General features: G+C 44.7%; 2 protein-coding genes and 1 long non-coding RNA gene across 9 annotated transcripts; 2 read left to right on the top strand and 1 right to left on the bottom strand.

Moving 5' to 3' along the window:
- Positions 1-24,906: 24,906 nt before the first annotated feature.
- On the bottom strand, positions 24,907-40,821 carry LOC112249041 (7-dehydrocholesterol reductase). Of its 3 annotated transcripts, none has more exons than XM_024418645.2 (8): positions 40,465-40,821; positions 29,682-29,802; positions 28,215-28,437; positions 27,885-27,975; positions 27,039-27,252; positions 26,713-26,917; positions 26,427-26,558; positions 24,907-26,210 (listed from the first exon to the last, which is right to left on the bottom strand). In XM_024418645.2, exons 2-8 carry the CDS (start codon positions 29,789-29,791, stop codon positions 25,746-25,748), a joined length of 1,440 nt encoding a protein of 479 aa, XP_024274413.1. In that variant the 5' UTR covers positions 29,792-29,802; positions 40,465-40,821; the 3' UTR covers positions 24,907-25,745. The 3 variants fall into 3 exon arrangements, with proteins under 3 accessions (XP_024274413.1, XP_042176839.1, XP_024274412.1); XM_042320905.1 differs by lacking the exon at positions 40,465-40,821 and adding an exon at positions 38,216-38,314; XM_024418644.2 differs by lacking the exon at positions 40,465-40,821 and adding an exon at positions 30,938-31,044.
- On the top strand, positions 31,048-38,222 carry LOC112249043. 2 transcript variants are annotated; one of them, XR_006083255.1, is made up of 7 exons: positions 31,048-31,246; positions 32,799-32,858; positions 33,102-33,270; positions 34,143-34,194; positions 35,959-36,624; positions 37,308-37,375; positions 37,686-38,222. It is a non-coding gene; the product is annotated as an uncharacterized LOC112249043 (long non-coding RNA). The 2 variants fall into 2 exon arrangements; XR_006083256.1 differs by lacking the exons at positions 31,048-31,246; positions 32,799-32,858; positions 33,102-33,270 and adding an exon at positions 33,658-33,981.
- A 4,169-nt stretch (positions 40,822-44,990) lies between the features above and the next one.
- On the top strand, positions 44,991-65,409 carry LOC112249040 (two pore calcium channel protein 2). 4 transcript variants are annotated; one of them, XM_042320903.1, is made up of 24 exons: positions 44,992-45,452; positions 55,792-55,847; positions 55,984-56,060; positions 56,355-56,532; positions 56,678-56,794; positions 56,907-57,013; positions 58,864-58,936; positions 59,234-59,333; positions 59,433-59,498; positions 59,604-59,668; positions 59,776-59,885; positions 59,966-60,047; positions 60,168-60,254; positions 60,422-60,541; positions 60,662-60,850; positions 61,273-61,322; positions 61,677-61,776; positions 62,211-62,282; positions 62,444-62,517; positions 62,658-62,751; positions 63,190-63,272; positions 63,693-63,774; positions 63,884-63,975; positions 64,917-65,409. In XM_042320903.1, the coding sequence occupies exons 1-24, from the start codon at positions 45,323-45,325 to the stop codon at positions 64,990-64,992; spliced, it is 2,280 nt and encodes a 759-aa protein (XP_042176837.1). In that variant the 5' UTR covers positions 44,992-45,322; the 3' UTR covers positions 64,993-65,409. The 4 variants fall into 4 exon arrangements, with proteins under 4 accessions (XP_042176838.1, XP_042176837.1, XP_024274409.2 ...); XM_024418641.2 differs by lacking the exon at positions 44,992-45,452 and adding an exon at positions 51,527-51,584; XM_024418642.2 differs by lacking the exon at positions 44,992-45,452 and adding an exon at positions 52,128-52,254.
- Positions 65,410-71,665: the final 6,256 nt, after the last annotated feature.

The raw sequence follows: 71,665 nt of genomic DNA, 5'->3' as shown, positions 1-71,665 counted from the left end.
GGAGCCCTGAGAAGGTGGTGCTCTGTAGATGGTGTCATTATTTCCCAACCCAGATGAGGTAAGGTGCAGAGGGCCTCGTATAAAGTACACAGAGAGAGAGAGAGATGCACATGCCAAACAGAGACTCACGTCCCGGGCTTTGTTTACAATGGCTGCACGCTCAAAGCAATGAAGGCAATTGTGGTTTCAGTGCTGTCAGGGGCTTTTCAATGCCTGCCACGCTCTCATTTCATGTCAGCATCTACTTCTCTCTTCATCTCCTCAGTGTTCCTCCCTATCTCTCCCCGCCGTTTGCCCTTCTGTCACGCTCCTTCCCTCCCTCCCTCTACATTGCATCTCATCTGTTCCTTTAGAGCCCCACATCTGATATCGGATACTTCTGTGACCCACGGGACAGCATCGGGCACGCATGCCCCTGCCTTCACCCAGCTGGCTCTTTTAAAATGGCGCCATTGAAGTCAGCCGTCAGGTAGTAAAGGTCTGCAGCTGAGGGCCACCGTACACCCTCAGAAGAATCCAGTCCCCTCAGATCGGATCCAGATGGGACACTGTCAAATGTATTGTGGAGGAGGAGTACCACAGATGGAGAGAAGGAGGAAGAGTAATATAGAGACTACCCCTCTTTACCTCAAAAGTCATTTCATTTATGACATGCAGATGCATTGTCACTCATCCCCTCCCTTCCTCTCCTTGGTTTTAATTAGAAGTCACCCCCCCCATGTGGCCGTTCCAGAATAAAGGAGCCGTTGCCGAGCCCCCCGACTGTGCCATGAGATCTGTATCTGGACGGTAGGACGGTTACTCTGTCTGAGTGGGCGGGGATCCCATCTGCGGAACGTGTTAATACAGACAGAACGTGGATAAACTAAGGCAGTGTATAATTACTATTGACTGGCCATAAGCTCGATTGACAGACATCAAAGGGAATTAGAAGGATGGATTCGGTGTGTATAGACAAGTATCCAAGTCTGCTCCCCACAAGAAAAGAGGAGTCCGGGTATCTTTCGCAGCAGCACTCCTTAAAAAGCACTATATCAGCAGAGAGATGGAGGGGATTAGAGGGAGGGAGAGAGAGAGAGGTCGGACGAAAGGACTTTGGAAGGTCAGATAAGCCAGACAAATGACAGAGTTGCACCATATCTCCCCGATAGGCTGGCGTTGGAAGGGAGGAGAGAAGAGTGGAAGACTGATGGAGATCATCGAACTGCTGGGTCTACTTCAGCACGGCGGTACTGAGAACCTCATGGGGGAATGGTGGTGGAAGTGAGAGCAGCACTGAGTGAATCTGCACAATAATGTGTCACACATGGTGTTGTGGCTAGAACCGAAATGAGAGACAAACAGGGCAGAAGATGGAGAGAGAGCGAGAGAGAGAGAGAGAGAATGCGTGCTTGAGGACAGTTAAATGACATTCCCCTGGGAGAGCACAGTGCCATCTTTGGCACCTCTCTGCCCGTCACTCTCCCGTCTGATTCCCCTGCCTTGCGGGCTGGCTTGGTATGTGTTGATTGTGTTGTTGTGTGCCACTCTGGAATGCAAACAGATAGCTACCTCCCCCTGTCCCTCCCCCTCGCCGCCACAGGAGACAGTCAGGGCAGATTTATAGACCTATTTATTCTATCCACTCTGCTTAATCCACTCTTGTCATGCACCCTTTGAGCTAGGTGGAGATAGAAACACACTCAAGGATACAACACACCGTGCACTGCATTCCCTGCTAAGTACAGGTTAGTTTGGGCCAGGCATGTTTCTTTGAAATATCAGGGACACGCAAACCTGTTCTGGCTGTGTGTACTGGATGTGCCCTGTTGGAGGGGGGCTCTCTGAGGCTACACTGAGTCTCTATCTGTCCTAATATGACTATCTAACCTATCAGTCACCATGACAGTGAGAGCAGACCTGTGGATACGGGAGCTCTACTTTGGCAGGATGACTGGTGCCCTGTTCAGTGTCAGATAGGACAGAATCCCTGGTACTGACCTCTGACAACCTAAAGGTGTTAGGCGCTCTGGCCCCATGGACTGGACCCCACAGAGACCCCCCCCCCTTATGTCTGTGTGTTGGTGGACTTTCCCTCTCACTGGAACAGGGATATGGATCATGCCTTTGGAATGGGCACTCCCAGGCACCCCTCTGTCTCTCCGCTCTATAGTCCAGGAGACATGCCATGGATTCCTCACTAAGGCTTTCTATGACAAGTTCTGGGAAACGCTCGGGAGATCCCGTCAGGAGACTGTCTCTTAGTTCAAAGGGTAATCTGTAGTTCAAACAACGACCAAGCAGACACACAGCCAGCTTTTTTTTTGGTAAGCAGCTGAGGAATGGGGCTGGAGAAATGCAATCACTCTCCAATTCATAAACAGAGCTATGGATACAAGGACTGACCATTCACTGGATCAAAATAATTGTTTTAACTATGTTTCCAGGGTATATAGTGTTTGTTTACATTTACATTGTTTCCAAACATCGGAGTAAAATAAACGTATATTTTGAGTTCTGACGGGGTGGAACAGTCGATCTTAGCTCATGAGACATTACATAAGTTATATTCTTCAAGAATCAATGGGTAAATTCAAAATGGCTCTAGCGATCATAGATTGTCCCTTTAAAGGACTGACATACAAGCCGGGCATGCACAGGTCCAAATGGACTCTGAATAAACTGTATGGAAACGTTCAACCACATGTAAACAACATGATAGGTCAGAGTATGTAGTAACAGTGTTTTCGTTTCTATGTATCCTGCCTTGTTTTTCCCTTGATTGTCTCATCTGACAGTTCTACATTACAGCTGTCACACAGTGATACAGGGATGTGCTAAACTGAGTATGGTCACATGCACACAATAATATGATCATTGTGAATAGTCAGAGGAATATAATAGTTTGATTTCAACGTTTACATGCTTTGTAAGAAGAACGATTTTGCTAATAATCCGGGTTTACATGGACCATCTGATTGGACGTTGATACATGCAGAAAATAGCCAATCAAAATAAACGTTCTACCACAGCGGCCATGTTATTTTTCGTGAAGCCTATTTGAGTTCGGACATGTAAAGTTTGTATGTGAAAACAATTTCCAAGGTGAATACTTTATGTTTTTCTGCACTCACTTCCCTTGCGCAAAAGAAAGAAGCGAGCGCTGCTCGTGCTAGCACATTCGCGGATCAAATGCACCTCTACAACTCTGACTAAGGCGTTCACAAGTCCTAATAATTCATAAGATTGCTCAGAAAACCAGGTGTTTTAATCGGCGTGTACGTACTTTATGACAGTACGTCGTGTGCGCCGGGTTAAGATTTTTGAATGAATAATGCCATACTCGGCCTAATGCCATAATCAGCTGAATGTCAAATTATTCGTGTGCATGTAAATGTACTCACTGAGCACTGCAACTTGCTACTATGAGCTCATGAAATCATACCTCCAGGAGGAAGTTGACTCAGCCTCTGTGTCTTTAATGTCATCTGGTGCATTAAAAACGTGTAACTGCTACCCACAGTCCCGGACTGTCACCTGACCACTCAACTGACCTGGAGCCCCACACACGCACTCACACCAGGCCTGGTCTTCATCACTGTGCCTCTCCCAGGATGACCACACACCCATTTTAAGACCAGGGTCAGGTTGCAAGACAGACAGATATACCCCTTTACCCCCTTTTCCCCTGAATGTCTGGTCAGTCATTCATCCCAGAGATATGTCAACAGGTGCTCGCATCAAAAAGCTCTTCATAATAGCCTCCGTCCATCGTGTTTGATGTAAAAATGTAAACCGTATCTGCTGGCTTTAACAACTGTTCCCCTCCCGTATATGTTCTGCTATCTGTGTCGTTTGTCCAGAGTTAAGATATGGTGGGAGTGAGGCTGATAATCTGTCAGAGGCCCTGGTCCGTCTACGTGTCTTCTAAACCCGCCTAACCTCCAGGTCACCCCGTGTCTGCCTGCCTGCCTGCCTGCCGCTTCGTATTCACAGGGATGTAGACGCAGCACTCTCACAGCCGCCGTGACTCTACAATCAGGCCCCCCCCCGCCCGCCCGCCCGCCTCTGGCAGATCTGCCTCTCTGAGCCAAAGGAATTGGCCACATCTGCCATGACCTCAACCTGCAGCAGTAGACATAGAGCTTTTAATAAAGACGCACTACCCCCCTCACACACACACACACCCCCCGCCAGCCAGCATCTATCTAATTCTCCGCAGATACACCGAGCGGTGATCAGACACACACACGTTCCTCATATCCGCCTGTCTAAAGCCAGACAATCAGACAGACACCCCCTCTCCGCCCCACCCTGCCGCCAGCATCCCTGTCTGCACTGTGTTCTCCTATAAAACTGTCAAGCGTGCGCTGAACCAGCAGAGCCAGACAATGTGATACTCCCAGCGCAGGAGACTTCCAAAAACCTTGAGGAGACAGTGAGGACAGGCGCCCACAAACAAGTACACACGCATAGGTATACGGATAAACACACACATGGGACACATGGAGGAGGACTAGGCTACAGTAACCCCTCCATTAGATGCCTTGTTAACCCCGGGTAAATTGGTATAATTTAGCACTGGGTAGGGGAGGGCTTCAGTCCCGCTGACTGCTGGCTCCGTCAAGTTCAAACTCCCACTTAATGTGAGTCCACCAGAAGGTCAGCCAACACGGCTGGCACAGTGCATTGTGGGAGCTGGGCCAGAACGTCTAATTCTCTCAGTCCTAATATCACATGGTCTGTTAAACGAATTCAGTTAATATGAACACATGCGGGGTTACTGTATGCAAATACATACACCAACGCAGTATCACGTATAAACATTTGCTGCATGGGAAAACTTCTTCTTTACAGAACCTATTCATCCAGTCCTGCTAACATCCGAGGGTAGAGTACATTATATGACTGTGAGAACTTGGGCTAGAGATGTGGTCGAAAGGGTACATGACTATGGGCCTACAGTAAGTGGATACAATAGTCTTCCTGTCTCTAAGCCTCTGTCTCCTACATCCACCAGGCAAGGTCTCTAATGATTGGCTGGCCAGTGATCCCGATAGCGGTCTATAATGCATGAGGTAATTTACATCTGCCAAAAAGAGCAAGGTATTGACCTGTACTGCACTTTTGTGCACAGTGAAAGGGGAAAACTTTAGAGTTAGGTCACCCACAATCTCATAATTACAGCAGGACTTTCCCCGACGTCTCTCTGGTCTCTCGGCTCCATTGTTTGGTGTCCCCGGTGCAGCCACTGTGGTTAGGGTTTTGGGCAGGTTATTACTGTAACCTATGATGTCATCCACCACATTGAGGGGCAAGGGCTCATGGGGGAAGTTGAAGTGAATACAGGACCAAAACAGGGACCGTGATAGAAGATAGGCACCAGAAAATGACCTCAAAGGACCAGCACAGCAAATAATGACGCCATTCCATGGCACCAACAGGTCCCATGGCAGTGGTGCTACACCATGCAGCAAGAGTTATACCATATCCCAGCCAACTGTACCCTCCCTGAGAGCTGTGCACATGCATAGTCAGAGATCATTAAGGCAATCCCAGCAGGGGAAATTATTTAGCTTCATTTCTCTAATCCTTGAAAGCAGGAAATGGGGGTAATGTCAGAATCACTGGAACACAGGCACACTCACGACGCACCAGCACACATCTGGTTATAGTGGAAATGGAGCAGAGGGCGCTGACTAAACTGAACTCCGTCACACTCATTAAATTTAACCTCATCATCAATGCTGCTATGATAGTTGTCCTTATTATAATTTGACCACAATACACTGAGGATCGGGCAACTACGTCAAACAGAACGGAAGAGCTCTGGGTAACAGACAGTCTATGACTGAAATACTGGCAGTGCTGATGCTCCTCTCTGTCATCTGTGAGCTGTCTTCCTCTTCCGGGACCTCTCTTTCCTCCCCGGCCACCTCTCTTCCCCTCCCCCTTGCCCAACGTGGCTTATGCTTCCTGCAGTTATTCTCAAACCCCTCCTTCCTTAGATACAGCAATCTGGAGGAGACGACGAGAAGCAAAAGACATTCATATTCCTTTTCAAATCCCTCAATTATGTAAATTACAGCATACAAAAAAAATCTGCACAAAGCTGGCTCTCTAAACATGCCTTTGATTACAGTGGCTAGAATCTGTTGTTGTCTCCAGTAAACAAATGAGTTCAGCAATTACGCCTGTTAGGGGGCCTACGCTGAGGAAAATTCATTTATATAGCTGCCATCTGTATTGCCAGTACAGAATCAGTAGAGTTCAGATAAAGGTCAAGTCGAGGCCAGCATTCTCCCTTCATCTAGTGTAAATTAATACTTTTGTATGTAATCATGATAGCTCCTCTCGGGTCACTTTGATGGGAATTGATCAATGCAGTGGTGGCGGTCACTGCCCAGTGAACCCCCATTATTGTTTGTGACCTTGCGTTTCAAGGTAATGGGCATTTCCCGATACTGATCAATAAGTCAACGGGGTCCTGTGACATTATATCTGTCACTAGACGTCACACTGACCCTCTCCAATGACATAGGGAGAAGGACTGTAGTGGCATGGATGTACCGCTCTCACATGTGGTCTGGACACACACTGCACAGTATGTGGCATAGTAATTCAACACGGACAGCTTAACCACTGAAAACAACAGAGTCGCCTCAGACTGGCGCAGTGTGTTTGTTTGTGTAGGGGGTCAATTGCAGGGGAACAAAATGATGTACAGTAGATCTAAATGGGAACGGGAGGCGGCATGGTACCACAACAACAAAAAACATGATCGCGGAACAGCAATCAAATGTAAGGACAGTTCCACCACCTACGAAATCCAAATCTAAGCCAGGTACGTGCGTTGTTGAGTGGAGCTTTGACGCACCTCAGTGGAAAGGGGAGGGAATGTGGTCTTGCCTGTCTGCTGTGAGGGGGGTCGCTGACATAGCGCGCTAGTAATTGATTGGGTGGGAGGATTGGTTGGGAGGGATTAAAGTGTGGTTAATATCAATGGAATTCACCAGTGTTTGTCTCTATGAGGAGGCGTTTAAAAACAAAAACAAAATGTATCCCCCACACCACAATGACCATGTTTGTCCCACTCAGAGAGCACTGGGCTAAAGAGCACCAGACGTGATTGATGAGAGTAAAGATGGAGGGAGGCAGGAGGTCGACACAGACTCATTGTGTGACCACCCGTCTCCAGTCCCCGGGGCCTGTTTGTAAATACAGTCATCTGAGTGCCACGGAACGAGCATGACATCACCCAGTCTCAATGATCCAACGAGAGAGAGAGAGAGAGGGGAGAGGAGAGATGATGGGGATGAATTTCCTATGGGCTTGTTTTTCACGCTGTTTGATTGGTAGGGCTAGAATCTGCCTTGTCATGAAAGGTCTCTCATTGACCTTTCAGACCAAATGCATTGTGCTGGAATTCAGGTTGGTCTTTTTGACAGTTGTGATTTTATATAGACTTGATTAATAAAATCCTACCTTTGATACACACAAAAACACTTTCCCTAATGACGTTCCAACTCACATCTCACCCATTGCAGTTCAGGGATCAACAGTTCACACCACTCAGTCCTTATGAGTTCAGATAATGTGTAAATGAAACAATATACTCAGCTCATGTCCACAAATTCTCTATTTTATAATGTTATAAAACCTGCCGTTTTCCCCCCTATGATTGTAGCGGTTTTCATCCTCCTCTTCTGAGGAGGAGTAGGAAGGATCGGACCAATACGCAGCGTGGTAAGCGTGCTGGCAAACCGGGGACACCGTGTGTAGGGGTGGTGCCATATAACCCGGGCCGAGGAGACGCACTGGAGATCAGATGCGCTCCTGGCTCGATGCCCACTCTAGCCTGCGATGTAGCGCACCGGGCTATACCTGGGCACTGGGGACACCGAGCGCCTCACGGCATAACACGGTGCCTGCCTGGTCCACCTCTCTCCACGGTAAGCACCGTGTGAAAACCCCCCCCCAATACATTTTTGGGGCTGCCTCTCATCCCTGTTGCGCTGCCGTTCTAACTCCTCATAATGACGCCGCTCTGCTTTGGCTGCCTCCAGCTCTTCCCTGGGGCGGCAATATTCCCCAGCCTGTGCCCAGGGTCCCTTTCCGTCCAAAATCTCCTCCCATGTCCAGGAGTCCAGAACCCTCTGCTCCTGGTTACCACGCTGCTTGGTCCGGTTGTGGTGGGTGATTCTGTAACGGTTTTCGTCCTCCTCTTCTGAGGAGGAGTAGGAAGGATCGGACCAATACGCAGCGTGGTAAGTGTTTGTCTTATTTTTAATCAAAACTGAACACAACACAAACTGAAAACGAAACAGTTCTGTGTAGAAAACACAGACACATAAAACAATCACCCACAACCAAAATGGGGAAAACAGGCTACCTAAGTATGATTCTCAATCAGAGACAATGATCGACAGCTGCCTCTGATTGAGAACATACCAGGCCAAACACAGAAATACAACATAGAAAAAAGAACATAGACTACCCAACCCAACTCACGCCCTGACCAAACTAACACAAAGACATAACAAAGGAACTAAGGTCAGAACGTGACAATGATACAAGTCATTTCAGCTAAATGATTTGCTTGGCACTGATGCACAAAGACACAAATCACCATGCCTGATTCCAATGTGTATAATTCCTTTGGTCAAAGGTCATGCCTATTCATCATGATTCAGGGGTATACAGTAGATGATGGAGCAAGGCCAAACGCTTGGCTGTGAGAAGCTCTCTATTGTCACGGTCCATCCCTCACTGATGCTGTTTGGACAGCCTTGGCCTTTGGAAATCTGTAGTCCACCTGTACATTTACTGAACACAAATATAAATGCAACATGTAAAGTGTTGGTCACATGTTTTACGTTCTATACTCAAAAAATATATATTTATCTCAAATTCTGTGCAGAAAAGTGTTTACATCCCTGTTAGTGAGCATTTTTCCTTTGACAAGATCATCTATTCACCTGACAGGTGTGTCATATCAAGAAGCTGATTAAACAGCATGATCATTACGCAGGTGCACCTTCTGCTGGGGACAAAAAAAGGCCAATCTATAATATGCAGTTTTGTCACAACACAATGCCACAGATGTCACAGGTTTTGAGGGAGTGTGCAATTGGCATGCTGATTGCAGGAATGTCCACCAGAGCTTTAGCCAGAGAATTTAATGTTAATTTCTCTACCATAAACCACCTCCAACATATATCTAACCAGACTCACACCCGCAGACCACGTGTAATCATGCCAGCCCAGGACCTCCACATCCGGATTTTTCGCCTACGGGATCAGACACCCGGACAGCTAATGAAACGGAGTTTTCACAACAGAAGAATTTTGGTACAAACTCTAAGACACCGTCTAAGGGAAGTTCATCTGTGTGCTCCTTGTCTTCACCAGGGTCTAGACCTAACGGCAATTCTGCGTCGTAACCGACTTCAGTGGGCAAGTGCTCACCTTCGATGGCCACTGGTACGCTGGAGAAGTGTGCTCTTCACGGATGAATTACGGTTTCAATGCACAGAATTACCTTGACGAGATTCATTCTCATGCCATTCATCCGCCACCATCAACTCATTTTTCAGCACGATAATGCACGGCCCCATGTCGCAAGGATCTGTACACAATTGCTGGAAGCTGAAAATGTCTTAAATCTTTCATCGCCTGCATACACACCAGACATGTCACCATTGAGCATGTTTGGGATGCTCTGTATTAACGTGTACGACAGCGTGTTGCAGTTCTAGCCAATATCCAGCAACTTTGCACAGCCATTAAAGAGGAGTGGGACAACATTCAACAGGCCACAATTAACAGTCTGATCAACTCTATGCAAACGAGATGTCGCGTTGCATGAGGCAAATGGTGGACACACCAGATACTGACTGATTTTCTGATCCACGCCCCTGCTTTAAAAAAAAAGGTATCTGTGACCAACAGATGCATAATCTGTATTGCCAGCAAAAACAAATGTGTTGCTTGTTGCGTTTATATTTCTGTTCAGTGTACTTAGTAGTTACATTTCATAGCAGATGCATTAAAAAAAATCAGATTGATATTTTTTTAAGACTATAAAAGTTAAGAGTGAGGGAGTAGGCCAGGGAGTTCTTTTTCCCTGCTCCGCCATGAGGCAACTGCTGGCAGGCTGCAGTAAACAGTGGCGTTGCCAGGATGGTTGGTTTAGGTCTGGGGCTGGCAGGGAGACAGAGCTACTGCACACCAAGGGCACCTGGAACAATGAACTTCCTGTCTGTTAAAGAATGGACATTTGTCTCATGCTCTGAAGAAGGATATCAAAAAGGGAGAGATAGAGAGAGAGAGAGGAGGGGGTACGTCCCAAATGAGAGATCCACATTTCCTGGAGGAAGAGATTCAGGTGATGTCACTTCCTGTTTCTGTTTCCGCTGTGCACATGCAGTGGGTTCAGAGCCATAGAAAGGGGTGGGTTATATTCTAGAGGTGGGCCGTGGAAGACTTTTTGTAATATACCTAGTCACATCACTCTTTCTCCCCTTTCTCGCACCTTAAGGATCAAGTGGTGCATGTTCAATGTTCTTACAGAGTGAATACCCAGTGAAGGTGCACACCCACGTACACCCAGAGAGCCACCTTAGCCGGAAATGTCTGTCATCAAAGGGCCAGGATGGCCCTAAATGACCAGTAATAAATGTTGCATTAACCCTTGAACTGTGACACAACATGCACTTTTGTCATTTTTCGATCCCATCAGTCTGTTACCCTCCCCTTGAAATCCGCTTCAAAGACATCTGTGGGGAAAACCTTTGCTTTTGATGTGATCACATTTGACCCGTGACCTCTAGGGAGGAAAAGGTTGCACGTGAGGTCCAGCCAGCCGTGATGGAGTCCAACACTCAGACTCCACTCCACAGTTAGACCTATGAGGTCATGGCCAATGCAATGGAGTTTGATACTTAATGTCAAAGCTGTTTCTGATATGGCCTTCAAAGAGAAGCCAGTTCTCAGAGATCTCTATCGCTAATGCTGCCCTAAAAGAGAGCAGGACAAGGAGAGAGGAGAGGAGAGGAGAGGAGGAGGAGAGGGAGAGGAGAGGAGGAGGAGAGGAGGAGAGGAGAGGAGAGGAGAGGAGAGGAGAGGAGAGGAGAGGAGAGGAGAGGAGAGGAGAGGAGAGGAGAGGAGAGGAGAGGAGAGGAGAGGAGAGGGGGAGGTGAGCCCCACCTGGAGTTTGATTATTACCCCTGAGCCGTGTGACTGTCCGTCTGTCCTGCTCCCCTGCTATTTACACAGTGTGGTTCCTGGTTCCCTGTATGTTCCCTGTATGTGTTTACGCTCCAGTGTACTCAGCACCAGGGGACAGGGTGACCCTGAGGGGGACAGGCCACCATTGTGTACAGAATGAATGCCTTTAAAACAGAAAGATCAAAACATGTGGGAATTAGTTTAGGGAAGGAAAGCTCTTAGAAGTATTTCCCACATAAATTAGACTGATGGTTTTAAAAAAAAATGAGTTCACATGAACACACCTGTGAATGAGGCAAGCGATGATGTCAATGAATGTGACCACTTTAGGCCCTGATTGAATCTCGCTGGTGCCTGTGAGAGGATAGGGCCTATTCTGTGCTGGAGTGTGTGAGCCTGTGGGCAACATGTGACTGAAGATACTGTACAAGTGAACAATACAGTATCTGTTGACACTAGTATGAGTAGCTGTGAGGCATACTAGTTACGATTCCAGGTTTGTTACAGTCTGCATGGAACCTAACACATGATTCTAAACTCAATTCAATGGTAATTTGGACATTACAACGTGTGTTTGGCCCATTCAGAGCTACTTTGGACTCAACGATCTGAACCACTGAAAGGAAAGAAATTCCACTGTGTCACCCTCTATCCCTACCCTGGCATACGTCCACCCACACCAGCAATAGTCTGTCTGTGTGTAAGCAGGACTGTTATTATTAGCGTTGTCCTTCGTCGTTCCCTGTCGTTTTTGTCAAATTGGTCAGTGTAGCCCACTCAGCCTGTGAATCTATTTGGTCAGTGTCGCCCACTCAGCCTTTGAGGTGCAGTCAGTGTGCTATATAGAGCATCACTGTGAATCATACACCCGCATCGCGCTGATACATTCCAGGGACACACTGTCTTGTCTCTGTTACCTCTCTCTCCTGCATCCCCCCCTTCTCTCTCTCTCTCTCTCTCTCTCTCTCTCTCTCTCTCTCTCACAAAATAGTCACTAAACCCCATGTTTAGTGACCAGCAGCATACCACTGCATACCAAATATCCCAATGCCCTAGGGCAGTGATTGGGGACACTGCCCTGGGCAGGGTGCAGTCTTTTGGATGGGACATTAAACGGGTGTCCGGACTCTCTAAGGTCATTAAAGATCCCATGGCACTTATTGTAAGAGTAGGGGTGTTAACCCTGGTGTCCTGGCTAAATTCCCAATCTGGCCTTCAAACCATCCCGGCCACCTAACAATCCCCAGTTTACAATTGGCTCATTCATCCACCTCCTTTCCCCTGTAACTATTCCCCAGGTTGTTGCTGTAAATGAGAATGTGTTCTCAGTCAACTTACCTGGAAAAATAAGAATGTTTATTTGCAAAGTGTTCATTATTTCCACCACTATTCTGGCTGGACATCCCTTTTCAAGCACGCGTCTTGGGTACCTGTAAATGAACTAATAGGGAACCCCCCTCCCAGCTCTGTTGTGCGCGACTGGCTCCACAGAGAAGACGAGCCTCAAAGTGTTCCTTTCCTTCTGTCTTTACTCCTCAAACATATAAACACACACTTGCCGACAACAGTACAGTGTAAAAGAAATCCCTGCTGGCGGAGGGTGGCTGTGTGACACGCTGTCACCCCCTAACGTAGCGACAAATACTGCCCTCTCCCCCCTACCCATTCAGCCCCCCTCCCACCTCCCACTCCATTCCACTCCCATCTCCTGTGTACTGCCTCTCTATTTATGAGGCCTTGTCTTTTGCTGCCGATAGAGGATCATAACTCCCCCCGGCTCCCTCTGCAAATGAGATAAGGGCCCTAATGTGATTGAGTGGGACTCTCTCACAGCATAGGGCAGAGAAAGGGGGTCTAGGACTGAGTGAGCATCCAGGGAGAGAGAGAGAGAGAGGGAGAGAGAGAGAAAGAGAGAGAGAGAGAGAGAGAGAGAGAGAGAGAGAGAGAGAGAGAGGGGGAGAGAGAGAAAGAGAGAGCCCTACAGGCTAATTTAATAAAAAACCCATCAGCCTAATGGAGCCTGGGCCTGAAGGACTCAAGGACCACCCACCCTCCTACCTCGTCCCTCGTCCCTCCTCCCCCTAATCTCCTCCACTCCACTTCCGCGGTGTGGGATCCCATTGGCATTCATCACCATGCGCTCAGATGTCCAACACATGCCAAAGGAGAGGCGGAGAGCGGGAGAAGGAGAAAGAGGGGGATGTGGATGGCAGGGACATTGGGGGGGGGGTGAAAGACAGAGGAGGAGAGGGGCCTAGTATAGTAATAAAGGATAATAAGATTTAGAGGCTATCATACAGAAAGGGTTGGGGGACTCAAGGGGACTCAACAATGCAGCACCGTGCCTTTCATGAAAGTCAGAACTTCTGCAAAGGATCATCCTCTCATGGCCAGGTACCCATTTCATCAGGTCCACGGTCTTCGCATTAATAAAAGTACCTTCAAAGAAAAGTGAGAGGGGAACTTTCTACACAGTAAGGTTTGTGTATTTTAGTGTCTGATGTTACAGTACAGAACATATTTTATACAATCACACACCACTCCCCCCCCCTCCATCCCCTCTCTCCTTTGTTATCTGTGATATATTTCCACTTGCTTTAACCAAGTGATGAAATTTGGACCAGCGTCAAAAAGTCCGAAGAGGACGTGTCCCTGAGCAGTAAAACCTTTCCTCCTCTCTCTCTCTCCAAATTTCCTCCGATCTCGCTCACACTGTGAGAATGACTGTCCTCTATGTATTCTTCCGTCCCAAAATGCACTTTGATCTTGTCATTTATTCCCTTCCCTGCTTACTATCTATCGCTATCTTTCCCTCTGTTTTTTTTTTTTACAGAGATCACCGTTTATGGACGGTGTTATGAATGTGAGGATTTCATGTACATGTGCTCGCTGAGAACTCAAATGATACAGAACATTACACTTTGATTGACGGGTGGGCTCATTGTTTAGAGTGGTCTGTGTTACATGACGGACACAGGAGGAGAGGATTGACGGAATTGATTGGTCAGAGGGTTGTTGCATCATTGTGAACAGGAATTAGGTGCGAGGCACTCCAATCAGGCTCTGCTCTATTCTGGACGTGTGAGTCTGCATGCCGGGCCCTGGGCGGAGGGGCCACTCGCTTTCCTACGGGACCGGGAAATGAGGAAGAGGTTCATCTCTTCACTTTTGCCTGGGATTTTTTTTCCTTCGTGCTTTTCTTGGCTTGGAGCTATATAAAAGCCGATAAGCATGCATGGCTGGTACAGAGCCTACGGAAGAAGAGGCTGGGGACTATCATAACCACGTTGTGAGGCTAGAGAGGTAGAAAGGGATTCTCTGAAAAGTTGAGTTAGAAAAGTTTAGGCAGTCCTATGTTCTCCTCCAGAGAGGGCAAAGAAAGAGAGAAAAACTTGAACAGAGCAATATAAAAGCAGAACATTGAATTAAGCACATCGTAAAACGCAATGATGAGCGGTCATGGGCATAGCTAATGGCTTGGCTGTGTGGAGAGACAGAGAGGGTGACGGCAGTGGAGATTCCCTCCAGCCACACACCCACAGCCACACCCTGCTGCTGTGTCCGTTAACCCTCTCAGGGACCCACACTACAATACATCACAGCCAGGTCCAGTCCAAACACTAGGAGACAGAGGTCTGGGGTGGAACACATCGCTATGGTAAATCCCAGCCACTGAGGCGTCACACCCCATAAGGCTAAGCTAGGCAGTGTGTGATGTGTTTTCCATGGCTGTCCCCATCATCGCAGCTCTGAGATGGCCCATGCAGAGCTAATTATGGCACAGTCTTGTTTGTTAGGCAGAGGGTGGCCCTGGTAACAAACCGTACTGTAGCTCTCTCCGTGCATCAGGAATTCCACCGAGCTAGCTGCCAAGTTTTATAAAAAGGGATTCAGAAACACAGCAGGCAAACACTCATGTACTTATAGATGTTATTGGGGGATAATGTTTCTCGGTAACATTATATTATTAATATAGTAACAAACACATATGTCAGTGCCACACTAGCATCTAGTTTACGGCTTTGAAATGTCTCTTTAATACCATACAAATATAGACAACACATTTCTCACAGACCAGTAATGCTGCCTGTCAAACGGAGAGAGAGAAAGAGAGAGAGAGTTCAGGAGAGAGAGGGAGAGAGAGAGAAAGAGGGTGTTTAACTCTTGGAGAAAGCAAATGAATAACAAAAAAATACCCTCACGTCAGTTCACTGTGCTTTGAGGCAGAGGTTCCCTCGATGTTCAGAGCTCCTGCAGCTCACAGAGTCAGTCAGTTAATCTAGTACACAGCGAGGACTCTGCCTAGTCTGGCAGTGAGCCGCAGCCAGCAGCATCTCTGGCTTGTGATTGGATAACAAGAGGTTCTGGACTCAGTCAGGCCGCCAGGCTCTCCTCCTCTTTTACAGTCGGCAGTTCACTTTTCCTATACAGTGCATTCGGAAAGAATTCAGACCCCTTCACTTTTTCCACATTTTGTTACGTTACAGCATTATTATAAAATTGATTAAATAAATCATTTTCCTCGTCAATCTACACACAATAGCCCATAATGACAAAGCGAAAACAAGTTTTTTGAAATTTGTGCAAATTCAAAATAAAAAACAGAAATACGTTATTCAGATAAGTAGTCAGACCCTTTGCTATTAGACTCGAAATTGAGCTCAGGTGCATCCTGTTTCCATTGATCATGCTTGAGATGTTTCTACTACTTGATTGGAGTCCACCTGTGGTAACTTCAATTGATTAGACAAGGTCCCACAGTTGACAGTGCCTGTCAGAGCAAAAACCAAGCCACGAGGTCGAAGGAACTGTCCGTAGAGCTCCGAGACAGGATTGTGTCGAGGCACATATCTGGAAAAGGGTACCAAAACATTTCTGCAGCACTGAAGGTTCCCATGAACACAGTGGGCTCCATCAATCTTAAATGGAAGAAGTTTGGAACCACCAAGACTCTTCTTAGAGCTGGCCGCTCGGCCAAACTGAGCAATCGGGGGAGAAGAGCCTTGGTCAGGGAGGTGACCAAGAACCCGATGGTCACTCTGACAGACCTCCAGAGTTCCTCTGTGGAGATGTGAGTACCTTCAGAAGGACAACCATCTCTGCAGCATTCCAACAATCAGGCCTTTATGGTAGAGTGGCCAGACGGAAGCCACACCTCAGTAAAAGGTACATGACAGCCCGCTTGGAGTTTGCCAAAAGGAACCTAAAGGACTCTCAAAAAATGAGAAACAAGATTCTCTGGTCTGATGAAACCAAGATTGAACTCTTCAGCCTGAAAGTCAAGCGTCACGTCTGGAGGAAACCTGGCACCGCTCATCACCTACGGTGAAGCATGATGGTGACAGCGTCGAGCTCTGGGGATGTTTTTCAGCGGCATGGACTGGGAGACTAGTCAGGACCTGAAAATAGCTGTGCAGCGACATCCCCATCCAACCTGACAGAGCTTGAGAGGATCTGCAGAGAAGAATGGGAGAAAGTCCCTGAATACAGGTGTGCCAAGCTTGTAGCGTCATACCCAAGAAGTCTCAAGGCTGTAATCGAGACCGCAGTTGCTTCAACAAAGTTCTGAGTAAAGGGTCTGAATACTAATGAAATATTGATATTTCAGTTTTTTTTGTACAAACATTTCTAAAAATCCGTTTTTGCTTCTTCATTATGGGGTTTTGTGTGTAGATTGATGAGGAGGGGGGGAACAATTTAATTAAATTTAGAATAAGGCTGTAACGTAACAAAATATGGAAAAAGTCAGGGGTCTGAATACTTTCTCAATGCACTGTACACACACACTTTCACACACATTTATCCACACACATGGTCCATGCAGTGTGTACAGTATCCAGCCTAACAGCAGGGCACCAGGGGAAGCTTGGACGGAGAATGTGTGGTCATGAAATTACCCAGAATACTGGCAGCCATCCGTTAAAAGAGAGGCCCAGAGAGCACTCTCTGAGGCACTTATAAAAACACACATAAACCCACACATCCATGTGGGTTGTTCCACCAATTAGGTGCCTTTTGAGTAGTTTAACTTGGTGATTTTTTAAACATTTATTTCACCTAGTTTTAACATTCTGTCATAAAGAGCTTATGTTCAACTTAATAAAAAACATGTTTCCCATCTGAAGAGTTACAACAACAACAAAAAATACTATAGTAAGTGCCTATTTAGTGCAAAATAAGGTAAGTGGGTTGACCGTAACAGGGTTGACTGTAACAGGGTTGACGACTTCATCTCAAATTATCCATAAATCCCCTTTGGACAGGGGGAACGGAAGCTGGTGTGTGCAACAAGGAAGGGCAATTGAACGCAAGCTTCACAAAGACGTTGAAGATGTTTAAGCATTTCCAACCTGTCTATCTATGGATAACAGGGTTGATGTGTAATTACTAGGGCTTTTCAATGATGGTGAAAACGTGGATCAATGTAATGTTGGGATTAAGTTGGTTAATTGTTCCTAGAAGTCAAACAGGATGCATAGAGGGACAGAATGTTGTCACTTTAGCAAGTCTTTATTAATATTTTTAAAATCTGCTTTAATGAATTTTCCATGCTGTCTGTATTAAAGGGCACTACATGAATATACAGTAACAGGCTTTTAAAATTCTATATTTCTACTTAAACTATCAAAGGGACGCAAAAGGCACTTATTTCGTGGAATTACCCATGCACACATGTGCCCACACACATAAACACACACACACACGCACACACGCACACACACACACACACACATCCCACTCTTCTAGTTAGTTTTAATGCTGGTCTCATTAGTGATAGCTTTGCTTGAGTTTTCTCTCTGATGGGCCTCAGACCCATCAATTCTCCTGATTGAATTTGCCTCATCACAGGACTGACATCCTTATTTGAATCACAACAAGCCTTTATTCTCATTGTCAGAGTGTTGTTTCACCCCCGTTTTGGTCAACTTCCACTCCCTGATCTACAATTTATGGCTAAATCAGAAACATGCTTGGTTAGAAGTCTGCCAAATTCAATTTTACACACTAAGCAGGAAAGCTGCAGGCAGATGTTCCACCCTGTTACTGAGGCGTAATAATATTTGTATGAACCTGAGGATATATAGCGGATTTATACCGTTCCACATGCATGCAAAGCCAAAGCACACAACTCAACATAGGGCCTGTTGCAAAATGCTGTTGTTAAAAGTCTGGATGCAGCATAGTCCATGAGTAGGATGTACCATGCTCAGGATAGGATGGCATAGGACTGTAGAACAATAGAGTAGAGTGGCCCACAGAGAGGGAGAGATGGGGGGGGGGAACAGGGTTTATGTACATTTAGGGACCTTTCACAGGAAAGCCTGGGCTCTAGCCCTGTCTGTGTCTCTGTCTGGGAAAGGAGAGAGCAGCCGGCACAGGCCTCGGTCCTCTGGCATGGAGCCAAATTGGAGGAAAGGGGGGTTTTCCAGGCACATATCATGACCACTAAGAGTCTGGCTGACTTGGATGTTGTGTGTTCAGTATTTGAGTGTTTTTGTGTCTGTGTATGTGTGATTGTACATTAGCTGAATGTTTTTCTCCCTGTATCTGTGTGCTTGGAGAGGTGAGCAGGGGGCTGTTGACTGTAGTGTATTCAAGGCTCCAGTAGCTTTGGTATCAGTCACAAAGCCAATGACATTTCAGTATGGCTAAAAACAGCTCCCGTATAAAGTGAATATATCACGTCACTTTGACTGATGACATTTAAGAATGGGCTTTGCTCTGCCCAGACTGCCAACCGCCTTGCCCACCGGGGCTCAACAACACGCACAGATTTTTATCCCTGATAGATTGATGGGCAGTCGCGGCGTCACTAGCCAGAAGGATTTTTTGTTGTTGTAAAGTGGGACAATGAATAAATCTTTGATAGAGACCCTGTTGTATCAGGACACTCATTCACTTCTCCCCCTCAGTCTTTTCCCTCATCCTCCTGCCTTGACGTTTTCTCCCCCCAAAACATTGTCAACAGTCCGTTGTAGATAGTTGACTCGTTTTTCCACTCAGCGCATTTTTTTCTTCTTCATTTTTTCCTCCGTCAACCACGAGTGTTAAAGCAGCTTTCTCCGTTCGACCCACATTCACACACTCACATTACAGCTTAGTCAGAAGTGGGTCACATCAGCACTGGGAAGGGGAACAGAGCGGGGGTGGGGGGCGGGGATCTATGAACCTTTTCATGGAGATCAAAAATACCCCCCCACACACACACAAAAAAAAAACCTCTGCATGCCATTGAAAGCTTTCAAAGCAGCACCACTACTGCCGATGCTCCAGAGGAAGCAGGAACTGCGGCTGCTGACGGCAACAAGTAAAGAAGGTGTGTGTGTGTGTGTGCGTGTGTGTGGTGGCTGGGAAAGGGTGTGGAGGGCTGAGTCTGGGAGAAAGGCATTGTGTGTGCATGTGGTTTGGGTGTGTGGGTTGGGGGGTGGGCATCAGGATTGGCCGTGTTCGGCTTTTAGCGTAGTTCGGATCAAACAACTGGGGCGTAGAGGGAGGGAGGGGGGCGAAGCACGCAACAGATGTGATTATTCTAGCTTTGATAGATAGAAATATGTCACATTCAGACGAGTTCCTTTCTCTCCCTTGATCTTCAACACTCCTCCACACTGACCACGGAATCCCCACCCGCATGACCAATTGTCGGCATGTCACCAAGAGTATGATGAAGGGGAAATCATGATACTATCATCCATCCATCATCAACCTCTTCCCTCATGTCAACGTAAGTCAATAGACGCGGATGCGGCAAGAAAATCTCACCCCGGCCCAGGATCCACCACATCTCATAAGAAATAGAAGGAGAAGAAGAGAACATGTAGGGGACTGGCAGGGAAAGGAAAGAAATGTTGAGGTTTATAGAGGAAAGGAGCCCGACAGAGAAAGAGGGGGAGAGGACGAGGGACCCGATAGACAGAAAAACAAACAGAAGGTGGAGAGCTGAAGAAAGAGAGGGGGTAGAAATAAATGGATGACAGAGGAAAAAGGAGTTAGCGGCCGGCTAGTTGGGTGGAGAGATTGGGAGGTTACATGGTTAGGGAGTCTCTACGGATCAGTTTCAGGCTCTTTAAGTGGATATATCCACTCTGAATGCACATATGTTTGCTCTTTATATCCAGCACCGATTCTGGCATGAATCTCTCTGGCTCTGTATCAAACCTGAAATGGTCACGCAAAGGCCACTATCGATAATATGGCAAGTCAAGAGGCTTTCTTAACCTAAGCCGTTATAAACTGGGTATCGTGTGCAGTATAATCGTCTGGATTAATTTCATGTGTGATTGAGTCTAATAGAAGAATGATCGCCCCCAATGATTTATTAAAGACAGGACATTAAAGTTGTGCGCTCTTAGAGGCACTTTACTCTGTGGCTCGTTCGATAATGACATCCGGTACAGACCAGCCCATTTAACCGCTGGAATGGGCTGAGCCCTGCATGTGGATCACTGGCCAGGTCTCTCTGCAGTGGGTATGGCTCAGTCCTGTCTGCCAGGGTTGAACTGGATGACAGGGTGACCTTGCTGCCTGCTCTCTGCCAAGTTTGGCAACGGGTCCGTGTGGGCTGTATTACCACCCAGCCCCCCTGGACAGCTGGCCACTGCCCACACACCCGTCCCACCCTTTCACACCCATTCCAGGCCAAACGCCCGCTCGTCTCCTAGATAACCAAACGTGTCGACCTCCTCCCACAGGAAACTCCCCCACCTGTTCCCTGCTGAGTGGAGAGTTATTCGTGACGGGGTTAATGCTGCTGGACCAAGGGAGAGAATAGAGAAAGAAACATCTGAGAAAAAGCGAAGTATTGTAGCATTGCATGTGAACGCAACACATGCTGACCACACGAATGTCAAGTAAGCCTCACATGGCAGAGAAGCCCATCCCTTGCACCCTCCATCAGAGTTTAATGGACTACTTCAGACTGCAGGCCTCCCCAGAGAGGGATTTGTGTAAGGTCAGGGTCAGGGTGTGTGCGTGCGTACGTACATGAACATGTTTGTGTATAAGGGTGTCTGCGTACTGTCAGGATGGGAATGTCCAGGGAAAAATAAAATTGCCACTTTTGAATTTCTTTATAATAGTAGAGATTCAGGAAATCTGTCCAGCTGATGATGTATTTCCACAGTAACGTCCTGCCTATCAATCCCAGACCACATGGGAAAGATCTAATTAGGGGCAGCAGGGTAGCCTAGTGGTTAGAGCGTTGGACTAGTAACCGGAAGGTTGCAAGTTCAAACCCCTGAGCTGACAAGGTCCAAATCTGTCGTTCTGCCCCTGAACAGGCAGTTAACCCACTGTTCCTAGGCTGTCATTGAAAATAAGAATTTGTTCTTAACTGACTTGCCTGGTTAAATAAAGGTAAAATAAATAAAAAATAAAAATAATTACAGGACAGCATGTATAGTTCTACAGCACTATCACATCCTATCAGTATCGAATACTTCTCAACTGCACTGAGCACAATGAGTTCATCTCCACACCTCCATCTTCCTGGCTTACCGTGCAGCCTTCTCCTGGGATTATTAACACTGTCAGTGGTTAAGGTGATACAGCAGGTTCTATGGTTAGGTTCTATGGTTAGGGTCTTAGAGTCAGGGGTTGAACATGGGGTTGGAGATACAGTTGGTGCTAGGGTTAGACATGGGATAGGAGTTGGAGACAGTGTCACTCTGTTGAAGGAAAGAGACTGAGGTCAGTGTCACTCTAAGGCTGGGTTTTTAGTCTGGTCATCTCAGTTGGCACTCCTCACGATGGAAGGGCAGGGCAGAAGAGGGCAGTGATCAGAAGTATAGAAGAGTCCTCAGCTCTTGGCTGTGACAAAGAGATGATCACAGGCTGGGGGGGGGGGTGAGAGAGACCTGGGGAGAATCTCAATTGCATACTCCTCGCGTCCTCTCTTCTCCCCCCTCTTTCTCAAAACCTATTGGAGAAGGTCAGAAGGGAGGGACCTCTGGCTTTCTCATCCGATGGGTTTTGAGAAGGAGACGAGGAGAGAGGACGCGAGACGTATGCAATTGAGATTCTCCCACACGCTGTGAGACATAGAGAAAGTACATTAGCACTAAATACACCATAGTTCATTCCCAAGAGAAATATAGCAGCCCACTACTCAACATGTCTACTCCATTATCTCCTTCCCTCCAGATCAGTCAGTCAACCAACCCCAATGACCACAATCTGAGATCCTCTGTTCAGGGGCCCATACAGAGGACTGCTAGGTCACTGCTTTTCTCTGCTAACACACACATCAAGCCCACATCCCCCCTCTGCCTCCAAACTCACCTATAAAACTAATTTGGCCTCTTGGGAAATAATCCCGAGTCTATTCACAGTTGGCACTCAGTCCAAATATTTTATTGTAATTTTTGTATATCTTATTTCGTTCCACTCGCTCACACACTCACTCTCTCGCTCTTTCTCTTTGTCCGGCTGATCCCCAGTGCTTTGTAGATAAAACCATGTTGTCTTTAAAGTCTGAATGAAAAACAGATCAAGAGGAAGTGAAAAGAAGTAAAAATGTTCAGGCTGTTTGCAGTATGGTCATTTGGAAGTCATGTGTGGGGTGAATTCTCACAAAACTATCCCTCATAGTTTTTTCTACTCCGTTTTGAAACGCGAATCAATAATGTATACTAGGACATTAGTAATAAGGAGAATCAATAATGTATACTAAGTTATTAGTAATAATGAGAAACAATAATGTATACTAGGACATTAGTAATAATGAGAATCAATAATGTATACTAAGTTATTAGTAATAATGAGAATCAATAATGTATACTAGGACATTAGTAATAATGAGAATCAATAATGTATACTAAGATATTAGTAATAATGAGAATCAATAATGTGTACTAGGACATTAGTAATAATGAGAATCAATAATGTATACTAAGTTATTAGTAATAATGAGAATCAATAATGTATACTAGGACATTAGTAATAATGAGAATCAATAATGTATACTAGGACATTAGTAATAATGTCATATTCAGTCTGGTGTCGTGGCTTTGTCTCTTCTTCTTCAGTTCAGTCATCCTTTAACTGGCATTCATTTAAAAAAAGAAAAGCAATTTTGTTCTATCTAAGGCAATGTAATGCATTTGCTTACGTCCATTATTGTCCTTGTGAAGCATCTTATCAGTGGTGTGGTGCAGTCTCTGGGCAAGTGCTTACATTATGTAATGGACCATTTATTCGACTGAGAAATAACCCCTTCTCCCCCTTGGTTATCATCATTGGTCATTGGTGGGTGAATGTCTATGTATGGTGTGTAGTTTCACGATTGGGAGTAGTTGTGTAGTTGTGTTTCTGTGGATAGGACATTAGGGTCCCGTTTTTGTTTATTTGTGTCGGTGTGAAAAGGGTTGGGAGAGGTGATTGAGTACGTGTGTATGTGAATGACTGAAGAGGGAGTAGAAGAGCGCTCTGTGTTTATTTGTCTAAGTCTGTGTGAAGAACGAGTAAAGATACGTGTGTCTGGGTGAATCATTTGGATCTTTTGTGTTGTCTTTAATGTTCATGTTGATGATATATTCATCATTCGGTGTGCTTGCTGAAGGCAAAGCACAACTCGAGATTTCTTACATACTCATATTCTTAGTATTTGATTTCTTTAGCCCACTCCAAAGCTTTAAGTGACTTACTCCATGAACACGAAAACCAACTTCAAAACGTACAGACGGCCCCGACTTAGATTGCTTGAGAAAATATTTTTGATAGCATTTATACTTTTTGAACTATAACAATATTTTTAATGAGCTACCAATATATTTCAATGGGGGAGAAAAGGGCTGTAGACTTGAATGGTAAAATAAATAAATAATTCTCTATGTTCAGGTATATTCTAACTTCAAATCCTTTAAGATCTTTATCAACTATAACTATATACATTTACATAAATGTGCATAAAATAACTCGCCAACAGTTACTCTTCAAACGTTCAAGCTAGAGACACTAAACCAACTCTCGCATGTTCAGGCTCTCCTATCTTCCAATTCTTTAAAAAATGGTATCAACTATAGCTATATAAATAAGCATACATTATCTCTCCTAAAGTAACTCTTGAACCGTTCTCATGTTCAGGCTATCCTAACTTCACATTCTTAAGAACTTTATAAACTATAAACAGTGGTAATTAGCATCATTAGATTTTTTCACAAACTGTGTTCTACTGCCCCCTGCTGCTGAATGTCAGATTTGAGGTGACTAAATTAGTGGGAGAGAGGGATAGAAAGATGAGGATTAGGGAGACATAAGAACAGAGAATAGAGGAAGAAATAGTAAATGGAAGTGAAGGGTGCACTCTTGATGTTAGTACAACCACCACCCTTACCAGTGAGTGATCACTGTTATACCCACTCCAGGGTGTCTTTCCACCAGCCACCACTTCCACATTCACCCTCCTCTTGTCTGTCAGAGCCTAACATCAGCCTCACATCCAGCTCCAACCGTCTGTGTTTGTTTAACTCTTTTCCTGGCAGCTGTGATGATCGGAAGGGGTCAGGCAGGTCAGCGTGAGAGACGGGAGGCCTGATCAACCCCTTCAGTCACAGCAGGAGGAAGTGGTGGCCTTCCACAGGAACAACTCTGTGATGTTGCAATGACACCTCTGTCGTTGTCATTTCCTCCACTCACACACAGACAATGCACAAACACATAAAAAAAAAAAGAATTGTTGAATCAAAGTAAAGAAATCAGAAATGTATTCACCATGTTAGGTTTATTTACTTTTCTAAGTTATCACTTGAGGAAAGGCAGAGGAGGTAAAAAAAAATAAAAAATGCAAACAACTGAAATCAAATGTCAAAAAGACTGTTGGATAAAGTAAAAGCACTATTAGCACAAAAACGTTAAAATAACAGGTACCTCAAATAAATTGACAGAAATAAAGAAAAAAGTATTTTAGCAGGAACAATCATTGTATAGTTGTACCAGTCTGCTGCCAGCGTTTCATGTAACGCTGGGCTGACCCCTAAGTAGAAGAAACATTTGCCATCGACAGTGCATTGGCAAAAGACATCTAGATTATTGCTCACTTGTAGCTGTAGTTACTTGACCAATGCCAACTAAGTGCTACTGTATGGTTATGTGATGTTCACGTTGCTAGACTACAGTACACTTAAATACAGATTTGAATTAGAAATCCATTTTGCAGAGTTTCTCATAGCATCTATGTACCATAGAACATAGATATGTACCATAGTATCAACATTTACGGAGAAATGCTCCTAGGCACCGGTGAGAGCAGTTCTGAGAGTAGCTGAGGATTGCTTCTTAGAGCATAATGCTGGAAGTCTTCTGACTACAAGTGAAGATCTCACTCTGAGTACTATGTATTTTCAGACAGAGAAACATGGAAACCCACATTGACATCCAAAGACACCACGGCGCACACACACACACACACGCACACGCGTGCGCACGCACACACTTTGCTCAAAATGTCATCAACGTCTGTGAACAGTCCATTTAACACACATCTCCTTCTTCTGTTAAACTTCTTTCAGGATGCAGGGATTCCTTCAACCTCTGACTCGACTCTAGAAGATCCCCGGCAGCAGGCGATAGGGAACTGCATCCGTGTAGCGCTTCCAGTCTTTGCCGTACTTGCTGCTGCAGCGATGCTCGTCTCTCACACAGCGGTGCACCAGCAGGATGGTCATGTAGACGATGTAGAAGTAGGGGTGAATGTGGCCGAAGCCGCAGGCTGCACAGTAGGCCAGCGAGCCCATCAGGTCGCCCGTGTAGTTGAGGTGGCGTGCCACGCCCCAGAAGCCGGAGGTCATGAGCTTGCTGTGGTGCAGGCCGCCGTCACCCGAGCGGTAGGCACACTCAATGAAGGTGGGCTTCTTGCCCCAGACGGAACACTTCCCCTCGGTACGGCGGAACAGGTCCTTCTGGTGGTTGGTGAAGCGGAAGACGTAGTAACCCACCAGACCCAAGAGGAGGACAGCAGCAGCATGGGCTGTGGAGAGCTGGACTGGGTTATACACCAGGTACAGGCCCTGTAGAAAGAGACATGATGCCAAACATACAGTATGATGTCATCACTGTTGAACAGAAAACAAGAAAGACTGCATCACAGCCATATTTAACTCAGCCAGTATAATAGAAGCACGTCGATGCATCTATAATTTCCATTACTTATTCATATTTTTTTTTGCAGCGGCTTCTGTGTTGGGTGTCGGACTCATTTTTTTTTTAATGATGATGTGACTTACCTGCAGCGTGTAGAGGAAGGGCAGCCACACACAGTCTCCCCAGCCCAGGTACCAGCCGAAGTGGTCATGGCAGATGTCAATCGTCTTCAGGTACCATGCCTCATTCCAGAAGAAGTCGAGAACATAGATTGCCTGGAGGAGTAGCTACTACATCAGTAGCCATTCACTGGAGGCCAAGCTTGCCTAAACTGGTTCAGTCAAAGCTACCACTCTAAGGTCTAGTTTAGCTAGCTCACTCGCTTAACATACCCTGCCATCTAGTGGTAAAGGGAGAGGAGTGTCTCACCTGCAGCACATTAACCAGGATCATAGAATTGGTCACATAGCCATAGAGCTCCTGCTGTTTGGCTGCATAGGAGAGGTTGATTAGAGTCCAGGCAACAATACCAGGTCTCCCGTTGAAGAAGAGCTTGAAGTCGAACCATTTGCCGATGCGGGGATTGAACTCAATGCCCATCATGTAGTTATAGAAGACGTTGCCTGTGAATTTGCTGGAAAATGACAAAGGCAATTCAGATTAACTATGCCCAAAGTGACAAGTTTTATGAAATATTACATGCAAGTGACAAGTTTGAATATCCTAACATACTATTGGACGCATGTAATCCTCACCAGTCCTCTGCATTGGTGGGGAAGAGGTAGGCCTTGACAAAAGCAAAGGTGGACACAGCATAGCCCAGTATGTTGGTGCACCACAGCAGTGGGATCCAGTTGTCGAAGATTATGGTGGGGGAAAACCAGTGGAAGTATTGAGCGTTGGCATACCATAGGGCATGGGTGATCAGCCACGACTGTAAACCGTTGATCTCATACTTGTTTATGAGGCCTAGGAGAGAACAAACAATGGGGGTGAAACAATGACTGCACATGGACAAAGCCATCGATCACGTGACACCATTCATTCCTATGTGAAGACTCAACAACACATTGAAGCCAAATTCAGTTGTTTAAGATGGCGTCTCATGAAGACAACATGCAGTTTGAGCTACTCCAGGAAGTGACGTTGCAGGCCAGCTCAGCGCTGCTCCCTCTCATTGAGTAACTCAAGTTGAAGGCCGACCGGGGCACTGCAGACTGCCATTAGCAACTAAATTACCCTTAGAACTTTGTCTGTGTGTGATTTAAAAAGAAACGGCTCAAGGACATACATCAAGTGTATTAGAAGCAATTATTGTTACCATAACGGTCTTCAAATATTATTATTTTTTACACGAATATTGCCATTTCTTTATTCACTATAATGGGGATCCTGTTTTCTGCAAACCCTGCCTGCAGTACCACAATCCGTGGCTTCAATGAGAGGGGGCAGTCGTTCTCCTGGGTGGAACAGAGCCAAGTGTTTGCAGACAACTACACTTAACAGTATTGTGCACATACAATATCTGTAAATATGAATAGAAACCAATCCTTCATGCTAGAAAACTCCAAAAACAACTTTTTTCTTCTCAGGTGCCTTACCTGCTGGGGTGCGAGCTCCATCCTGAACCCCACCTGCATAGCCAGGCAGGAACTTATGAGTGACATCAGGAACACACATGTAGAGCACCAGCTGATGGAGAAACAGTGTCATTCCACAGAACTCCCAACTGTGAAATATTCTGACGCTATAAACCATAATAAAATGCAATTTACACCAACTAAAAAAAATACAATGGCAGCCCAATTCTGATCTTTTGCCCAATTATTCGCAAAATATCTGTTCTGATTGGTCAAAAGAGCAATAATTGGGCAAAAGAATTGGGCTGCCTGTGTAAGCGCAGCCTATGCCCCTCTCTTCTCTGGCCCTACCTGGAAGGAGACCCAGACAGTGTAGATCTGAGCAGCGGTCCAGGTGAAGGAGGGGGCCTTGTCCCAGATGGAGCGCAGGGTGGCCTCTCCACTGTAGAGCTCCACCAGGGGCTGGCTGACCGAGCACTGGTACTGGTCACACACCATGACGAAGAAGAATACCAGGAAGGGAGCTGTGCACAGCAGCAGGATCACAGCGCTCAGAGAGAACCAGTCCACCTCCCTAACAGAGTGGTAGGTGTGGAGGAGATGGGGGAAATGACATACAGAGTTGTAATGGTGCAAATGCATAATCATTGGAGCATTTATAATAATTAATCATTCCTTACATTTTTCTATAAAAAAAACACTTGATACTCTAATTTGTTCGAGAGTTGTTATTATTAGGCTGTAGATCTAATCTAACATAAACGCTATCGGCCGTGTTCCGACAACTTTGCTAGAGTTCACTTTAGAAGATAAGCATGACCAGTGTATATTACAGGCTCATTTGAATAACACTGATTATATGACAAGAATGATATAGGCCATTTTAGTGACTGTCTGTCCATGTAGTGACTGTCCATCAGCGGAGACTGTTGAGGGGAGGACGGCTCGTAATAATGGCTGAAACGGGAGCAAATACAATGGTAGCAAACACATGGACACAAGGGCTACAACAGCAAAAACATGTATGTCACTTTTTAACTTATTTCAGTGGCAGCGACCCATAACCCAATGACAACTGGAATAGACATATAATGGAAAGACAATGCGTGGAACGACGGGAAGCTTGTGAACGGATTCAAACTGGTCGTTACATTTTCCGCAGTCAAATACTTCTACTTCCTTTCCATACTACCTTTGTTGACTGAAGATTAAGCAGGTCCCCACACACAATCTTGCCCAATGTTTTGAGATGCCTCCCTCCCCAAAGAAATACAAGGTCCCCACTGTTCAGCAAGAATAGGAGCAGGCAAAATGTAATTCCGACAGCCATCAGGCTGCTCAACAGTGGGACATGGGACAGATGCAGGCCCGATTGTCAGACAGTAGGCCACAGGGACTGTGAATACGTGTGCATTGACTATGAACTTTCCAGTGTTTTCTGTATTGTGTATTTGGATGCGGACTTGACAAAAATGAATTTCCATATAAAATGGACATTAAATATGGAATCCACAGTTGGAGAAACAGCGCCACTCTGTTTCTGTTGACGAAGCAGAGGTGGGGAGTGTCAAACAAGTCTCAGTACATATGCTGCTGCTCTACCGTGCGCGCAATTGATGTTGCTTGCTTTAACTACGTTGTTGTCGTGATATCGCAAACGGATGTGGCAGTCTCACCATTACGGACGGCAGCTTTAAGTATATCGTATCACAAATCAGTCCTGAACCAACAGAGAGTGAAACCAGTGACACGTGAACCCAAGTTACCTGAGTTAAGGATGAATGACTATAGGTCTACAGCCGGTCAGCTTCATCTTACCATGCTCTTCCCCACTGCCCTGCAGGTTCCTCCGTGGTCTCAGACGCCCCGCCGTTAGAGCTGAGCCTCTGGCGCCTCCGGGTGGCCTCCATGGCCACTGCAGAAGACATCTCTAGGGAAACTGAGAGAGTAGAGAGTCATGGTAATGACCAGGACATAACAGACCCTACTGTACCTTATAAGGTCATGTGGGAAATCAAAGGACATCTGGGGTCCTTGAGGACCTGCCATAACACACTCTGTGATGGTGCTGTACATGATGCATGGTTTGTGAATAGACTTGAGCATGATAATTCTACACACAATACAGTTGTGTATGTTAGCAAATCTAATGCAAGTGTTCAATCATATCAAACACATTGGAAAAATGTGTACGTACACTTTAATAAGACCATAACTGCCTATGGTATATGATTACTGCATGGGCTCAAAGACACCATAGAAGCTAACAAACTTTTCCACCCCCATTATTAAACTACCCATTAATAATGTTGCTCATCCCCTCCATTAAAATAAACATGTATACATGCATTACTAAGTCGCTTTGGTTAAAAGTGTCTGCTAAATGGCATATATTATATTATTATACCATAAATCAGAAGTAGGCCCTACACATGTACTGTAACAATCCACAGAAAACACTCCACAAACAGCTTCTGGAGTAGTAAAGCAGACCCACAGGGATAATAGCAGGTCTCAGTGCATAGGTATGTCAGCTGATACGTTTTTGGACCAAATCCAGCATACAGATACAACGATAATGCTGAGGGGAACAACAGTTATACAGGTTGACAAGGACACTTTTGGCTGAGTGACAGCTGTCACACATTCACGTAGACCACTCAAATAATGTTGTGTACAAGACTGATTGAAGTACGGGTTTCCTAAAAAGCATAGACTTCATTCTCCAGTAATTTTAAGTAACGTTAAAAGGGTGATGGGCCTACAACAAGCGTCAGCTGTTTATATACCCGATTATTGAATAAATATCCGCAATTCCCTGAAATTGTATTGTCAATAATTCTGCACGACAACGGATCGAATACATAAATAGACGATCGATAAAGGCTATCACAAAACAATTGATAACGAATTGCCTAACGCAGCCATAACGCACCTCCGGAAAAAGCCATAACTCATATGGACAATAGCCCATGCATAATGTCGAGGATCATAGACGGAAAAATTACATAAACATTATAAGCAGACATTTTAATAGATCTGTCTTATTAAAGATCATTTCGTGGGCTACTCACCAACTTTTAGGGCCTATGGGAAAACTCTTGGCCCAGATGTTTACGATATAACGTATAAAAGGTTATATTAACAACAGCTCCGCCCAAATAATAAATGCGTGTAAACGTACAGCCAATAACGTCTCAGTAGGGTGCGCCACACTGCCATATCGACCTCTGATTGGGTAACACGGACCTGAAGCCACTACCGCCTGATGAGCTCATGAATGGATGGGCCATTAAAAAGAATTCATCTACAGTCAAGAGCCGACACATTACCTGGGAGTAAAACCCAAATAACTCCTCAACATATTTTGAGTGCTGGAAAAGGTACCCAATTCTGATACTTGAGTAAAAATATTGATACCTTAAACAGATAACTACTCAAGTAAAAGATAAAGTCAAACAGTAAAATACTACTTGAGTAAAAGTCTAAAAGTATTTGGTTCTAAATATACTTAAGTATCAAAACTAAATGTAATTGCTAAAATATACTTAAGTATCAAAAGTAAATGTATAGATCACTTCAAATTCCTAATATTAAGCAAAGCAGATGGCACCATTTTATTGTTTTTAAAATGTACGGACAGCCAGGGGCACACTCCAACACATCATTTACAAATTAGGCATTTGTGTTTTGTGGATCCGCCAAATCAGAAGTAGTTCTCTTGATAAGTGCATGAAATTGACAATTTTCCTGTCCTGCTAAGCATTCAAAATGTATTGATTACTTTTGGGTGTTAGGGAAAATGTATGGAGTAATAAGTACATTATAATCTTCAGGAATGTAACGAAGTAAAAGTAAAAGTTGTCAAAAAATAAATACTAAAGTAAATACAGATACACAAAAAAAACAAATTAAGTAGTACTTTAAAGTATTTTTACGTAAGTACTTTACACCACTGCATATTTTCAAACAATATATACAGCAGAGGCGCAGCAGCTGGTTGTGTGAATTAGTTACCTGTCTCTTTAATAAGATATATGAAGAGGAGGGGCAGTAGTAGCAATGATTTGTATAACTAACTGGCCAGGACAAGCGAGGTGGGCAGAGCCAAGCACGAGTTAGCAAGATCTTATTTTCGTGTTCTAGTAATGTTTTGAAACTTGTGTTCTAGCAATATTTTGAAACTTGTCTCGCGTTCTCGCAATGTTTTGAATCGACTCTGTTCGTAACATGTTCTAGTTTTGGGAACAGAAAACTGTATTGAGATCAAATGTTTCATCGATGAGAAAATTAGCAGAATGTGGCACAAAATCCATCTCGTTCCATCTTCTCCCACTGCCGTTAACACGGCTTCCTCTCACTACCACATTTGGTACATTATTTGAGCGAGTGGAAAAACCAAGCGGATGCTTCACATTCATACATCCGGTGAAATATCTGTCTCATTGTTGTATTTGTGGTTGGAGTGCCCGGATTGAAGTGAAACAACGTTGCAACTCAGATAGTATTGAGTCGAGTGATACAGTAACTCATTTGAGAATTTAGAATAAGGTTCCAACGTTTGAATATCAACAAGGATATTTTGTTGCACCATTATATATAATGGGACGAAAGGTTATATTAGTTACGTGCTCATTGATACAACGGGCACTAGATTTTGACGGAAACTTGGAGAGAATAAAAAGAAGTCCGAATAAAAAAATCCATTAATTGAAGATGCATTGTCCATTTAACTTAAATTGTAGTGGGCTCATATACAGGGCTGTTTTAAAGGTCATATGGTGTTAAAAAAAGTGATGATTTATAGACATTCCACTCATAAGCCTATAGTCTACTATACTAGGTTACTTGCTCTGCTGGAATAGCGTGCACATCTTGCAAATCAGGACTCTGGACATGCCATTAACATTAATAATGATATATCCTCATGCCTAGGTATCGCGATAGCCAAGTCTCAGGGGAAAAATACAGATTGGGACCAGAACTGAAAATATGGTATTTATTAAGTACATCTCCTTCATCGAAGTTGTGACTGTAGTGATTGTTGAGTACATTACTGTATACAGTGAGTAGCCTACAGCACACATTTAGCTTATTAGACAAATGTATGTCTTTGTTTATTTGACTCCTATAAAGCTCTGTGCTTGTGCATATAATAAGCATCCTACATGGCCATGCCTGCTCTGAATTTCCATGAACTTTCCCTCAACCTCCTCTCTTTCTGTCCCTGGTCATCAGTGGGTATGGCTGTGCAGACCACTTCTACGAGTCAGACACCCTGCTGCACTGTTTCTAGGTACTCAGGAAGCTGCTAGGGTCACCTGTCACCCAGGACATCATCTGACAAGCACTTCAGCTATGTTGTGGCTCTCTTTGCCTCCTGGACTATCACACCCCACTAAACAGTGTATGTTTCTGTTTAGTGTGTATGTATGTTGCTGTGGCTAATGTTCATTATAAGTCTTGGAAACCGGGAGTTCCGCTAGTTTTCACCATGGAATAAACTCAGGTTAGTGATCAACATAGAATATGCACAAGAAAGCCTACCTTCTGAACATAATGATAATGCTTTGATAAACAGGGAAATTAAAGATTCTCCGGTACTTGTGTATACTTTTTAGCCAGTAGTTCTGAAAGTAGGGCTCATAAGCCAAAAGTATTCTCAGAAAATTGCATACTGTGTCACAAATGTTCAGATATGTCCACCAAGTCATTGCTCTCTCTCTCTCTCTCTCTCTCTCTCTCTCTCTCTCTCTCTCTCTCTCTCTCTCTCTCTCTCTCTCTCTCTCTCTCTCTGCTGTGCATCTTGATAGTTGACACTCAAATGGCGAGGGGCAGAAGCTCATTGGCTAGAACTCAAATTGCTACGGGGCTGGGCCACATAGGGGAACATTTAGGGGAAATGGCACAGCACAGCTTCGAGAAAAACAGTTGCTTTCAAACTAGGGATTTTGTGGCTAATTTAGGGAAGACAGTAATTTTGCTCATAGATTATGTATATATGAACTACACATGGACACTATCCAGCCCAAAGCGGGAGGTTTAAAAAATACTTAGTATTCACCAAAGTACCAGAGCATGTCTTCAAATGTTTTGATCTAAGGTCAAAGCAGATTTGGTAAGTGGAAAAGGACAATAATCCATTTATTTCACATCACATCATCATAATAACATGTACGCATTTAGCTGCACCCCCCCATAACACCTGCAAATATCTGTACGCGACCAATAAACTTTGATTTGATTTGAACATGGCATTATTGTGCTTGTCTGCCACAGACATGTGGAGGAGTACTTCCTGCCCAGGATGATCCAGGATGTGACAGGACAGGTAGGATCAATCTCTCTCCCTACCTCTCTCTCTAATAATGGCGGGGTGTTGGTATGCACTAAAAAGGATCAGTGATAAGAGGATTATTTGCATGTTTCTTCATTTAAAGGGAAACTGTACCATTAATATACAGTACCAGTCAAAAGTTTGGACACACCTACTTATTCAAAGATTTTTCTTTATTTTTACTATTTTCTACCTTGTGGCATAATAGTGAAGACATCAAAACTATGAAATAACACATATGGAATCATGTAGTAACCCAAAAAGTGTTAAACAAATTAAAATATATTTTATATTTGAGATTCTTCAAAGTAGTCACCAATTTGACTTGATTACAGCTTTGCACACTCTTGGCATTCTCTCAACCAGATTCACCTGGAATGCTTTTCCAACAGTCTTGAAGGAGTTCCCAAAAATGCTGAGCACTTGTTGGCTGCTTTTCCTTCACTCTGCAGTCCAACTCATTCCAAACCATCTCAATTGGGTTGAGGTCGGGTGATTGTGGAGGCAAGGTTATCTGATGCAGCACTCCATCACTCTCCTTCTTGATCAAATAGCCCTTACACAGCCTGGAAGTGTGTTGTGTCATTGTCCTGTTGAAAAACAAATGATAGTGGGACTAAGCGCAAACCAGATGAGATGGCGTATCACTGCAGAATGCTGTGGTAGCTGTGCTGGTTAAGTGTGCCTTGAATTCTAAATACATCACAGACAGTGTCACCCGCGAAGCACCATCACACCTTCTCTTCCATGCTTCACTGTGGGAACTTCACATACAGAGATAATCTGATCACCTACTCCGGGTCTTACAAAGACACTGCAGTTGGAACCAAAAACCTCAAAATTAGACTCATCAAAGCAAAGATTTCCACTGGTCTAATGTCCATTGCTCGTGTAACTTGGCCCAAGCAAGTCTCTTCTTATTATTGTTATCCTTTGGTAGTGGTTTCTATACGGTAGCCGTGAACTGCCTGTTCAGGGGCAGAACGACAGATTTGTACCTTGTCAGCTCGGGGGTTTGAATTTGAACCTTCCGGTTACTAGTCCAACACTCTAACCACTAGGCTACCCTGAACTCTGTGAGGCATTTACTTGGGCTACTTCCTCTGCAGCAGAGGTAACTCTGGGTCTTCCTTTCCTGTGGCGGTCCTCATGAGAGCCAGTTTCATCATAGCGCTTGATGGTTTCTGTGGTTACCCTTGAAGAAACTTTAAAAGCTCTTGACCTTCATATCTTAAAACAATGATGGACCGTCAGTTCTCTTTGCTTATTTGAGCTGTTCTTGCCATAATGTAGACTTGGTATTTTACCAAATAGGCTATCTTCTGTATACCACCCCTACCTAGTCACAACACAACTGATTGGCTCAAACGCATTAAGACGGAAAGAAATTCCACAAATTAACATTTAACAAGGCACACCTGTTAATTGAAATGCATTACAGGTGACTACCTCATGAAGCTGGTTGAGAGAATGCCAAGAGTGTGCAAAGCTGTCATCAAGGCAAAGGGTGGCTACTTTGAAGAATATATTTGTTTAACACTTTTTGGTTTCCTATATGACTCCATATGTGCTATTTAATAGTTTGATGTCTTCACTATTATTCTACAATGTGGAAAATAGTAAAAATAAAGAAAAACCCTTGAATGAGTAGGTGTGTCCAAACTTTTGACTGGTACTGTATATGTGCAGCAATCAATAGTATCATCAATTTAATGGGATCGTTAATGAAATTATTTTCCATTGTTCTGTCTCTTGAAGGACAAGGTCCCCTTTGTTGACTGCGTCCTCCCAACCAAAGACACCTGCATCGGGAGTGAGGTCTGTGCTGAACTGTGGAACCCTAGGAGGCACATTCAATTAAGAGCCTCAAACGAAGGTCTTTTCTTTTCAAACCTTACTCAATTTCTGTAATGAGTTGTGTACTACTGTGTGTCGTCAGTCATTTGTGTAATGGATTGAAAGAGAGCTCAAATGTTTTTTGAGAGATTAAGTGAGATTGCTTATGTGAATAAATATATACAGTATACAGTTTTTCTAGTTTTTCTAGTAAGCTACAGTATGTAATGAAGTATGTGGGAATGCCATGTGCTTGGCAGCCCCCATGTGGACATGGGTCTGGACGGTGTGGAGATCTTCACCAACTCCTCAGCCAACTACCACGAGCTACGCAAGGCAGACCACAGAGTCATCCTGGTTAAATCAGCCACCACGAAGGTGATCATACACACACGAACGGACGGATGGACACATGCACATGTTACTCCGCCCTCAAACTCAACTCTGGACCTCGAAGCCGGTTCCACTTCATTTTTTATTGTTCCCCTCTAATCAGGGACCGGTTTAGACCTGGGACAACAGGTGTGTGTGCAATTAATTATGAGATCGAGCAGAAAACCAGCGGGCTCCGGACCACGTAGGCTAAGGGTTGAGTATCCCTGTTACACAGTATGTTTAGTGAGAGTAGAGGAACTGCATGTTGCCTGCCCAGTAACCACTTAGAGGTACTGTTTTGTCTTTAAAGCACTGCTCCATTTCATACAGTTTTTTGCCTACATGTATATTTTGATTAGTATGAGTAGCACTTATCATCACATTGATCATAGACGTGTGTAATAACACTGTAATTACTACATAACAACATTGTTGTCTCATGTTATTTTGAGTTCATTGTTATTGCATAGTAATGAAGTTGGGCAGTTTCTAATATTACAAGTGGAATAAGGACAAGTGTGTTGTTGTTTTGCACAGAGTGTGTGTGTGTGTGTGTGTGGGGGGGGATCTATGTGTTTGCCAATCAGAAGGGTTGTGATGGAGACAGACTCTACTATGATGGTTGTGCCATTGTGGCCATCAACGAGGACATAGTGGCCCAGGGAAGAAGGTTCTTCCTGGACGACTTGGTAAAGACAGGCAAAACATAACGGAAAGCAAATGTGAGAAGAATATCTTGCAGCCTATTCTTTCACCCTCACTTCACACACCAGCTGTGAGCTGTGCTTGATTACATGGCATGTCAGCATGTCGTGTAATGTTATTGTTAATGTTAGCCAAAGGGAACTCTTGGACAATGTGTAACCTGTGTGTGTGTGTGTGTGTGTGTGTTGCAGGAGGTTGTGTCACTCTGAGTCTGGAGGATGTCCGCAGCTACAGAGGAGAGCATTGCCACCCACACATGGTGAGCTGACATCTCTCTTATAAAACAGGGCTCTTTTTACTTCTCATAAATGGCAGGTGTGATTCAGAAACGCCTTACTCCCCTAGTGAAACTAGCCACTCAAATAAAGCCATAGGTAATCCTGTTCAACATTCAACTCCCCAACTCAAGGCTCTGTCTCTGTCCAGTGTCGTCTTTCCTCCCTACACTGGGTACACACTCGAGAGTCACTTTAACTTCTCCCTTCAGTTATTGACTCAGACTCAAAATAGCATGCCCATTACATTTGAAATGTCACATGGTTTGCTGTTATGTCCTCCACTGTGTCCAGGAGTATGAGCACAAGCCGTGTCATCGAGTCAAAGTGGACTTCTCCTGGTCTGATTGTGAAGATGTCTACCTCCCCACTCTCCAGCCCATTGAGTGGCAGATCCACACCCCTGAGGAAGATATTCGGCATGGCACCCCCTGACAAAGACTGGGATCACAAGAGTGTTGTGTGGCTAAAATGCTGCCCAAAATAAATAGTAGCTATTTTTGACTGTGTCTCCCTGTATTTTCTTTTTCACCATGGAATCATTGGAAACAGACAGAGACAGCAGCTACTATATCGCCACACAGAGGATTCCGAAGCATAGAGTGTGACATTCATTTACCCTGACTGCTCCCTTTGTGTCTGAAACTGAGCTGCCTGTCTTTGGTGGAGCCAATCCCTGTCTGAGAGAAGTTAAAACTAAAAAGACACGTTTTATTTAAAGCTACTTTCCAGATCATGTGACTGCCTACCTCTTTACAGTTTACAGTGTACACATACAGACCCTTCCATTCATGTGACAAACAAGCACAGGCCTTCATTCTAACCTGCAATTTGACCCATGTCAAATACATGCACAGACGTGTCTCTGTGTTCTTGTCTTTGGTGTCTTCAGCCTGGGTCCAGCATGTTGGCTTTGGGAATACCTAAGGAGAAGTGGTCAGATGAGTAGTGCTATATTTGGTTTGAATGATGTGTAAATGTGCTTACGCTTACTTTCTTATTACTGAATATTTGTACTGAATATTTATATTGTCTGTATATCTCTGTCCATAAACACCCCTGTTATTCCCTGCTCCAGGCTGGTTTCCTCCTGCCTCTCAGTGGTGGTGTGGACACTTCCTCTACAGCCTGCGTTGTCTTCCCCATTTGTGTGCTGGTCTGCCAGGCAGTCAGAGATGGCAGTGAGTACTGGACTGGATACTGTACAGGCCCATAATGGTTTGTGGGACACATGGCTCCTATTCTAAAATTTGACGTTGCATTCAAAGTTTGTCACTACAGCTTCGGACAGCTACAGCTTCAACTTCTTTCCTTCCCTCCCTCTCCCTGTATCAGACTCCCAGGTGCTGGAGGATGTTCAATGGGTAGTGATGTGATGTGTCCTACACCCCACTGGATCCACTGGAGCTGTGTGGACGCATCTTCACCACCTGCTACATGGCCAGTGAGAACTCCTCGGTGGGAACCCGTAACAGGGCCAAAGAGCTGGCTGCTCAGATTGGCAGGTGAGCGTCACTGGCCCCATCATAGTTGGGCAGTTACAGAATAACAAATTAGAACATCTGTTGCATCTTGTTATAAATCTCACCGTGTGCTTTTCTTCAAAAGTTATTTTTCTCCTTTGTATTTTTCTTGTTGATTCAGTTCACACATGAACCTCAACATCGACATGGCAGTGAAAGGCATGCAGGGAATCTTCTCCATGGTTACGGGAAAGTGTCCCCAGTTTCCGTGCTAATGGTGGAAGCACCAGAGAGAACCTTGCCCTACAGAATGTACGAGTGGGTTAAGTGTAAAGGGTCCAGAAGTACTCCAATACATTGTTCAGGTGATACCTGAAACACTACAACAAAGCAGAGACCCGTTTTTTGCAAAGTGAAAAAACAAAACAAATCTAAGATGAGCAGGGCTTTTGCCCTCGCTTGCACTTCTCTTTTATTGCGCCATTTACTTGCATATTCACACATGCTCACCACAATCCTCACACCATCATGTTTCCGTTGAACAGTCTGAGCTGAGGAAACAATTATGTGGTGTGTGAATTTGATGATCCTTTACTGTTTTGGGGCGGCAGGTAGCCTAGTGGTTAGAGCGTTGGGCCAGTAACCAAAAGGTTGCTGGATCAAACCCCTGAGCTGACAAGGTAAAAATCTGCCCCTGTTTCCTCAGCTCAGACTGTTCAACTGAAAACTCTCATCCACATTGGCTGAGCCAAGGACTAGAAGGCCACCAGGTTTCCCCTCAGCCCACTGTTCCCCAGCAGGCCTGTCCCACCCAGGCCCGTATCAGGATGATTCTAGCCTACCTCTTTGCTCAGTGGGCTGAGGGGAAACCTGGTGGCCTTCTAGTCCTTGGCTCAGCCAATGAGGATGAGAGGTTAGTGAGTACTTGTCACGTTTGTTGAAAGGAGTAGATCAACTCAGCATGCATAGAGTTCCACATATTTTAATAAATCTAAATTCACCAAACAAAACAATAAAGCACAACCAAAACATGATGCTAACAGTGCTACTAGGCAACTATACATAGTCAAGATCCTACAAATCACAATGGGGAAATAGCTACCTAAATATGATCCCCAATCAGAGACAATGATCAACAGCTGTTTCTGATTGGGAACCATACCAGGCCAACATACACCATTAATCACCTAGATGACCCACCCTAGTCACTATCACGCCCCAACCAACATAGAGAATAAACAGCTCTCTATGGTCAGGGCGTGACAGTACTAGAGAATGTCAATGTTTAAAAAAATATATATTTAGAATTTTCTGTCTCACATTAAAAAAAACTCTGTGTTGTCTGCTTCAGTCCAACATGAAATAACAAAAATAGTATTTGACCCTCTCTCTATTTGACCTTCACCTCAATACCCCTCTATTCTGCAGCCTAGCTGGCTACTTCACTAAGTAAGTATGTCTGATCAGTAAGGCAGACCTGACAAGCTTCCTGCAGTACTGTGTCGAAAAGTTCCAGCTCACCGCCCTCAGAAGGTGAAGAATGCTGTTCTGCAAATCCATATTCTTCTCTGGGACAATACAAACAGTCAGTATAATGTCAGGAGACTCACCGTGTTGGCAACTGTCTTTATGTCTTCTGTAGTATCATGGCTGCACCTCCCACTGCAGAGCTGGAGCCTCTGACAGACGGCCAGGTGTCGCAGACTGATGAGGTAACAAGTCACCACTAGTGGAGCCAGATGTGGCCTTGGGCCCTCTGACTATGTTGATCGTTGTGGGTGTGGGCCAACCACATATGAAGTGACAACTTATTATTCTTTTTTTCCTTTTTTCTTCTCACATACTGTACAACACACACTGCTGGGATTGACCTTTCTTTATACGTATAAGAAAATATAAGAAAAGTTGACATTTAAGACTTAGGAGTTAAAGTCATACCATATACCGTAAATAGAAAACCCTCAGCTCTATTCAGCTTGACTACTGTTGTTATTGTCCTGCCATGCTTTTCCTCTATGGCTGTGTTGACTGTGTGGCTCAACTTTCCCTTGTCCATGACTGCTGTCTATATATACCACCTCACAAGCTTGGAAGATGGATGTCTCTTCGGGGATGTCATCTGTGCACATAGCTTGTTGTGTTATGGTGTAATCTGACCTCTTCCTTATCCCTTGCTGTCGTCCTCTCTCTTGCTCTCTCTGTGTCCCCCTCTCGTCAGCCTGATATAGGGATGACATACTCAGAGCTGTCTGTGATTGGCCGGATCAGGAAGATCTCCAAGTGCGGCCCGTACAGCATGTCCTGCAAACTCATCCACACGTGGAGGGAGGTCCTCTCCCCTCCAGAGGTCACTCTACACCCCTGTATCGCACACCATTTACTATTTTCATACTATTATATGCCTACCGTGTAAAAAACGAGGAAAACTCTCAATGATAGAGTGTTATGTTTCACACAAATTCATGTACACACTGAGTGTACAAAACATTAAGAACACCTTCCTAAAATTGAGTTGCATGGACTCTACAAGGTGTCAAATGCGTTCCACATGAATGCTGGCCCATGTTGACTCCAATTCTTCCCACAGTTGTGTCAAGTTGGCTGGATGTCCTTTGGGTGGTGGACCGTTCTTGACACACACGGGAAACTGTTGAGCGTGAAAAACCCAGCAGCGTTGCAGTTCTTGACACAACCCAGTGCACATGGCACCTACTCCCATACCCTGTTCAAAGGCATTTACATCTTTTGTCTTGCCCATTCACCCTATGAATGGGACACATACACAATCCATGTCTCAACTGTCTTAAGGATTAAAGGTTGTTCTTTAACCTGTGTCCTCCCCTTTAATTACACTGATTGAAGTGCATTTAACAAGTGACATCAATAAGAGATCATAGCTTTCACCAAGATTCCCCTGGTTAGTCTATGTCATGGAAAGAGGAGGTGTTCATAATGTTTTGTGCCCTCAGTGTATGATATCTATTTGTATGATTGAGAATAACACTTCTTCTGACCATTGAAATTTCAGGGGGCAGCCAAAGTGAAACACTTCTTCCAGATGTATTCTGTGAACAGACACAAAATGACAACTGTGACACCATCCTACCACACTGAGAGCTACGGATGGCCCCGATGACAACCGCTTTGACCTCAGGCCATTGCTCTACAACACTCGCTGGTCCTGGCAGTACAGAGCCATTGATAATCAGGTGGGGATCCAACAGTCAACATGACATTTTACTGTGGATCTTTCACAATTGCTTGTTCCCTCAACGGTTTTAGCGGATTTGATTTAATCTCACAAGAATTGTGAACGTCCACTGAGTCCACTGAACATGGTAAGTTATTGTTATTTCATACACAGGTGTCCAAGATGGAGGTTGGGAATGACTACCACAACTACCACAGCATGTAAATCTTGGTAGGGCACGACAAGCGGATAAGAGGTAATCCATAATATTGATTAAGACATTAATGAGCGAGCTAGGATGGATGTAGTCATAACTATTTGTTCAGCACTTTTGAAATGTACAGCGACAGAATTCAGAACATGGGCCGTTCTTATAGTGTTCTCCCTGTACACCAAATTAGAACCGTAGAATAAATAAAGGGGGCATATAAGCAGACAATTTTTATTTAACTAGGCTAGTCAGTTAAGAACAAATTCTTATTTTCAAAGACGGCCTAGGAACAGTGGGTTAACTGCCTTGTTCAGGGGCAGAACGACAGATTTTTACCTTGTCAGCTCGGGGATTCAATCTTGCAATCTTTCGGTTACTAGTCCAACGCTCTAACCACTAGGCTACCTGCTCCCATTAATGAAAGCTCTTACAATATTAGATGATTACATTTCTCAAAAACAGGTTATAGGTTACATGTGCCCCACCAAGTCAGAACAGTAGGCAAAATTAAGAGTTGAAAATATACCAAATTATTAGGGTTAGGCACATGTGCTACGAACAGCTTACTACACAACATACACTTAGTATTACTTTCTTAGCCACAGTATACATATCTCCCTGACATATTACATAATTTAAGCAGCAGCATACAATACATTTTTGGACTCAAACTTGTGCTGTGCTCACTTAAACAGGAAGTTGGTGCGGCGGTCCTTTTGTGGGCAAATTTTGTCATCAAACTTTGTAATCAAATGCTGGCATTCTCTGGATTTATGGTGCTTTCAAGACACCTGGGAACTTTGAAAAAAATAAGGTTGAATCATGATGACGTCAGTGATCTTCAGGTTGTAGCTCTAGAAAAAAGCCAGATTTCCCGATTTACAATTCCGAGTTGGATGAAAGTTCAAAACACATTTTCCCAGTCGTTTTCCCGGGTTCCCAGTTGTCTTGAACTCACTAAAGTCAGATTTTGCAGTTCTGAGTTAACAGTTGTTTTGAGCGCGGCACAAATCATGCTTCATTAACAGCATGGCCAATGTTGAATGTTTATCATTTTAAACTAGGAAAAGAGATGCTTAATCTTAGACTTGGGACCACACTGCCAATCCACTGAATATCAGGTTAATGACTGCTTTGAAATGCTTGCAGTTAGCCACTGATTCCTTCCAAACCACTCATTGTTGAATTTGCGATTTCCAACTTGTTGTGTAATGTTTATGTCCAATGGCCGATAAGCACCGCTTAACGTTTTATCTATCATTTATTTTAATTATTTCTCTTCATATGACAAGGATTAAAAAGGATTTCCCAGCAGATTGTCGACTTGATTCATGATGATGACTGCTAGCTAAGATTTTGAAAGTCCAATCAGTCCAATCAGTCCAATCAAAGCTACTGTAGATAAAACGTGATTTGATGTAATTTTATCCGTGGCCAATGCCCTTGAGTCTTCTTGGATGGGCACTTCTAATGTAACTCTATTGCAGTACCCAAGGGGCTAGAATTTTTTAGGTCTACCCTTAGACTTGTGTCATGACCTGAGAGAGCCTTTTTATGTCTCTATTTTGGTTTGGTCAGGGTGTGATTTGGGTGGGCATTCTATGTTTTGTTTTCTATGTTTCTTTATTTCTATGTTTTGGCTGGGTATGATTCTCAATCAGGGACAGCTGTCTATCATTGTCTCTGATTGGGAATCATACTTAGGTAGCCCTTTTTCCCTCCTTCAGTGTGGGTAGTTGACTTTTGTTAGTGGCACTATAGCCCTGTAAGCTTCACGGTTGTTTCTTCGTTTGTTGTTTTGTTGGCGACATTTTAAATAAAAAGGAAAATGTACGCTCACCACGCTGCACTTTGGTCCACTTCTTTCGGCGGCCGTGACAACTTGACAGTGACATAGTATCCCCATGAGTGACAGAACACTGAGCCAATCTCGGCACAACGCTCCGTATTTTCTGCTGGCTTGCCCCACCAGCACAGAAAGCACTGAGCTAGGCTGAAACACCTGCATTTTGGAGCTGCCTTACTTAAGTGAACAAAAAAATAGACCATGTTTGTATGCGGCTTTATTAACTCAAATATATATTGTTTGCAAACTGATATGTGGCACGAATAAAGCCAAAATAACAGGCAAGCACATTGCTAAAAATGTGGGTCTAACTTGCCTTGAATGATGGGTCGCCACTGCTGTACAGTATACCAATTTCTGAAAATAGACCTAGACTATTGATTGATATTGTAGACTCTAACAATGAAAGGTATTCAAAATGAGTATTTTGTGTCAGTGGTTCAGCATTATGTGCATTATGTGGTCATTCTTCATGCTCTAGGTCAAAAGTAGTAACAATGTCTTTAAAAAAATATTATATTTTAACAGTCTATTCTCTCAGGTTCAAATACAATACACTTGTTCATTGAAATATTGATGATCAGCTATACTATTAAACACGTTTTTATCTTGGTTTGTTCTGTTGTCATCAATCATGTGTATAACATGAGCCTAAGTGGTAATTTTACAAAGGAAGTGGAAAACTGATGGTTAAAACGAGTATGTGAGAAACGTATTTTACGTACCACTTTTGATTGGCGCATAAAAGGCTGCTGACTAACACAATAGAAAGTACACTACCACTAGACCGTGCAAGTAGACCGTGCCAAAGTAGACTGCCATTGTTTTACTGGGGGGGGACAGGATGAACTTTTGAGTTTCGCGCGGTGTAGGTCAGTGGCGCAGTGAGTCACCCGCTGGTGAAAAGTGATACTTGAGGACGAGGACACAGGGAGGAGTAGGCTAGTTTAGTTCGTTTCCTAAAAACATATTCCCCGTACTGTCGTAGCTAAGTGGGGAAACTGTCTGTAAATAGAAAACGATGGATTTAACGAGCTGACACGTTTTTGACAGCATAACATGTTTTCTGTCTCTCTGACAGTTACAGTATAGTTCTCATTCTCTTTACTAAAACTGTCAATTTACACAATCTACACTTGGCGGAGGTTGAGTTTGTTTTACCCGAGTTACAGGTGCTGTATAATCAAGTTTACACTCGCTTAGTTCGGTCAAATGTACTAAATGGAATCGGAACCACTGCTGACTGGGAGCATGAACTACGACCCTGACAACAATGATCACCTTGAAAAGGGATCCCCAAAGACGAGACGTCTGTCCTCGGTTGCTGCAGACTATTGCTGTGTCGAAGGGGGTAAGCGTTTCAGTAGTTCACACTATTGGAAGCATAGCTTCATAACATGTTATAACACGGGCATAACCAGTCAATGTCATAACAGCGGACATCACTTGTCATGATATGCTCATAACACTGTCATGACACATATATATTTAGACCTGTTGTGACATATGACAATGATAAGGTCCTCTACCCTTTCGCCGTAGTATAATATCAGGCCACTGATCACCCAGTCTCTTCTGTTCTGGACGGTGTTGCATTGACATCAGAAGTAATTCAAATGGTTGTATATACTACTGTAGTGTCTTAACACGTAGTACTTATTTATATAATAAGAAAGACTCTGAATACAAGCAATTGAACTGGAGCTTCACATTTACTCAAACGAGTTAGTACCAGAATAACATAGAACAACACTGCCATGACCAAGCGTGCTCCATCCTTAAAGGGGACATCAGTAATTAACAGAACAGAACATTCCTTCACTTATACAATCAGAGTTACTTTTACCAAACCACAACTGAAACATTTCCCAGAACTTGTTGTAGTTATTTTGCATCTTTTAATTTGAACTTGAACAGTTAGTTTTTGTTTGTTTGTTTATAAGTCTAGTCTGTCTGGTGGACGGTGCCTTCGTTCTGGGTAGGGCCTCGGATTGTCTGGAGGCTCCTGAACATCCTCAGTGTGTGCTTGTTCCACTATAGCTTCTGCTACAGCAGCACCTTCATCAACACGTTCCCTTCTTTCAGCCTGGGGTCTCTTTACCCCTCAGTTCCCTGTGTGTCACTCTCAGGATCTCTCTGTGCCTGTTCTCTCTACTGCCCCACCGTCCTCTACAGTTCCCTGTGTGTCACTCTCAGGAGCTCTCTGTGCCTGTTCTCTCTACTGCCCCACCGTCCTCTACAGTTCCCTGTGTGTGACTCTCAGGAGCTCTCTGTGCCTGTTCTCTCTACTGCCCCACCGTCCTCTACAGTTCCCTGTGTGTCACTCTCAGGAGCTCTCTGTGCCTGTTCTCTCTACTGCCCCACCGTCCTCTACAGTTCCCTGTGTGTCACTCTCAGGATCTCTGTGCCTGTTCTCTCTACTGCCCCACCGTCCTCTACAGTTCCCTGTGTGTCACTCTCAGGAGCTCTCTGTGCCTGTTCTCTCTACTGCCCCACCGTCCTCTACAGTTCCCTGTGTGTCACTCTCAGGATCTCTGTGCCTGTTCTCTCTACTGCCCCACCGTCCTCTACAGTTCCCTGTGTGTCACTCTCAGGATCTCTCTGTGCCTGTTCTCTCTACTGCCCCACCGTCCTCTACAGTTCCCTGTGTCACTCTCAGGATCTCTCTGTGCCTGTTCTCTCTACTGCCCCACCGTCCTCTACAGTTCCCTGTGTGTGACTCTCAGGAGCTCTCTGTGCCAGTTCTCTCTACTGCCCCACCGTCCTCTACAGTTCCCTGTGTGTCACTCTCAGGAGCTCTCTGTGCCTGTTCTCTCTACTGCCCCACCGTCCTCTACAGTTCCCTGTGTGTCACTCTCAGGATCTCTGTGCCTGTTCTCTCTACTGCCCCACCGTCCTCTACAGTTCCCTGTGTGTCACTCTCAGGAGCTCTCTGTGCCTGTTCTCTCTACTGCCCCACCGTCCTCTACAGTTCCCTGTGTCACTCTCAGGATCTCTCTGTGCCTGTTCTCTCTACTGCCCCACCGTCCTCTACAGTTCCCTGTGTGTCACTCTCAGGATCTCTCTGTGCCTGTTCTCTCTACTGCCCCACCGTCCTCTACAGTTCCCTGTGTGTCACTCTCAGGATCTCTCTGTGCCTGTTCTCTCTACTGCCCCACCGTCCTCTACAGTTCCCTGTGTGTCACTCTCAGGATCTCTCTGTGCCTGTTCTCTCTACTGCCCCACCGTCCTCTACAGTTCCCTGTGTGTCACTCTCAGGATCTCTCTGTGCCTGTTCTCTCTACTGCCCCACCGTCCTCTACAGTTCCCTGTGTGTCACTCTCAGGATCTCTCTGTGCCTGTTCTCTCTACTGCCCCACCGTCCTCTACAGTTCCCTGTGTGTCACTCTCAGGATCTCTCTGTGCCTGTTCTCTCTACTGCCCCACCGTCCTCTACAGTTCCCTGTGTGTCACTCTCAGGATCTCTCTGTGCCTGTTCTCTCTACTGCCCCACCGTCCTCTACAGTTCCCTGTGTGTCACTCTCAGGATCTCTCTGTGCCTGTTCTCTCTACTGCCCCACCGTCCTCTACAGTTCCCTGTCACTCTCAGGATCTCTCTGTGCCTGTTCTCTCTACTGCCCCACCGTCCTCTACAGTTCCCTGTGTGTCACTCTCAGGATCTCTCTGTGCCTGTTCTCTCTACTGCCCCACCGTCCTCTACAGTTCCCTGTGTGTCACTCTCAGGATCTCTCTGTGCCTGTTCTCTCTACTGCCCCACCGTCCTCTACAGTTCCCTGTGTGTCACTCTCAGGAGCTCTCTGTGCCTGTTCTCTCTACTGCCCCACCGTCCTCTACAGTTCCCTGTGTGTCACTCTCAGGAGCTCTCTGTGCCTGTTCTCTCTACTGCCCCACCGTCCTCTACAGTTCCCTGTGTGTCACTCTCAGGATCTCTCTGTGCCTGTTCTCTCTACTGCCCCACCGTCCTCTACAGTTCCCTGTGTGTCACTCTCAGGATCTCTCTGTGCCTGTTCTCTCTACTGCCCCACCGTCCTCTACAGTTCCCTGTGTGTCACTCTCAGGAGCTCTCTGTGCCTGTTCTCTCTACTGCCCCACCGTCCTCTACAGTTCCCTGTGTGTCACTCTCAGGATCTCTCTGTGCCTGTTCTCTCTACTGCCCCACCGTCCTCTACAGTTCCCTGTGTGTCACTCTCAGGATCTCTCTGTGCCTGTTCTCTCTACTGCCCCACCGTCCTCTACAGTTCCCTGTGTGTCACTCTCAGGATCTCTGTGCCTGTTCTCTCTACTGCCCCACCGTCCTCTACAGTTCCCTGTGTCACTCTCAGGATCTCTCTGTGCCTGTTCTCTCTACTGCCCCACCGTCCTCTACAGTTCCCTGTGTGTCACTCTCAGGATCTCTCTGTGCCTGTTCTCTCTACTGCCCCACCGTCCTCTACAGTTCCCTGTGTCACTCTCAGGATCTCTCTGTGCCTGTTCTCTCTACTGCCCCACCGTCCTCTACAGTTCCCTGTGTCACTCTCAGGAGCTCTCTGTGCCTGTTCTCTCTACTGCCCCACCGTCCTCTACAGTTCCCTGTGTGTCACTCTCAGGATCTCTCTGTGCCTGTTCTCTCTACTGCCCCACCGTCCTCTACAGTTCCTTGTGTGTCACTCTCAGGATCTCTCTGTGCCTGTTCTCTCTACTGCCCCACCGTCCTCTACAGTTCCCTGTGTGTCACTCTCAGGATCTCTCTGTGCCTGTTCTCTCTACTGCCCCACCGTCCTCTACAGTTCCCTGTGTGTCACTCTCAGGATCTCTCTGTGCCTGTTCTCTCTCGATTGTTGTGCTGTTTTCCGTGGAATGCATTTGGTTAATGTGACGCCGCCACATTATGTCTGGGCTCACTTGAACCTGGTAAGTTCTGGGTCCTGTTTGTGTGTGTACGGTCCCTCTTGTCCATTTCCCTCCTCTTCTGTAGTCTCGCACCATCACTTCCTGTCCTGTTTGGAGATGGCGCTCCCGGCCACCGGAGAGCATCTTGGCTTGTTTGTTCAGCACTTCATTACGCCTGTTTGGCTTCATGATGTCAAGCTGTGTGCGGAGAGGCCTCCCGAACATCAGTGCGGCTGGGCTTTCATTTATCGTGGCATGTGGGGTGTTTCGGTAGGAGGCCAGGAACTTGGCCAGTTTTGTTTGCAAAGTCCCTTCGTCTCGTTTTGCTGCACGGAGTCCTTGCTTTAGGGTTTGCACAAAGCGTTCTGCCAGCCCATTGGTGGCAGGGTGGTATGGAGCTGAGGTTGAGTGTTTGATTCCATTTTACTGACATGAATCTTGTAAACTTGTCACTTACAAAAGCTTGCGCATTGTCACTTACCAGCTGCAGCGGCAAACCGAAGCGTGCAAACGTTGTTCTGAGACACTCTATCGTCTGAGCTGAGGTGGAGGAGTCAGTGCAAAACACCTCTGGCCATTTGGAATGGGCATCAACTATAACCAGAAACATGTGCTTTTCAAAGGGACCAGCGTAGTCCACATGAATTCTCTGCCATGGCTCTGCGGGCCATTCCCATGGGTGGACTGGGACAGGAGCAGGCCTGTGAAAGGTTTCCAAACATCCGCTACAGTTCTTTGCCATATTATCTATCTGTTGATCCAGACCCGGCCACCAGAAGTGGCTCCTTGCGAGCAGCTTCATTTTGACAATTCCAACATGACCTTCATGTCGTTGCTGCAATACTAGATGTTGGCATTTCTGGGGTATCATGACTCTCATTCCCCACATCAAACATCCTTGGTACGTTGTCATTTCGTTTCTCCGCTGGAAATACGGAGTCAGCTCCTTTCTGCCAGTAGCTGGCCACCCTGACATGGTGTAGGTGTACACTTTTGACAAGGTCACATCTTTCCTTGTCTCCTGTTTGACAACTGTGCTTCTGACTGGTAAGGGCCTCGAGCTGAGCGGTATGGAACGTGTCCACTGCATCCACCCTCCTTTGCCTTTCTCTTGTACACGGCAGTCTGGATAATCCATCTGCATTTGTGTGGAGGAATGACGGCTTAAACTCAATGTCATACATATGACTGGCAAGGAACAGGGCGTATTGCTGTAACCTGGCTGCTGTCATTGCCGGAATGCCTTTCTTTGGACTGAAAATGGAAAGCAACGGCTGGTGATCTGTTACCAGTGTGAAACGCTTACCATATAGGTATGGGTGGAATTGATTGACGCCCCACACTAGTTCCAGTGTTTCTTTGTCGATTTGTGAGTGGTTTTTCTCTGCTCTTTGTCGGTGCGTCCTGTTATGATCATGTCATCCAGGATACACTGGGTTCCTGGGATTCCTTGCCAAATGCCGGTCAATAGTTCGTTGCCAAATGGCTGGGGCTGATGCAATGCCAAAAACCAGGTGCTTATACCTGTATCGACCTTTGTGTGTGTTTATTGTCAGGTACTGTTTGGTGCTCTCTTCAACCGGTAGCTGCAGGTAAGCCTGTTTCAGATCGATTTTACTGAAGTGTTTCCCACCAGCTAGTGCAGCAAAGATGTCATCCAGACGTGGTAGGGGGTATTGGTCCACATGCAACATTGAATTCACAGTTACCTTGAAGTCCCCACACATTCTAACAGAACCGTCTTTCTTCACAATAGGAACTATGGGTGTGGCCCATTCGCTTCTGTCCACTTTCATCAGGATCCCTGTATCCTGCAAGCGATCAATTTCCGCTTCCACCTTCGGTCTCAGGGGAGTATGGAACAGATCTGGCTTTGCAGAATTTTGGGGTTGCGTCATCTCTTAGTGCAAGTTTTGCTGTGAAGGCTTTTACTGTTCCCATCTGATCACTGAAAACTGTGTTGTATTTCTTCCGCAAGTGTTCCAGTGTTTGGTCTGTGCCTTTCTCTTTGGACTGGAACGTGTGGAGCATTTAAGTCACACCAGTTCAGCTTTATTTTTGAAAGCCATTCCCTGCCAAATAATGGGGGGCCAGTTCCATGCACCACATACAGCTGTAACTGCTGTGTTTGCCCCCCATAACACACTCTGACCTGCAACGCCCCCATTGGGCTCAATCTCTCTAGGTAGGTCTTCAGCAACACATCTGTGTCTGTTCTTCAGCTTGATAGCCTTAAAATGCTCATTGTAGACGGTAGTGGAAATTATAGACACTGCAGATCCTGTGTCCAGCTCCATTTTGAGGGGTTTGCCTATCTGGTGTCACCCATATTATGCTACTGCTGGGAGAAGTCACTGTGTTTAACTCCATTGTATCAATTAATCGTTCATCTGAATCACTGCCACTGTTCTCTGCTAGTGCATTCACAGACCCTTTAATTTGATCAGTTTTCCTTTTGTGACTGAATTTAGCTTTGCATGCTTTTTGAATGTGCTTCTACTTCTACCCTTCTACTGCATTTGTGACAAATTTCGTCTTTGAAACGGCAGTCCTCTGCTTCTGTGACGATCTGTCACACCTGTTGCATTTTTCGGCCACATGCGAGCGCTGACAGGTCAGTATTTCTTTTACTTTGCAACTCAAATGCATCTTTAGTCGCGATTTCCATAGCCACAGCAATTTCAACCGTCTTTGCAAACGTGAGCTCTGATTCTGTGAGCAAACGTTTTTGAATGTGTTCATGTTTCAGTCCACAAACAAATCTATCCCTTAATGTGTCATTTAGGTTCTCTCCAAACTGGCAATGTTCAGACAGTTTCTTCAACTCCCTCCCCCTCATTCTGATCTCTCTTGTGGAAACGAAAACGTTCCGCGATGAGGAGTGGTTTAGGTGAAAGGTGATATTGCAATATCTCCACAATCTCTAGGAATGTTTTATTTGAGGGCTTCAGAGGAGCAGTCAGATCTCTTAGCAAACGGTACGTTTTTGGGCCAATTAAACTCAACAACGCTGGTACTCTCTTGTTTTCAGCAATGTCGTTTGCAATGAAGTACTGTTCCAGTCGTTCAATGTAAGCTGCCCAGTTTTCTTGCGCGTCATCAAACACATCTATTTTCCCGATGCTAGTCATTCTCTTTACCTCCGGCTCCACGGGTCTTTGATCTGCCGCCCCGTCCTCGTCAGCTCTCCCCTCGTCTTCACTGCTTGCTAGCTGTTGTGCTACAGGGTCAACATCTTCCTCTCTTCCTACGAGCTCCATCTGTATTCGTGATGCACACTGCAGGTAATCATCCTCGTCGCCATTGTAGTGTCTTAACACTTAGTACTTATTTATGTAATAAGAAAGACTCTGAATACAAGCAATTGAATTGGAGCTTCACATTTACTCAAACGAGTTAGTACCAGAATAACATAGAACAACACTGCCATGACCAAGCGTGCTCCATCCTTAAAGGGGACATCAGTAATTAACAGAACATAACAACTACACTCAATCAAATTAACAAAATTCTCTCCAAAATGTAATTATTGACTGTAATGTGACTGTATCATTAGCGCATACCCTGTAGCATTTCCAGGATGATCTGCATCTCCTTTGCAGCACCTCCTCTCATATTGACTAGTATAATAAAGTTTACATTTGAAAATATAAATAACGTTACATCTTGAACAAGGACAGCGGTTTTGTAATGGTCCAGCTTCTCCATGAAGGTGGGGAATCTGTGAGAGAAAGACACAGAGAGAGATTTGTGACTGATGCCATGATGAGTATCTCAGGTCAAGACAACAATCATTACATTCATTATTGGTTATTGTCATTCAACTGTCATTTTGACGTGAGTGGGCTGAAACAGGGCTGGCCACCTGTCTTTGGGTCACTCACAGGAAGTTAGACTGGAAGTGTGTTTAATGGCAGCCTCCCTCAAAGTCTTCACCTCCACAATGGATACAGATGAATGAGCTAGCTCCTTTCTCTGAAAAATACAAGAAGAGAAATCAGAGTAGGGTATACAACATGCGGTAATACCGCTAACAGAAAGATACACTCAAATCTAAGACCAATAGCTAACACATTAAAAATCACAATTTCTCAATGTTTACATTTACATATAGCTAATGTTAGCTCTCAACTATTCATGTACAATAGCTTGCTAGCTACCTAGCTATTTATTTGAACCTTATGAACAAATTCTTATTTACAACGATGGCCTCCCGGGGAACAGTAGGTTAACTGCCTTGTTCATTGAGTGGATGCTGCCAACATACTGACTCAATCTCTAGCCACTTTAATAATGAAACATTGATTTATCACTAGCCACTTTAAACAATTCCACTTTATATAATGTTTACATACCCTACATTACTCATCTCATATGTATATACTGTACTCTATACCATCTTGCCTATGCTGTTCGGGCCATCGCTCATTCATATATCTTTATGTACATATTCTTTATCATTCCTTTACATTTGTGTGTTTAAGGTAGTTGTTGTGAAATTGTTAGGTTAGGTTTATGGTTAGATATTACTGCACGGTCGGAACTAGAAGCACAAGCATTTCGCTACACTCCCATTAACATCTGCTAACCATGTGTATGTGACCAATACAATTTGATTTATTCAGGAGCAGAACGGCAGATTTTTACCTTGTCATCTCGGGGTTTGGGTCCAGCACCCTTTCGGTTACTGGCTCAGCGCTCGAACCACTAGGCTACCCGCCTCTAGTGTTTGCAAATCTCTAACATGGTGTTGTGCAAAACCACTATCTAAATATTCACCCATGCATTGTAACGTTATAGGCATCAACAGTACAGCTGTTATCCCCACAAGGTGAGGTATTGAAAGGTATTGAAAACGGGGGTGTCAATAAGTTTGACCCATACCTTTGAGAGAAAAAACAGTATTACTTGTTCAACAAAACAAAAAATCTCTGAGCAATTGTATTAGTATAAAATAATATAATTCCCCTATTTGTTGAGCATACAATATAGCTCAGTATTTAAATTATTTATTTTAAACAGTCATTTTTGCTAATTTTATCAAGGGTGTCAATAATGGGTGTCATCCCAGTCATCAGCAACAGAGCATTGGGGTAGGCACATGTTTTGACATCAATGTATGTGCAATTACCATGGTAATAAAATGGCCAATTTCAGAAAATGTTATATAACATACTATTTACAAGTAGGCTATGCTGGAATGGAATGGTTTGCCTTGTGTGGTAGGTTTTGTGGGTTTTGGCACTCTAATGTAGGTGTCATAACCAGTCATAAAAGATTGCATAATATGTCACAACACATATAAATATGTGTCATGACAGTGTTGTGACAATGTTATGTCAGGTTATATGATATGTTACGCCAACTGTTATAACATGTTATGACATGGTTATGACCGTGTAATAAGGTGTTATGACCCTATGCTTCAAGTAAAGTGTTACCAATTGTTTTTAATGTCTCAAAACTCTATTTGAGTGGTCCACAATGTGTTTATATAAAAAATCTTTAAGATGCTTGGTGACCGTAGAAATCATTGACAGGAAGTTTTCTTTGGCAGCAAATTGTGGACTGCTTTTGAGAAAAGCTGCCCTGTCAGAGACAGCCACGATGAGTGATGACATATGATGTGGTTGTATTGGCCCAGCGTTGTTTGGCCGGGGTAGGCCGTCGTTGTAAATAAGAATGCTTTACACCACTCCACCCAAATTTGGCATTGTGCATGGTGAACTTAGGCTTGTGTGTGGCTGCTCGGCCATGGAAATCCATTTCATGAAGCTCCGGACCAACAGTTCTTGTGCTGACGTTGCTTTCAAAGGCAGATTGGAACTCGGTACTGAGTGATGCAACCGAGGAAAGACAATTTTTACGGGCTACGCGCTTCAGCACTCGGCGGGTCCATTCTGTGTGCTTGTGTGGACTACCACTTCGCGGCTGAGCCGCTGTTGCTCCTAGATGTTTTCACTGCATAATAACAGCACTGACCAGGGCAGCTCTAGCAGGGCAGAAATTTGACGAACTGACTTGTTCGAAAGTTGTCATCCTATGCCACGTTGAAAGTCACTGAGCTCTTCAGTACGGGCCATTCTACTACAAATGTTTGTCTATGGAGATTGCATGGTGGTGTGCTCAATTTTATTCACCTGTCAGCAATGTGTGTGGCTGAAATAGACCCAATTCACTAATTTGAAGGGGGACAAATGGAGACAAAGACAAATCCAGGAGACGATATGGCTTCTTAACACAGATCAGAATAGCTTCATGAATTGGATTTAAACTGAAAATGATAATTGAATTGAAGTGACAGTCCAGTAAATGTAAGAGGGTTCAGTTGACATTTAGATGTGTAATGAGCTCTGTGGAAAAATGCCTGGAATCAGTAGCTAATTTAATCTGACCTGGCGAGGGATGTTTGGAGCACACTATTCGTCCAGGCTCGGGTCTAATTCAATTGGATATATTTGAACGACTAAGATGAATTCAGACATGCTAGTGTTGAAGTTTACTGCATACACATGCACACAGGCCTACTGTAGGATTAGGATATGGGCTCAGACTTTGACCTCTGGAACTGACTGCGCTGGTTTTTGTTGTCGAATCAGTGGCCACTGATAAAAGGTGATCACGAGATGCACGTTTTTTTGGGGTTAGGGTTTATTCATTTGCTTGAGAAAAGCGACAGATAGGTAGACAGGTTTGTTTTCAATGTTTTGTTTTCAACCAAATACAGAGTATGACTTTAATTGCTTGAGAACAACTATTGCTTCACAGCATGTGCTTTTGACAATGTACAAGCGTAATAATTTCCCTCTCCTCATACACAGGTGATGAGGATCTCTACCTCCAGCAAGCTGTCGTGTTTATTGAGGACGCCATACAGGTGAAACATATATATATCCTCTGTATGAACTGTCGCTGTAACTGATTGACATATATTGTTTGTATGACTGGTGTGGATTAGGAACTACCCCTAAACTGCGGTTTCAAAACAATGAAATGTGTTTCTCGTTCTACAGTACCGATCCATCAATCACAGAGTGGATGCAAACTCATTACGTCTGTACAGGTGGTACTACTCCAGGATATGGCAATTGTAAGTATATTGTTTTGGATTGTTCTGCACGTCTCTATTCTTATATTGGTCCTATCCTCTGAAGGATGTCATTATATCCCCTCTGCATTGTATATCACTGCAGAGTGTGACCACACTCAGCATGGCTATGTCTTAACTCTGTCCTGTCTTAGCTTCCTCTGTGGTTAAGTGTAGTGAGAAGAGCACTTTTATGACAGTGAAGCCAACCATCACCCTTCTCGTTTTCAGTCAGATGTTTGAACCCCACCCCCCACGGATTTGTGTCATTGTTAAACGACTGTCTGTGTTCCTCAGGGGGCTGGGCCTGACTATTGCGGTCGTCTTGATGCTGGCTTTCATCGAGAGGCCCTCGTCCTTCTCCTACACATCAGACCCTCGCTTCAGACCTCCCCCCTGGGAGCCCCCCTGTGGCCTGACAGAGGGCATAGAGATAGTCTGCCTCGTCATCTTTGCCATTGACTTTGCTACCAAGGTAACCATCAGACCATGTTTCTGCCAATGCCAACAGGGAAGAGACACACAGTAGATGGGCAACAATAAGTCTACATGAAAATCCCCTTTGTGTCTTTATTTGCAATAAAAATAGATATGACTCTAACTGAATATATTGTTCTTAGAGCTACTTGATTGGTTGGGAGGAGTTTCGGAAGTGCAAGTGGTTGATTGTCTACATCTTGGCCGTCTCAGCGTCTGTAATTGATTGGGCGTTGACGTTGAGCATGTATTGTGATCAGGTGAGAGGATATTCCAAATGTTGGTTTAAACATCCTCTGTAATATTTAACAGTTCATAAAGACATGGTTTGCAATGCAAAGATTGCTCCTTCCCTTTTGTTGTCGATGGCAGAACTTGCGAGTTAGGAGACTCATTCGGCCCTTCTTCCTCCTTCAAAACTCCTCCCTGATGAAGAAAACCTTGAAGTGCATCAAGCGGACCCTCCCAGAGATAGCCAGGTAATTGTGTTTGCCACCAACACTTTCTTCAATATCATACCTTCCCTTCACAGCTTTAGAATTATCGTCAACCTCAAAATGCTCTCACTTCTGTGATCACACACGTAGTTCCCTAAAACTGCACCGTAGGGTATATTTAGGGTTATATACATACACGATTCACTCTTGTTTCAGTACATGTGAGACCCACAGAGGGCACGCTAAATATACTTGTTTTGCAGGTTTTCCTACTTACAAAAAATGTAGAGGTCTGTAATTTTTATCATAGGTACACTTCAACTGTGAGAGATGGAATCTAAAACAAAAATCCAGAAAATCACATTGTATGATTTTTAAGTAATTAATTAGCATTTTATTGCATGACATAAGTATTTGATCACCTACCAACCAGTAAGAATTCAGGCTCTCACAGACCTATTAGTTTTTCTTTAAGAAGCCCTCCTGTTCTCCACTCATTACCTGTATTAACTGCACCTGTTTGAACTCGTTACCTGTATAAAAGACACCTGTCCACACACTCAATCAAACAGACTCCAACCTCTCCACAATGGCCAAGACCAGAGAGCTGTGTAAGGACATCAGGGATAAAATTGTAGACCTGCACAAGGTTGGGATGGGCTACAGGACAATAGGCAAGCAGCTTGGTGAGAAGGCAACAACTGTTGGCGCAATTATTAGAAAATGGAAGAAGTTCAAGAAGACGGTCAATCACCCTCGGTCTGGGGCTCCATGCAAGATCTCACCTCGCGGGGCATCAATGATCATGAGGAAGGTGAGGGATCAGCCCAGAACTACACGGCAGGACCTGGTCAATGACCTGAAGAAAGCTGGGACCACAGTCTCAAAGAAAACCATTAGTAACACACTACGCCGTCATGGATTAAAATCCTGCAGCGCACGCAAGGTCACCCCTGCTCAAGCCAGCGCATGTCCAGGCCCGTCTGAAGTTTGCCAATGACCATCTGGATGATCCAGAGGAGGAATGGGAGAAGGTCATGTGGTCTGATGAAACAAAAATAGAGCTTTTTGGTCTAAACTCCACTCGCCGTGTTTGGAGGAAGAAGAAGGATGAGTACAACCCCAAGAACACCATCCCAACCGTGAAGCATGGAGGTGGAAACATCATTCTTTGGGGATGCTTTTCTGCAAAGGGGACAGGACGACTGCACCGTATTGAGGGGAGGATGGATGGGGCCATGTATCGCAAGATCTTGGCCAACAACCTCCTTCCCTCAGTAAGAGCATTGAAGATGGGTCGTGGCTGGGTCTTCCAGCATGACAACGACCTGAAACACACAGCCAGGGCAACTAAGGGGTGGCTCCGTAAGAAGCATCTCAAGGTCCTGGAGTGGCCTAGCCAGTCTCCAGACCTGAACCCAATAGAAAATCTTTAGAGGGAGCTGAAAGTCCGTATTGCCCAGTGACAGCCCTGAAACCTGAAGGATCTGGAGAAAGTGTATGAGAAGTGGGCCAAAATCCCTGCTTTAGTGTGTGTAAACCTGGTCAAGAACTACAGGAAATGTATGATCTCTGTAATTGCAAACAAAGGTTTCTGTACCAAATATTAAGTTCTGCTTTTCTGATGTATCAAATACTTATGTCATGCAATAAAATGCAAAATGAATTACTTAAAAATCATACAATGTGATTTTCTGGATTTTGGTTTTAGATTCCGTCTCTCACAGTTGAAGTGTACCTATGATAAAAATTACCAACCTCTACATGCTTTGTAAGTAGAAAAACCTGCAAAATCGGCAGTGTATCAAATACTTGTTCTCCCCACTGTATATAGGCCTGACTGTCATTGCAGAGGTGTCTAATGCACCACTCCTCTCTCTCACACCTCCCAGTGTTATCCTGCTCCTGGCCCTCCACCTCTGCCTCTTCACCATGATTGGCATGCTGCTCTTTGCTAAAGGAGAGGTACACTCTGTTCCACCCTGCTGGCTGTACTGTTGACGCCCAGTTCTCAAGCCAGAATGTGCCTTTTTACCTTACCGCTTCCCGACTGTTTTATTCACCCCGGTGGTACAGGCTTTAACAGAGCTTTTAACACCAACCTGTGGTAGATGTGTCATATTACACTTGTCTAAATAAAGACCTGTACAGTAACTCGCCCTCACGTGACCATTAAGACCAGGATAACGCACAATGAATGTCCATTTAGCATTGTTGTTATAAGGGACTTACATATCTCCGTATTACCTCTTTTGTCCCTAGAATCCTAAGCAAAATGGGGAGTGGGAGGCCTACTTCAGAGACTTGCCCACGTCTTTCTCCTCTCTCTTGGTGCTCCTCACTACAGCCAATAACCCCGATGGTAAGTCCACTGTGTAGGTCATAGTGAATTAAACATATATTTCCTGCTGAATAATTTAGATGTCTTCTCCACCTAAACCTGTTTTTAAAATTTTAACAGTGATGATTCCGGCCTATTCCTTAAACCGAGGATACTCCATCTTCTTCATTCTCTTCAGTGGTTTTGGTAAGAACTAGCCACCAAATGAACTGTTAAGAGACACGGAAAATATGAAACGGATTGAGTGGTAACACAATAGGTTAATAATTTGTCTTATTTACTTGCTCCCAGGAACCTACTTCTTGATGAACTTGCTAACTGCCATCGTTTACAACCAGTTCAGGGGATACCTGCTGGTGAGTTTAAGACTGACACTGGATTGATGTGATTGAAATATCAGACCATTTTAAGGTACAGTGTAAACCCCATAGGTAATCATGAAGAAACTGTTCTCTTGTGGCAGATGTCTGTCCAGGCGTCCATCCTAAGGAGGAGACTGGGCGTCAGAGCTGCCTTTGAGGTCATGTCCTGCCAGGGGTGGGGTCAGGACGCTACACACTCAGAGGAGAATGTGTAAGACTGCTCATTCTCTTACCCGTAGCCCTACACACACACACACACACTGAATGGCCTTACATCTTGTTCCCCCCCAGAGAGCGTGTGCGGGTGGATGCCTCTTTGCAGGTCATGGCGAGGGTACAAATGAAGTCCTACTACAGACAAGCCATCATCAAGGTGAGAAAAGACTACGGTACAAATCTTTAGAACGCGTTGGATAAACATTTGAATATAGCTCCCTTTGAATGTGCCTCTCTCTCTCTCTTTCTATTTCTCTTTCTCTCTCTCTCTGTGTAGAGAGTGCAGCAGTTGTCTGATGGCTTTATCCAGTGGGAGGCCTTCCGGAGGCTTTTTGACGAGCTGGACAAGGACCGCATCAAAGAGGTGGTTGCTACATTTCATTAACAGCTCTGCGCTCCTCCACTGGATCAATGTTACTGGAATGGATTTAATGTCAATGTCGGTTCTAAACTGGCTTATTTTACTTGTCTAAATGATAGCTGGATTGCTCCTGTGTGATTTGACGAGTCTTCATCGTCTTTCTCCTGCAGCACCCTCCGAAGCCAGAGTACAACTCCTCACTCCTCCAGGGGCTTCAGTTGCTTTTCTGTCACTACTATGTTACGGTAGTGGGCAACGCCGTGGCCCTGGCCAATGTCATGTGCATCTGTGTAAGTCCAGGACCTTCGGAACAGACAGGATGTCGAGCCTGTATTTTGCGTGTCCATCATATTAGACCGAGGCTCAACTTGTTTGGTCTCTCTGTTTCTCTCTCTCTGTGTGTGTTGCAGACCATACTGGTGCTTGACTCTGAGAAGTCTATTGCAGAGCGGGATGACTATTACATGGAAGTTATTAACTGCTTCTTTATTCTATACTACCTGATGGAGATGAGTCTAAAGATATTAGCCTTTGGGTGGAGAGGCTACTTGTCATACAGAAACAATATATTTGATGGACTTCTCACAGTTTGCCTTCTGGTAAGGTATTCTGTAAATGAAAGGAAACATATTAAAAAGGTGCAATATGTAGAAATCACTCGCCCATTTCAATGCTTCTCCTAATTTCAGTTTAACAATGTATAGTGTGTAGAGAATCATTGCGCAATCTAAACTGCTCTGAAATGTATTTTCATGAACCAAATATCTTGTATTTTCAGCTGTTTGAAGCTGGTGTACAAAACCGAAAGAGAAAAGACGCTCGCTAAAACGTAACTTAACGGGGAGCATAGAAAAAGTGCACATCGAATGGATCTACCGCTTCTCAGATCTATAACTCACATTTCTATGTGAATTTGGTCCGTCGCCCCCCCAAAAAAAAAAAAAAAAGCTACATACTACCCCTTTAAGCATATTTCTGTCTTGGTAACAGAACTCAAAAGTATTTGATTTTTCTTTTACAGGTCCTTCAGATCACCATTTTTGCCACCTACAGGCTTCCGTTTCCTAAATGGTTGGTGTCTTCACTTCGGTCATATTTCTCGCTCAACAAATATATTCTGTATAAGGAAATTGTCTTGAAGGATGGTGCTCATTTGTATATACAGTTACAATCGTGATGAAAGAGTAACTTTGTTTACGCACACACACACACACACACACACACACACACCACACACACACAGGTACATGGGGATGGTTGAAAACAGGAATAGAAACATGGACATATAGATATGGTACATGGTGATGCACATGATAAACATAGCAGAGGAAGAGTGTTACTGAATCAAACACTACAATGGATGAACGATAAGTAACTAAGTAGCACTGTGAGATTGAATAAACCTTTGTGGTGTGGTTGTCCCAGGAACCCAGCGTCGCGTGGCCTGATGTCTCTGTGGGAGATGGTGCGTCTGGTCAACATGCTCATCGTCGTCCGTTTCCTCCGAATCATCCCTGATATCAAGGTGAGGAAGTGGTGCCGCTGGGGAGAAGTAGTGTCGTCGTTTTGGGCCTCCCGAGTGCCGCGGCGGTCAAAGGCACTGCATCTCAGTGCAAGAGGCGTCACTACAGTCCCCGGTTCAAATCCACGCTGTATCACATCCGGCCGTGATTGGGAGTCCCATAGGGCGGCGCACTATTGGCCCAGCGTCGTCTGGGTTTGGCCGGGGTAGGCCGTCATTGTAAATAAGAATTTAATTCAATGAGATGAGACGTATTTGGCTCCACCTAATGGTGGAAATGGTTTATTACTGGACTTTTGCTCTATTTTGGTGTACCGGTATGTCAATAGATTTGTATTGTTGTAAATTCATGCCGGTACAGCCAATGTCTTTATCATCTCTGGTTATGCGTGTTGGTATTACACTATAGAAACAGTCATCCTTAATGCCTCTTTTAGCTGATGGCCCTCATAGCGAGTACTTTGGTTGACCTGGTGAAAAACCTCCGAGCTTTTGCAGGAATACTAGTGGTGAGTGACTCAACGGCACTTGTTTTTCTTCTCTTTTGTTCTCACATCCAACTAGTCATTTGAAATGCATGTCTATACACTAGGCGTCTGTTTGCTGGACGTCATGGATTCCCTATCACAGCTACCATCTATCTGTGTTTTTGCGCCTCGTTCTTCTTTAGGTGGTGTTCTATGTGTTTGCTGTCCTTGGCATCTGGCTGTTCCAGGGAGCCATCACAGCTCCAGGGCAGATGAGGTACACTTTGACAATGATGTATTTGAACGCTTGTACTCTATTCAAAGGTAGCAATGGCCTCATACAGTAGCTAATGTGGCTGTTTTAATGTGTTTACTGTGTGAGGTAATTGAAGTTGATTTGTATTTATTCCTCTACAGTGTGATGTCCAATTCCAGTATGAAGAACATCACCGTGGAGTGTGGTTCCTACGAGCAGCTGGGCTACTGGCCAAACAACTTTGACGACTTTGCTGTGGGTACCCTTCTCTCATCTCTCACTCTGCCAGTCCCTGAAGCCAAATCATAGGCAGAGAACACAGAGGCTTAGCTCAAGGCGAACATTCTGACTTTAACGATAGCATTCTCTGCATAGCCCTGTCTACTGTCATAAGAGACTGGTTTAATGAGAATGGGCTTTGGAGGGAATGAAACAGTAAAACACATGGTTGGCATTCTATCTGTGACTCATCTGTACTGGCTCTGACTGGGAAGGCTGGTGTTGTTGGGGTAACCTCTCAAAGGGATAATGCACTGAAGTAACTTTTAAAAGATACCTATATAATACCACGGTGGGTATGTTGACATTTCAGTCCCGGTCAATCCAATTAGTCTTTAAATTGGGTCTAAATGTTGAGAGAGAGTGGACACAAACCTCTGTTTTCGTTCTCCTCTCTCCCTCTGTTTTGCTCAGTCTTCCCTCGTCCTCCTTTACAATGTCATGGTGGTGAATAACTGGCAAGTGTTCATGGATGCCTACACCAGATACACCACACAGTAAGCCAACCGTAATACACATCAATACATGAGTCTTATGATCCAACTGTCAGATGCTTCTTTTTGTTTCCCCTTCCACTAGAGGGCAGCAGTTGACGCTGAAGCACATGAGTCCTTTTCATTTTCTGGGGCCGTGCCTTACTTTAATGAGCTCCCGCTTCATAATATTTATCTCATTTCAGTTGTTCCCTAAAAAATTGCAACTGTTTGGTTGGTTAAACAAGCTTTTGTACCCAACTCAGGACAAGGCTAGTAACGGTGAAAATGCATGTAGGAGTGGGGGCATAGTCATTATTTGTCCTGCTTAAAGAGGACGAAGACAAGTTAATTGTGCATGGGGCTCCGTTTATAAAACAGTGATTATGGGTAATGGTGATGTGTCCATGTAAACAGTTGATCAGGTTTCTTCTCTCCTCCCAGGTGGTCCAAGGTCTACTTTGTCTCCTGGTGGCTTACCTCCTCTGTCATGTGGGTCAACTTGTTTGTGGCTCTCATCTTGGAGGTATGTATGAACTTATGCTGGCCTGATTTGTACTTACTGTGTTTTAAGTGCAAGATGTTTCTGGGGGGGAAAAAACAAAACGCCACGATACCTCTGTTTTATGTAACAGAACTTCATCTATAAGTGGGACCGGAGTGTCATGTGTTCAGTGGCGGACGTTGAGCGGACAGGTTATGAGACTACCGTCCAGCTCATGTTCAGGTAGGGGTCTGCAACTCTGCAGCTGCTTTTTAACTCTGCTCTGGCTCTGGCTTTTTTTGCTCCTGTTTGTTGTCTGAGTGGTTTGCATATTCCTACTTTCTGGTGTTTGGGTTTTAGGCCTAGAGGTCAGTCACGAACTGGGATACCCTCACTGTCAGCAGTTCTGTCAGTTCTCTGTGAACTGCCTTAAACCGTGCTCGTTGGCTCCTCGCGTTTCAGTGCTGAATCACTTTTCCCCCAACAAATATTCAGAAATGCTTTTGTCTGGGCAATTGTGTCTGGTGAGCTTTCTGATAAACTGTAAAATGGCATGTATTTCTTCAGGACATTGCTTGCAGATAATGCATTATATCATTTAGGGCTGGGAATTACCAGGGACCTAACGATATTATCATAATACTTAGGTGCCCGATTCGATATGTATTGCAATTCTCGCGATTTTGTTGCGATTCGATGTTCCAAACATATTGTTCGCCATGTCTGTTGCAGAGTGACGAGAGAGAGCCATGATCAGTCAAGGATATAAAAGCGCTGGAAACATCTTGGCTCACTATTTATAGGATAGGCGCAGGCACAGCTTAGGTGTTCAGGTGCAGGTACAGCCGACTAGCATTTTATTTGGTAAAAATCGTCAAAAATAATATTGCGATATGTAACTGTATCAATTTGTACCCCATCACTAATATAATTGGTCGCAAAAACATCCGCCCACCCTTTTAACCCGCTCGATCAACTAAACGCATGTCGCTAAACTATTTGTCGAAAGTGCTGTTGATATGTTTAGCAGGGACAAGTCAGAAGAGCAACCCTTAATGCCCATCCCTAAATGCACGTTGTGGACTACGGCAGCCGCCTGCATGAGCGTGCTTCGCTTCAACTCGCTGTGTGTCTCTTGACACTGTTTGGTGTCCTGTCTTTTAAAACTCCACTGTTCCTTCCAGAGAACAAATTCAGGAGCCTACAGAGGAGGAACTGGTCACCCAACTCCACCAGCACCCTCACCTGCACCTCAGCTGATGACCCTATGTCCGACCAGGCCAATCCAAAATAAACAGGGCCTTTACTGGCTATCACGTATGTCTGTGTGAATGGCAGGGACTCAAAAGCACGAGAGACTATATTGTTAGGGCTCAATTCTCAATTCTGATTAGTCCTATGTTGTCACATTTTGTATGTTTTTTTGCACTCAAACCACTGGACAACTGCGCCACTCGGGAGCTCCCGTTATTACTTTTGTTTGATGGCAATCAAACAAAACAAAATACACCACTGTTCTTCATGGAATTATTTAATTATTTAAGGGAGTAAAAAGGGGGAAAGGACTAGTTTTTATCTGTATATTTGTCATGAAAGCGGTTTCTTTTGCTTACCTGCCTTGCAATGTAAATAGGATTTTGCCTTTAGCTAAATAAATAAATACGGGTTTTTATCTCAGTGACTGTTATATAAATGATGAAATATGTGTTTAGCATGGCTGGAAAAGATTCTCTCAAATGTGTGAAACAAATTTTTTAGACAAGGCCTGCCCTTGTGGTTTTGTTGTTGTTGCATTGGGTCAATTCTCTCCCGAATAGCAATAGCAACAATTTAATCTTGAAGTTACAGAATTACCTGACTGTTGGAAGGTGTCCAGGTTGTGTGTTTTCTGAGACCCTCGGGTCTTCCGGCTATAACCACCAACTGATATCTCCCTCCTCCTCACTCATCAGGTCAGGCTAGTTAGTGATAAGCATGAATGAAGATTTCCTGCTGAAGCATCCTGGTGATGGTCATTTCAGATAAGGGTTATTAGCTCTCCCCGGGGCATGCAAGTCTTGACTGAGGAATCCTGCTCACACTGCGGAATGGCATGGTATAGAAAGGAATGGAGAACTGTTATTCTACCTGAAGGGCAGCGGGAGAATAAAAATGGCATGTTTTCCAACGTCATAATAAAATGCAATCAGGAAGATAATTACGGTGATCAAGGCATGGCACCGTTCTAGGCATTTCCCCCTGGGTTTGTTCTGTGGTTCTATGCTAATAGAGTATACACACACACACTGGTGTTGACACTCCACACCCCACACACTCAAGCATCATGTTTACTGGAAACAGACTAGGGCAAACAAGCCAACCTCCAGAGGACCTGACATCAAAGCTCTGACCTCCTCCTCTCTTCCCACTATTTGTTTGCGTTTCCTCTTGGTGAGTTTGGGCTCGTGCAAAGGCCTTACCACAAACCCTGTCCACAACCACATAAGAAGGTAGGGACATGTCTGGTTAAAAGCTCATTTCATGACAACACGACAGACCATTGAGATATGATGTCGGCTAGCTAGCCTGTGATGGGCTATCTGGACGCTTCTCTTTGAGTCTTTTCAGAGTAGTGATTTCTAGATTCTAGAACAGGGATGGGTAACTGGCGGCCCCCATTTTTGAAGGCACGCGGACCAATTTGAAATATTTTCGGGGGAAACTCAGGGTCTCAACTTACTGTTGAGAGTTAGAGTAATACAATACACAATTTAGATATTTGGTTGTGCATCAGAAGTCACACAATTAGCCCATGACATGTTTTTTCTGATTGGTAAGTTAGCCGGCCGAAAGACTATCTAAACTTGTAGTAAGCAACGTCAAATTACCAAACAGGGGCCCGTTGATCATCAGTTATCAATATAAAAACGGCAAACATTTTCCTCCACCCGATGGCAAAATGTGTAAGAAAAATAATTCTGCCCGATGGCAAATTTTGTAGAATTGCATGAAATTAGTTCTAAAACGAAAACATTTTCTCTACGCCCCACAGCAAGGTGTGCAGAATGGCAGGAAATTAACTTTAAAACTTCAAATGTTTATCTTCGCTGTCACGAGTTGTCACCATCAAAGTTACCCATCCCTGTTCTAGAAAGTTGAAGCTTCCATCAATTTTGCCAACATGTCAGCCATGTTCTGTCTAGAGCCCACCACTGCAGTGAAGGCAGAGCCAGAGACATCCAAGACGAGGCATGATTAGAGATAATTAGAAGCAGGTGGTTAATGAGTCCGGCAGACTAATGAACACCACACACTCCTGTTTACCCAGCTTGATGAGGACAGATTAGGTCAACATAGCCTGGCTGCCTGGAATGCCAACACTAGCAGGAGGGATAGGCCTAGGTGATGTGTGGTAGAGCAGAGGTTCCCAAACTCTTTTACTCAGGCCCCCTTTCCAGCATTGGGGAACATCCCCTCCCCATTTTATATTGGCACAAGCACTGTTCATGACACAAACTGTTCACACTCCTCTTGTTGGCGGAGAGAAAATGTTGCAGGTTTAATGCTAATTTCCAGCAATTTCCCACATTTTGTCATGGTGTGGTGCAGAGAACATTAAAGTACATTTCCTGGAATTCTCCACATTCCCCTATGTCTTATGTGTTTGTGATATTTGAGTGACTCAAACATTGACAACAAAATCAATGGGCTAAAAAAAAACTAGCTAAAAAATGTTAGCTGACATGGGCTAATTGATCTGTACATTTCTGACTATAAATAAATCTTTAGGGTCTGCAATGTCTAACATGACAAGAGGAACTGATGATGCACTACCCAATTTCGAAATTGCACCCTGTGCATTCTACTATTACAGCAACGTTCAGGGGTAAGTTGAAAGCCGGATTGAGTTCCTTAAATCCAACAAAATCAAGCCCTTCACAGGCTAGCTCTGGGGCCACAGTTTGGGGACCACTGTGGTAAAGGAATGCAGGCTGGGCAGATGGATGTATGCAGGCATTAATAGTCATTACATCCCCTAGGAACCTACTATATCACTGCAGTGTGTTTCTTTACCAGACCATAGTTTGTTGACCCTGTTGTTTGTTCAGTCACTGAGGTTGGCTGGGTGTTACGTCCGTCGTCAATTGAATAAGACCAAAGCTCAGCGTGGAAAGTGTTCATCGTACTTTATTAAATGAACACCCCCCCCCCCAAAAAAAATATATATATACACTGCTCAAAAAAATAAAGGGAACACTAAAATAACACATCCTAGACCTGAATGAATGAAATATTCTTATTAAATACTTTTTTCTTTACATAGTTGAATGTGCTGACAATAAAATCACACAAAAATGATCAATGGAAATCAAATGTATCAACCCATGGAGGTCTGGATTTGGAGTCACACTCAAAATTAAAGTGGGAAACCACACTACAGGCTGATCCAACTTTGATGTAATGTCTTTAAAACAAGTCGAAATGAGGCTCAGTAGTGTGTGTGGCCTCCACGTGCCTGTATGACCTCCCTACAACGCCTGGGCATGCTCCTGATGAGGTGGCGGATGGTCTCCTGAGGGATCTCCTCCTAGACCTGGACTAAAGCATGCGCCAATGCCTGGACAGTCTGTGGTGCAACGTGGCGTTGGTGGATGGAGCGAGACATGATGTCCCAGATGTGCTCAATTAGATTCAGGTCTGGGGAACGGGCGGGCCAGTCCATAGCATCAATGCCTTCCTCTTGCAGGAACTGCTGACACACTCCAGCCACATGAGGTCTAGCATTGTCTTGCATTAGGAGCAACCCAGGGCCAACCGCACCAGCATATGGGCTCACAAGGGTTCTGAGGATCTCATCTCGGTACCTAATGGCAGTCCGGCTACCTCTGGCGAGCACATGGAGGGCTGTGCGTCCCCCCAAAGAAATGCCACCCCACACCATGACTGACCCACCGCCAAACCGGTCATGCTGGGGGATGTTGCAGGCAGCAGAACGTTCTCCACGGCGTCTCCAGACTCTGTCACGTCTGTCACATGTGCTCAGTGTGAACCTGCTTTCATCTGTGAAGAGCACAGGGCGCCAGTGGCGAATTTGCCAATCTTGGTGTTCTCTGGCAAATGCCAAACGTCCTGCACGGTGTTGGGCTGTAAGCACAACCCCCACCTGTGGACATCGGGCCCTCATACCACCCTCATGGAGTGTTTCTGACCGTTTGAGCAGACACATGCACATTTGTGGCCTGCTGGAAGTCATTTTGCAGGGCTCTGGCAGTGCTCCTCCTGCTCCTCCTTGCACAAAGGCGGAGGTAGCGGTCCTGCTGCTGGGTTGTTGCCCTCCTATGACCTCCTCCACGTCTCCTGATGTACTGGCCTGTCTCCTGGTAGCGCCTCCATGCTCTGGACACTACGCTGACAGACACAGCAAACCTTCTTGCCACAGCTTGCATTGATGTGCCATCCTGGATGAGCTGCACTACCTGAGCCACTTGTGTGAGTTGTAGACTCCGTCTCATGCTACCACTAGAGTGAAAGCACCGCCAGCATTCAAAAGTGACCAAAACATCAGCCAGGAAGCATAGGAACTGAGAAGTGGTCTGTGGTCACCCCCTGCAGAACCACTCCTTTATTGGGGGTGTCTTGCTAATTGCCTATAATTTCTACCTGTTGTCTATTCCATTTGCACAACAGCATGTGAAATTTATTGTCAATCAGTGTTGCTTCCTAAGTGGACAGTTTGATTTCACAGAAGTGTGATTGACTTTGAGTTACATTGTGTTGTTTAAGTGTTCCCTTTATTTTTTTGAGCAGTGTATATATATGTATATATATATATATATAAACTAACGTAAAGCTCTGTAGCGCTAAACAGCAATTATACAAAGACAAGATCCCACAATCTAGGGTGGAAAACAGGCTACCTAAGTATGATTCCCAATCAGAGACAACGATAGACAGCTGCCTCTTATTGGGAACCCTACCCGGCCAACAAAGAAATAGAAAACTAGAATGCCCACCCAAATCACACCCTGACCTAACCAAATAGAGAAATAAAAAGGCTCTCTAAGGTCAGGGCGTGACACTGGGTTTGTTTCCGCTACCTCATTGTTGGTCAGCCTCACTTCTCACTAGACACTCAGTTTCATCAACATCAACTCAGTTGGGGAAATACGCCAAAGAGCTGCGCCAAAGAGCTGATTCAAATTGAAAGCTTGATGATGAGTTGGTTATTTAAAGCTTGATGATGAGTTGGTTATTTAAAGCTTGATGATGACTTGATTATTGGAATCAGCTGTGTAGTGCTAGGGGGGAAAAAAACTAAATCTGAGGTCCCCAGGACCGAGTTTGGGAAACGCTGGTCTCTAGGCCTACTAAACAGCATGAGGAATCAGGGTTATAGTAATTGGTTGAATAAGTCAAGTGTCTCTCTATCTGATCACAGGGCCTGTCTGATCTCCAGATGTCAGTGCCTCCATCCCCACCACACACATTCCCTGCAGAAGATGCTGATGGGAAGCTAGCAGTCTGTGTTACCTGCCAAACTAAGTTATGTCATAGCCTGGTGACCTTTTGCTCTGTGCGCTGAAATGCCAGTGATGAGAGATATCAGTTCTCCAAGCATGTGAAGAATGCAGCTGCTGACAGGGGAGGTGACCCAACAAGGGCTCTCTCTCTCTCTCTCTCTGAGGATATTGGAAACAAAGTGAGGCATTCACATGCTGTTGCAAACAGAGACTAGTTGGCCTTGTCTCCTACTGCTTGAAGAAGGTGTTGTTGTTTGCTCATTGTGGGTTTCGGTTGATCTTTCCCTATGTTTGTGTTATTCCCTGTGTGAAGCAGTTGGCAGGACTACCAGCGCTAGTTACAGCACGTGGGACTGACATGTGGTAACCCTTTTTGTAGCAGAAAAGATCATGATTCAAACTGCTTCTGAACCTGTATTTCCCTGCTAGTGACCTCATAATGGAGGTCGCCAGTCCTTCCAGAATTTTCCTGATAACATCTTTGTCATTCTCACTGCCCTGAAAGGGTTCTGTGCAGCTGTACCATGTTCTCACTGATTACTGAGGGGAGTTTTTTTTTCTTCTCTCTCTCTCGTTCTGTAAAAAGAGAATTACTGCTGTTTGGGTTCCTGCGCAATATGCTTCACCTGATCAGTCAGATGGTTTGACTGTATCTCAAAAGTTTTCTTTTATTTGAGTGAATAGGTCTAATGCCAACATATATGCTATTGAAAATCCAATTGGAACAGCCGATTCTGTCCCTCCTATTGAATCTCAAGCTGTCACCCGTGTAAGTAGTGTGGCGTCTAGAAAGTTGAAGAATATTGAACAAAAAGATTCCGTTCACCATCCAGCTGCTGATTGTGGATCATCTTTCACGTCTTAAGTCTCGGACACCATAGTTACTAGAGCAGGAGCGAGGAAACTGATCCAGGAGCAACTGTCGAGGGGCAGGTTTAGTCGCCACCTACTTCTCCACCCTTCCCCTGTTCACCTGAAGGCTTTAGCTAACCTGCCTCTATAAGCCCTAATGATACCTGTTGGCCCCGGTCCGTTCTCTCACCCCTTTCACCAAATGCGAGAGACCTGCTTTTACAGGACCTTTTGAAGCTGCCGCACCTGGTTGCGATCTTATATTTCGCTCAGGGAAAAACGTTGATTTATATAATTAAAGGGATTGGGCTGGAATTAGAAGAGCCTTGCGACTCCACAGGTCTTTATTGTGTGGTATTGGGCCATTCTCACCCTCTGTGAAGCCACAGGAAGAGAATAGAAGGAGATGTCCCTTCGCCACCATATAGCCTTTACCCTTTACTTTGAGACCAGAAGACCCATATCTGGACACGGGAGAGGTATGACCTACACCACATATCACCTCCCCTTCACCACCTACTGCCTCACAACTCTGTCACCACATCTTCCAGGTCCTATCTGAGGTCTCCCTGACTGTAATT

The sequence above is a fragment of the Oncorhynchus tshawytscha genome, linkage group LG04 (assembly GCF_018296145.1).
Source record: "Oncorhynchus tshawytscha isolate Ot180627B linkage group LG04, Otsh_v2.0, whole genome shotgun sequence".
Taxonomy (NCBI): Eukaryota; Metazoa; Chordata; class Actinopteri; order Salmoniformes; family Salmonidae; genus Oncorhynchus; species Oncorhynchus tshawytscha.
This window is presented reverse-complemented; position numbering and strand designations above follow the sequence as displayed.

Bases quoted from the DNA above. Each gene is read 5' to 3' on its own strand.
- LOC112249041 (XM_042320905.1), bottom strand. The intron at 27,976-28,214 runs GTAGGGCCAGAG...TTTCTCCATCAG, and splicing joins CTGTCTGGGTCTCCTTCCAG to CTGGTGCTCTACATGTGTGT. The intron at 26,918-27,038 runs GTGAGGATTACA...GTCATTTTCCAG, and splicing joins CCCACCAATGCAGAGGACTG to CAAATTCACAGGCAACGTCT.
- LOC112249040 (XM_042320903.1), top strand. From the start codon at position 45,323: ATGGAATCGGAACCACTGCTGACTGGGAGCATGAACTACGACCCTGAC. The intron at 59,669-59,775 runs GTGAGTTTAAGA...CTCTTGTGGCAG, and splicing joins AGTTCAGGGGATACCTGCTG to ATGTCTGTCCAGGCGTCCAT. The intron at 61,777-62,210 runs GTGAGGAAGTGG...TGCCTCTTTTAG, and splicing joins GAATCATCCCTGATATCAAG to CTGATGGCCCTCATAGCGAG.